We start from the raw sequence: 64,070 nt of genomic DNA on the forward strand, positions 1-64,070 counted from the left end.
CACCCCGGAGCATATTCACGCGAGAGCGAGACTGAGAGGTAAACAGACCTTCAATAGTTGTCCAGGCTTGATGAGCAGATTCAAGACCAACAACATGAGAGAGGAGATCGACATCGAGCCCTTTCACCAGATAGCTCAGGACAGTTTGAACTCGGGCAAGCCAGACAGCGTAGGCTTCGTTGGGAACAGTGGACTTCTGCTTCTCGCTGTCTTCAACTTCGAGGGTTTTGGAGGGAGCAGCATCAGATCCATCAAGCAGACCAAGAACTTGGGCGCCACGAAGGGCTGGGAGGACCTGCGTTTTCCAAAACAGATGATTCTGGCGGGTGAGTTTCTCTGTAGGCGGCGAGCCAAGGGCGGCCGCAAGGTTTGCGGCGGCAGTGGCGGACGAAGACGAGGCCATTGGTTGTGTTTGGGATGTGGTGCTTCACGGCGGCGAACAGCGGCGGCCGGGCGGATCTAGGTTTATCTTGGTTTTGGGTTTTGGTTTTCTGGATCACGATCGAAGGCGATCAGAGAGGTTGTCTGGGTTTTCTGGTTTGTTGTCGTGGTGTTTGAGGCTCCTGGCGGCGTGAGGCGGCCGGAGAGAGAGAGTTTTGTGGTTGTTTTTGGTGCTTCACCGGCCAATGGCGGCGGCGGCGGATTTCTGGCGACGAGATCGCCTGGAGAGACAGCTAGAGGGGAGAAGGCCGCTCTGATACCATGATAAGATTAGGGTTGAACCGTACGTGGAGCTAGTACGGGTTACGTGTTAATATAAGGGTATAGGAGTACATCGTAACCGTATCCAATACACAGAGGTTGTATGGTATATGAAGGCTAATACAACTCTAACAGTGTCTAGTTTTGTTTTTTTTAATGAAGGGACCGTCATATTTGTGACATTCGAAAAACCTCGTGCATTTTGTTTCCAGTTGTCATTTGCAATTTGCTAAGTTACTAACAACGGGTCAGAAACAATTTGCAGACATCGGTGCTATGTTTCTAATCACAGTCTGGTCCTGAAAATTGCTTGTCAGTTGAAGTATATTAATGACACATGCATTTGTTTGTCACTGCTTAACCAACGACATCATAGAGCCCATCAGTTGTCACCCATCAGCACCTTGTAGACTCTGGATTTCTTTGAGGGTCTTCCCAAATCATGGGCCAAATGTAAACAATAGTTTAATGATCGCCACTAGAATGTCGCCACTGTGACGGGATCACTTGATGAGAAAATACGAGAGATGGTGGAAACTCAATTTCGTCTTCAGCATTGCATCCTACCCGTGGTGTATCTGGTGCCATCTTTGGTGTACATTAGTAGAGGTTGTGTACTTGTGATGTCGGCATACACTGTCAACACAGTGCGAAAAACTCATCCGTCACCGGTAAGTCTTTTCCAGTACTAAGTTGACAACCTCCTCAGCATCTTGTTCTTCGATCTTGAGAGGGTTTGCAGATGATGATCCCCTGTGCATCATTTCTGTCTTTCCTTGTAAAATTTCAGCTTATCTCATATCTATTCTCCTTTTTTTTTTGTAAACCTTTACGTCATGCAGCTTTGTTTTTCTCCATCTGGAAAATTGCATTTTTGATTTCATATTCCTCAAAAGGTCTGCAGAGATTTGCATTATCATTATCATTTAACTTTTCATTATGCAACCACAATTTTTCATCCAAACTAAAATTACTCACTTCAGATTGTCCAACCGGGGTTTTGTATTAGCTAGTAGCTAGCACAATTTAAAATTTTATCCTCTCCTTCTATTTTTTTTCATCATCTTTCTGTAAACTGAAAAAGGTTTTTTTCCTTTTCTTGCCATTTGCTACTCTATCAAAAAAAAAATCAGTATTACTGTCTCCTCAGGAAGGATTTATATATAAGCCTGCACTTCTTATATATACAAGGGGGATATATTTTGGAGCTGGCCTCATGATGGATGGATCTGACCCTGACGTACCCTAGAATCAGCACCAAGTACCTGACGACCAAAGAAAAAGGAGCTTGCCTGCTTGACACTTGTCCGTGAACATCTACCTTTCCGTTGAACTCTCAAGGCGTAGTACGTCGTGCGTGTACTCTTACGTCTTATCCCTTTTCTTCCGGTATGTACTTGCCATGTTCCTCTTATCTGAATAGAACAAAATTCCAACTCAAACTGAAACTTTCAAGGATCAAGAGAACAGTATACCTGCGTACTACATTCTCGAGCCTTGCTACTACTCTCGATCGACAAGACGATAACCAGAGAGAGAAATTAATTAAGCATGCCATCCACACAAGTAATTAGAGAGAAACAAATTAGAGATGCAATTAAACATGCCATGCATGCATGAAAACGTAGTAGAAGAGTAGTGATAGTACTAAGGAGCCTAAGTACATAGTATGAAGCTAGCTAAGCTAGGGCACACACACCGTGCCACTGAGACTGAGTCTTCTTCCATGATCTACAGCTACGCACTGCTGTGTTACTCGCCGATCGAACTAAGTTCTCGAAACAAACGGCTATGCTAAGCTACGATTGATCATGATCAGATCGATCACTGAGCAATGCAGGCGCATAGATGCATTTCAGTGGGAGAGGAAGCTGAAGGGGGAGTAGCCGGTGTCCGAGCCCTGCGATGAGGCGACCATGTCGTGGCTGCCACCGTTCGTGGGGACGAACCCGCCGTACGCCGCTTCGGAACCGCCCCAAAACCCGGCCACCATCTGTGCCAGGTCATCCACGTCCTCCCGGAGGCCCATCCCGTAGGCGTCGGCGTCGGACACGGAGTACCGCCGCGCGTCCTGCTGCATGTCGCCGCCCCGAGGACGGAGGCAGCTCTCCGGCACCACGCTGCTCAGGTACCCGGAGTTGTCGTCCGCGCTGGGGAAGAGGAAGTCGTGTCCGCTGTGACTGTGACGTATGTCCATCGGGCTGGCATGATCGGCGCTAGCCACCGGCATGGAGCACTCGCCAGCGCCGGCGGCAAGACCCGCCTGGTAGCCGCCGCCGTGGCTGTGGTACGAGCCAATGTGCGGCGCCCCCGCGCTTACGTGCTGCTGGCCGCCGTACTGCATGTTCGTCGAGGACGCATATGTGGGCTGCTGCGCGTGGTGGAACGGCGCGAGGAAGGGCGGGTAGTTGTTGTAGGCGGTGTGCGCGTAGACGAAGTTGGTGCGCGCCTGGGCGCCCTTCATGGAGAGCGCGGCACGGTCGTAGGCTAGGGCGGCCTCCTGCGCCGTGTCGAAGGTGCCAAGCCAGTGACGCTCCTTCGTCGTCGGGTCGCGTATCTCCGCCGCGTACCGGCCCCACGGACGCCGCCGCACGCCCAGGAACCGCCCCGGCTCCTGCGTGCGCCGCCGGCCACGCGCAGCCGGCCTCTCGCTCGGCGATGATGGTGGCGACGGCTGAGGTAGCGGCTGGCCCAAGATCGGCTTCGGCAGCGAATGCTCCGAGAACGCCATCATCTGGGAGGTCTGGCCGCCGCCACTACCGCTGCTGCTGCTGCGAGTGCTCATGGCAGAAGAGCTGAAGGGTATCTACAGCCTTAGCCTACTAAGCTTTGTAAGTAGCTTGTGTTGCGAGCTTAGCTAGCTAGCTTGAGTCTTGAGGTGGTCGTTATGTTGTGAGCTACTAGTGTGTGTAGTGCTCACTATGGAGGGAGGCAGGGCGGTATTTAAATGGGGAGCAAGCTTGGAGGAGGGAGAAGCTAGAAGGAGGGCACTGTGGATGAGATGGCAAGGTAGGGGAGTGGCATGCATGCACTGCACTCCAAGTGCACTTGTTTAATTCTAGGAGGAAAATGAGGGAGGGGAGAGATCACTGCATGTTGTATGTATGCATCTTGTGTTTGGATTTGTGTGCCCTAATCTCAGGACCAAAGAGATGAGGAGAATGTTGTGTCAGTCAGATAGCTACTATACATATGCATGTGTATATGTGTTGCTAGAAAAAAAAATACTTGGAATGTTCTGCCCTCAGTTCTCATACACATATGTACACTTCATTTATGACTATGCATGCTACAAGTCCATAAAATTAAGTTAATTAGTTTGTCATCCTAGATATGACTATGACTTGATTCTTCTCCAAACCAAATTAATAAATCAGCATACACACGCTAGTTAGGAAGCCGGTGACCAAGAAGACCCTGCTGAGACAAACTCCTTTTTAATTAATGATCCTATAAGTATAGCTAATTATTGTGGCATACATTTTAGTTGCGCATACTGTCTTGCATGCTGTGATGATTCAATACTTAGTACCAAGTATCACAAACTAATCAGATAGTGTAAACATGCCTGCCACTGATGAGAAAAGGGGGAAAGAAGAGAACATACCTACCTATGCATAGACCCTTTTGAACAATTGTAATTTATTTGTTTTGAAAAAGACAATTGCAATCTTATGCTACATGATACTACTACAATAGCTATTATGATAGTACATGCCAAAATGCTACACGATTATGTGCTTTTTTGCAGTCTACATGTATGGCTTTGCTTTCTTATGTGTCCATGTGCTTGTTTGCGCAATACATGCAAACTCCAAAAGATTAACATTTGAGAAAGATAATCCATATGTTTTACAATATATAAATACACAATCTTCAATACAGGTAACTTCTTCGACCATCGCTTCCATAAATAACACAACGAATCAAAAGTACACACTTGTTCTATTTCGAAATCAAACGTTATTAATTTAATATAATTGATCTAAATAGTCCTATGCATACTATCAACAGTCAAAGTTAACGAGTTTTGACCAAGCCTTCTATAAGATCATATTGCGCCCTCTTGTGTGGAAGAAACATTCAAATGGAGTGGTTAGCTTGCCCTCAAAACAAGATAAAACAACAGTGTGAAATGTGTAGAAGGCACTCTTTCTTATGCCACCACTTCCTGTTAATTATGCTTCTTTGTTTCCATGCATGCAACCTTGAGTGACTCTCACATGAGGTGAGGGCCCTCTTTGACTCCTTTTTCCTAGTGAAGCTTTGCTTTGCCTGCATGAGCTAGACAAATGCTTGGACAAGGATCATTATCCCTCTCAAAGCCATTGGATTTATGTTGATTGTTTATTCCTAATGGACATTCTACGGATTAGTGCGCATGTGCATGCCGGTGGTGAGCTTCAAATCAGAACAAATCGAAAGGTGTGACGATATTAAATCAGGAAACAAGAGAACTATCCCTTTCATGTCTCTCTAGAGCCATTTTCTAGAGCCTAATCCATGGCTTTCTGGGGGTCAAAAAGTTCAGAGGGAGAGAGAGAGAGACAGAGCAAATTGGCATGAAATGAACTTCCTGCATCCAATGCCCAATTAACGTCAACCGCGACCGACTGTTAAGTGTGTGCCATGTGAGGATGATGCAAAAGAGTATGTGACGTGGATTACTTTTTACCCACCCTTTTTTTTTCTCGAGGAATTAAACTTTAATATCTTTGGTAAGACTTCTGAATCCAATAACTACGTAAAATTTATGTTTTACTGAAAAAAGGTTACATTACCTAAGTACAATGCAAGGAAATGAATTGATCTTAGTTGGGAGCATCTTGTGAAAAGGATGTTCTTGGAGTGTGCAAACCTTGACTTCCCCTCCACCGTGAGAACAATATGGAACTTGGATTCTTATGAAAAGCTGCATCTGGTAGTGCAATTCTTGCATCTATGGTCATAGCTTCTACAAATGCAACTATACATGTGTATAGAGGTAGAGTGCGTGCCATGAGAAATCTTATCTGTTGATCTTGACTTACCCTACCCCATCTCTTCTTCTCTCGTGTACATGTGAATTTGGCTTATGTTGGTTTGTGAAATGCAACATGGGGTCAGGTCAGGCTGGTCAAGCGCCCTAGCTACACAACATCTGAAAAGGTGTGAGGAGGAGAAGCTGGTGCATGTTCAACCGGAGAAAGAAAAAGGAGTTTGGGGCACAATCTAAGGGCAAGGAGGCTCCACACATGCAAATATGCATTGGCCATGCATGACAGGATTGTACTAGAAATGTGTAAGTTAGTTAATCTGCAGAGAGACCAAAACTGTAGTGTACTTAATTATGATGGAGCGAGCACATCACACAAGACACATGTTCTTGTCCATTTCAGAGGGTCGCCCGGGTTTTGGGGTGGCCTTTTCACTACTTTGACTTTGGACCTCCTTATAGAACAACAAGTGCTGTGCAAAAGACACACGTACCCAAGAAAAAAATATTTCAGAGAAAGAGAGAGCTGGAGGAGCGTATAGGAACTGTAGAAATATGCAAGACTAGTTCACTAAACATAATTAAGGAAAAAGGTAGAGAAAGACCACTTGTGGCATGCACATATTTGTCTCACCAAATAAGTTGTGGCTTGAATAAAGGGGGGCACTTGAATAAAGTGATGAGAGACGTGAATTTAATTGTGGAGAGTGTGTACTCACAAATACTAAATCAAAGCTCCCAAGACTTGCTTTAATCATTCGAGTTTTTGAGCTCCCATTTCAGTTTGTATGTTTTTTCACTAATTGCATATATATAGTACAACCTAGTTCCAAAATTATTATCTACAGAAAAAGCTATATCCAAATTAGTTTCTGCGTCCTAGGTACTAGTTTGGTGAACACATCATTGCACTTGTACCATATATGTCGACACATCATCGCGGCATTCACCAATTAAGTGCTTAATTACACTTTCCAGTACCATTTGGAAATTGTAGCTGATTATCAGAAATAGTCTAATTAACAAACATGTGAGGGACCAAATGAGGAAACTTTGTGTTCAAACCCAGAGCCCGCAATTAGGACAGGGCTTATGTCGTGCTGGTCAAACAGTTGTGGTAGTGGTGCTGTGTTTGTGCGATTTAATTAAGCAACGCGACCCAAGTACCAAGAGGGCAGTTCAGTGTAGTACACTTAGACTTGTTACTAATTAACATCAGCATGAATGGTAGGAGCATATGCGATTACACGAGGATGATTGGCAGTGAACTGATCAGATTTCCTTCAGCAAGTTCCCATACATGGCCGTCTGTACTTGACTGAGCAAATGATTAACTAACATAAGCACCATGTATGGACAGTAATTACTTGGGATTTGTGGCTTGGGGATTGGTAACCGATCATTTACCAGAGTTAGAGCAACTGACAGATGCCATAAAACATGTGAAACTGCAAAACAATCGACGTTTTGCGTTTATAGGTCAACAATGTGTACCAATAGAAACAGTGAATAAGGGTCTACAACGATTTTTTGCGGGAAACCTCAAAACGGCCTCCAAAACCCGCATATACGTAGTACGAGGGGGTAGGTTTCCCGTTTACCACAAACACCCATATCACTTGGCGGGAGGGACATCAGCCCCCATTTTACCGCCCATGCATTGCCGCTGTTGATCGTAGCCATGGATCTCTTACTCCTACCGTTGGTAGACGCCTAGTTCACGTGGCCCCAATCGGTGCCTCCCGTCACGTCCGTAACTCCCGCCGCAGGATCGAAGTGGAGTCGCCCGCGACTGCCGCCGCCATGGAGGAGTGCAAGCGGCAGGGAAAACGTGTCATCATGGGAGCGTTCTCTTTCGTGGCTGCATCGTCCATGCGCGCATCCATGTCAGGTTTCGTCCTTCCACCGTCGGTGCCATCTCCTCGGCGGCAAAAATCTTCTGGCTCGGCGCCACTAAAGACGAAGTGGAAGACGTATCACGACCCCGCCCTGCTGGCACTAATGCATGGATTCCACCCGTCTGGCGTCCGCGACCCACTTCCCGACCCGTACCAATGCAACGTTTGGCGATGTGCTGGATAGGTAAAAGTTTCCCAAAATTTCCAAAATTTTGTGTCAAATTAGGTTCGAATTCTTGTTTTTTTTTTTCAATTCCCCACTGTGTTCCTACTTTGCGTGTGAATATGTTGGAGGAAAATTGTCATTCGTAATGAGCCACTAAGTGCATTTGGATTATCTATGGTTAGAATTTGAAAACTATTGTTGCTTCGGCCTAAAACCCGAAACCATCCAAAATCTGTTTTGGGGTGTAGCTTTTGCCAGGACAGACCAAACCCTGCATGTTTGTACCATATTCGATTTTTCGATACAAGTATGCAGGATCTATTCTGCCCCGGCAAGGGCTATACTGCAATTTTAACCTGTTTTGCGTAATACTAGGATTGCTCTTAAATCTTGGATGCGCAACGACCCAGCGGCGGTTGTACCGGCTAATATGTGTATATACGGTTGAAATACTGAAATGATACACGCATATTGCAGGCAGTAGAGAGCATGGGGAGGGGCGTGGCCGACTAGTAGGACAGTGTCAGATGTGAGTGTATGTTGGAGCAAAAACTGACAAGTACGAGAGAGTACATGCCCCTCGCAAAATGGAGCCAGGGACCTGAGCATACATGACGTACGGACGGGTACGGTAGCCTCCTGTCTCGCTCGCTGTACAGTACCCTACACCAGGAGAAGAGAATATAATTAACTTGGTCGATCGACACCCACATGCATGCATGCATGTATGCACGAAAACGAGCTCTTTGTACTCCATGGGCATAAGCAAACTCTCAGCCACTTCTACCCCGATATAAAGCTGAACCACTTCTAACTGCCAGGTAGTTAGGCTTATTAGAGCATGTACAATGGTAATATCTTTATAGTAGTACCACCTGGTGGAGGAAAGAAAATGTTGAAAGTGGTTGATTTTTTTCTCGAATAACAGGATCGAGGAAGTTAGATCATCTTCGCCGGCCCTCCCAATAGCTCTACTCTCTACTGGGATGCTAGTGACAGAAAGCGTCCACGCCGACGCTCCTTAAAAAGCGCCGACATGTTTTGGAACCCCATAAAAGCGCCAGCGTCCGAAAAGATCCATATGCAAAGAGCTTCGATCGGGGTCATCGGCGCCTCTTCAACAACAACTGCACGTCGAATTCCTAAAGTTTGGGGCTTTTTATGGAACTCGGTAGGGGTACATGTGTAGGAACAACATCCCTAAATAGAGAATGGTGTGCTAGCATTATTACCGGGGTCTATTTAAGGGACGCCCGTGGAGATGCTCCAGCTCGAGGGCGATCTACGGCAAAGTGCTCCAAGAAAACTCACACGAGACCAACCACTCCCTGCAGCAATGCTAGTAGCTGCACACGCATAGCCATGAGACAGAACCAACAGCTAGGCATAGGGTGTGAGAAGGATTTGATGGGGTGGTGAATGAGTGAATGAAACGATAAGGTAGAGAGAAGGAAACAGCGCCGCAGTGGTAGAGTCGAGTAGAGTAGAATAGAGGCAGATTGCGTACGTGCGTATAAGGGAACAGTAGGGTCGTGCGAGTGGCAGTGGCGATGGGCGACGTGTCGCGGGGCAGGGCGCGGGACGGGCATCACGGGTACGCCCCGCTTGCGCCAGCCACAGCGACATACGGCGCACACGCACCCGTCGACGTTGGGACCCTACACGGCCTACAGACAGAGAGGGACGACCAGCCGCTCGCCGGCAGGCGCCTACGTCGTCATCGACTTCCTCGTATCCACCACCGCGTGCACCACCGCCGCGCCGGGGCGCCGCTCCGCGGGACGTGCCTGCCGCGCGCGCGCTGACCACACACCTTACCTCGTACCCGCCGGCCAGCTAGCCGGCCGTCGATCGGCCGGCGCCATGATGCTTCACACTCGCATGGCATGCATCATCCCATAAGCTCTCTCATCTGATCACACCCTACCTCGTACATAGCCGGCCGGCGCCCGGCCGTCCATCGGCCGGCGCCATACTTACTCCTGACTCGTGCATCAAAATATGTGTTAAGCACGCCTGAGAGATGGTGCATACGTGTATATTTCAGGGCCATTTTTCTGATCGACCTACACGCATAAATTAGGCTAAAGTGGCTTTGGCACATGAGCACCTGTGCTCCTGGTTTTTAAGTAAAATATTTCGGAGACTCCAAAAAATTTGAGCTTAAATCTGCACATACACAGAAATCTTCTGAATGTACTATAAAAATTTCGGAAGAAAATATGTTGTATTATAAACTATATAAAAAAGACAAATTTTGGACAAAAAGTGTCCCTATACACAGCCATAAATTTGTTTCTTTTTTCTGTAGCTAAAATAACAATATAATTTTTTCCGAAACTTCGCACGAGTACTCATGACATATGTATGTATTCATGAAATAATTTTTATGATTTTTTAAAACATAAAGATATAGTTTTCAAATATTTTAAAAACCGAGAGCACTGGTGCTCATGTGCACCAAATCTTCGTCAACGAATTAGGCTAAATTAAACTGGCCTTGGCTTTAGCGGGTTTACCGCTTACGTAGGATGCCGCTTGCAATCCTACATGCATGCACGAATAACAACTCAATTGAAAACAAAATTCGAAGTATAAGTTAATGTTGTATTCTTTTCCTTTACTAATGTAACACATTTTTATAAATACATGTATCCAGATTCATTTTAGTATGCAAGTTCGCTCATTATGGCGCATATCTAAATATTTCTTTTCATACAAAGCCAAAAATCTCCAGGTTCTACTATAAAACGATAATAAAGCAACATAGATTCAGATTTTCCAACACCCCAGATAAACAAAAGAAAAACAACAAACCATCTTCCATTCTTCCCATGGAACAGAAGAAACCATCAAACAGAAACTAACTTTTTGGGACAACCTCCTGCGGTAACCTGGCTAGCTTAGGTCCAAAACCATCCAAAAGAACTAGAGAACCAAAAACAGCTTAAGAAACAATCCAATTTTTGAGGTTTTCTACGGTACAATTTACTGGTCCTGTGAAGTAGTACTATTCTGGGCCATTCACAAGGCAAGAAAATCGTGACACGGATTTTGTTCGATCTGTTACTACGTGCAATCGTGCTGATCACAATTTGATACTCCGATGTTGACTTACCAATTCTGGTGAGCCCAAGGCCATTTTCTTGTAGGCGTGGTTTTATCCGACAGACACCTAGCGCCTGCCCAAAAAATGTGTGAGCCTAGACCATAAAAAAAAAGATCGGTAATTGCAAGTTGATCTTCTAAGATCAACTCCAACATCCTCGTCATAACTCGGCGCGCTATATTGCATTTGCAGCGTGGGCACGAGGTTTACTGATAGTGGATACGCTAAAATAGAGCGCGCGCAAGGCAACAAAAAAGCCCTCCACTCGGCGCGCTAAACTGCAACGCGAAAAACAAATTTTTAGACATATGCATATGAAAATTAAATCTAGAAAATAGGCTAGAAACATATTACATAGAACTGAAAATAAACATAGGTTCTAGTGCAAAAACTAAGAATAAACAGAAATAAACATAAAATCTACTCATCATCGGAGGTAGCCCGGATCATTCATCACAAAAGCATTAGCCACCAATAGGTATCTTCGTCATCAAAAGCTTCCGAATCCTCCTTGATGCGCGGACGCCGCTTCCTCGACGATGCAGCTTGGAGGGGTAAAGCCACCTTCTGCAATGTATCTACAACTGCTAAAATGTTATTTTTATCATTACTAAACTAAAGTCCCGCCCAATACCTTTAGAAGACACATGGATAGCAAATAATATCCACGGGTGAACTGAACCATTTGTATTCAAAGCAGACTCCATTTCTCAGTTTCCACATTTCCCAACATAAGGCTGCCAGACCCACCTCATGTAAATTTGTCCTACAGAAATACCATGAATCCACCGAAAATATTGGGCAAAAATTTCTAGGCCTATCCACAGATACTATAGCTAAACTAATAACACTCTACATATATTTGGCGGCAGCACAAGAGAAAAAAAAAAGATTGTGTATACTTTCCAAGTCATCACAAAATCTACATTTAAAATCTCCTTGCCAGCCTTTTTCCTGCATATTATCTTTGCTGGCAATAAAATTATGTGAGATCATCCACATCCACACTTTAATTTTCAGGGGTGCTTTTGCTTTCCATAAATGTTTAAAGTATATGTTCATCAGATTTTCATTCAACTTTTATACAAAAATTTAACAGAAAAGACACCATAATTCTCTATAACAGCACAAAGTATATGTTACAGTTATGTATGTCTCATGCCCTAAAGGATGTCCCCAGGTTGTTTTACACATATTTCATATAACTTTTTTTTCGCGAGTACGCCGAAGGCTTTTTACCATATCTTTGTAGAAGGCAGAAATTTGAATACAAGAAGTTTACAACTCGCTGCAAACAACGAGCGTAGCATGAACTCACTCCACTCCACACCGGCTAGTCCGAATACAGCCACCACAGACACAACAACAACAAAACCTAGAAGAGCCTAACCAAAGCTAAACTACAAAGCCGCGTCACGACCAACATCGAACGCTTCCGAAGAACAAACCCTCCAAAAAGGACACTCCTTGTCGACGCACCATCTGAAGAGATAGACGGCGGGACTCGGACAACCCCAGGAGGTCTGATCAAGGACTCGCCGACGATGGTGTCCATAGCGCCCCTGAAGAACAGCCTTGGGCAGCGGCGAGCACCGGAGGAGCGCAACCTAGGACCTCCAAACCGTGTCTCCAAACGCGATACTCCCAACAGAGAAACAACGCCGAGGATGCCGCTATCACGCCAATCCAACTCCGAATCTAGGCTTTCGTCCGGAAACAACACCAACACCACGAGAGAGGGCAAAAGATGTCGAAGCCCCTCGGCGACGCCTCCAACGAGGAAAAGACGACACCCGTGGGTGCCGTCGCCGCCGGCCCGACCAAGATCGGGCGAGATTTTCATCTGTGCCATCGCGCATCCCGCACCTCCGAGGGTTGGACTACGCCATCCAAGAAGCCTCGCACCACCATCACCGCAGCTCCTCCCCATTATTGTCGCAGATCTGTGGACTCCGACACACCACACGGCCGAGGACATGGTCCATCTTCCACCTCCAACTCCGACTCAGCAAGGAAAAGACGGCCTCCCTCTCCACCAGCACGGGGCAGAACCGCCCGCCGAGGCTGTCGCCAACTCCAGGAAGACAGCCCACAACAGCACCAACTCCTACCACCAGCCAGATCCGGGCCTGCTGGCCCAGATTGGACCCGCGGAAGCCCAGATCGGGCCGGCGCCCACTCCTCCAGCCTCCCGTCCGGTGGCCACCGGGGGCAGCCGACGCACGCCCGCACCGTTAGGCAGCCGACCTCTGCTCGCCTGGACTCTTCCTAGCCGAGCCTCCTCGCCACCACCACGACCACCTTGGGCTCGCGCCGCCGCCACCAGCTCGCGTCGTCGCTCCATGCCGCAGCCTGCTGCCCACCTCGCTGAGATCCTCCTCCTCCGCACCTCCACGCCCCTTGTCGTGTGCTGGCAAGCGCCGCCAGGACGCGCCGCCGGACACACCCACCACCCGCGCCGCCCGGGTGACGTCCCGGCTCCGCGCGTAGGGGACCCATCGGGGCGTGCTGCTCTCGCCCTCCGCCTTCGACTGTCGGGCACGGCCACCACCGCCAGCTCCGGCGGCGGCAGCTGCCAGGGAAGGAGGGATTTGGGTGGTTTCCTGCCTAGGGTTTGGTCGCCCCTGGAGCCCCCGCGCGAGGCGACCCGAGGGGAAAGCGCCCGAAGATGAATTTCCATATGAAGCGACCCGAGGGTGGTTTCATATAACTCTTGAAACATATGTTTCATGAGATTTGTAGTCTGCCAAGTATCATCATGAAAGCTTGTTTGTTCATCTGATCCTATTCTCATGCATCTATTATACATATACAATTCTTTCATTTTCAGAAGATCATACTAGGATGAAGAATTAATTTTTCTATGTTCAACAAAATCAATGGGCCTATAGTGAACATATTTTTCTGGCTTAGATTTTACCATAAACCATCACCATTTTCTAGCTTCCACCACCCTTTACAGGGCAAACTTATATTCATCTTTTCTAGATTTTTTAATACTGATACGTCTCAAACGTATCCATAATTTCTTATGTTCCATGCTACTTTTATGACAATACTTGAATGTTTTATACATACTTTACATCATTATTATACATTTTCCGGCACTAACCTATTAACAAGATGCCGAAGCGCCGATTGTTGTTTTTCTGCTGTTTTTGGTTTCAGAAATCCTAGTAAGGAAATATTCTCGGAATTGGACGAAATCAACGCCCAGGGTCCTATTTTTACACGAAGCTTCCAGAAGACCGAGGGGGAAAGGAAGTGGGGCCACGGGGCGCCGCCACACTAGGGCGGCGCGGCCTGAGGGGGGCCCGCGCGGCCCTAGTGTGTGGGCCCCCCGTGACACCTCCGACCTACCCTTCCGCCTACTTAAAGCCTTCGTCGCGAATACCCCTATACCGAGAGCCACGATACGGAAAACCTTCCGAGAGGCCGCCGCCGCCAATCCCATCTCGGGGGATTTGGGAGATCGCCTCCGGCACCCGCCGGAGAGGGGAATCATCACCGGAGGGGCTCTACATCATCATGCCCGCCTCCGGATTGATGCGTGAGTAGTTCATCCTTGGACTATGGGTCCATAGCAGTAGCTAGATGGTTGTCTTCTCCGCTTGTGCTATCATTGTTTAGATCTTGTGAGCTTCCTAACATGATCAAGATCATCTATTTGTAATGCTACATGTTGTGTTTGGTTGGATCCGATGAATCTAGAATACTATGTTAAGTTGATTATCAATCTATCATATATGTGTTGTTTATGTTCTTGCATGCTCTCCGTTGCTAGTAGAGGCTCTGGCCAAGTTGATACTTGTAACTCCAAGAGGGAGTAATTATGCTCGATAGTGGGTTCATGCCTCCATTGAATGCGGGATCGTGACGGAAGGTTCTAAGGTTGTGGATGTGCTTGTTGCTACTAGGGATAAAACATCAATGCTTTGTCTAAGGATATTTGTGTTGATTACATTACGCACCATACTTAATGCAATTATCTATTGTTTACAACTTAATACTTGGAGGGGTGCGGATGCTAACCCGAAGGTGGATTATTTAGGCATAGATGCATGCTTGGATAGCGGTCTATGTACTTTGTCGTAATGCCCTGATTAAATCACATAGTAATCATCATTGATATGTATTGAATCTTGATTTGTCAATTGCCCACCTGTAATTTGTTCACCCAACATGTTAGTTATCTTATTGGAGAGACACCACTAGTGAACTGTGGACCCCGGTCCATTCTTTTACATCTGAATACATTCTACTGCAATTATTGTTCTTATTGTTCTTTGCAAACAAACACCATCTTCCACTCGATACGTTTAATTCTTTGTTTTCAGCAAGCCGGTGAGATTGACAACCTCACTGTTACGTTGGGGCAAAGTATCTTGATTGTGTTGTGCGGGTTCCACGTTGGCGCCGGTTTCACCGGTGTTGCGCCGCACTACACTCCTCCACCAACAACCTGCACGTGCTTCTTGGATCCTACTTGGTTCGATAACCTTGGTTTCTATTCGAGGAAAACTTGCTTCTATGCGCATCATACCTTCCACTTGGGGTTCCCAACGGACGTGTAGCCTTTCGGCGCGTATCGAGAGTCTCACAATTTCTATTCACGTCAGCGCCGATTTTGCGCGTTGGGGAGATCAAAACACGCTGCAAGGGGAGTCTCCACATCCAATCTCTTTACTTTGTTTTTGTCTTGCTTTACTTTATTTTTATTTACTGTGTTGTTTGCTTCATATTAAAAACACAAAAAATTAGTTACTTTACTTTCTGTCTTATTTACTAGCTCTATATCAAAAACACAAAAAAATTAGTTACTCTCATTTATTTTCTTGTTTACTAGCTCTATATTAAAACACCAAAAAAAATAGTTACTTGCATTTATTTTATTATCATGACTAGTCCTGTAGCTGTTGCTCTATCACCTGAGGAATCGATCTTTACTTTTAAACAAGGGGGTGAGGAGAGTTTTGAAGAAGCTTGGTCTAGAATTTTTGATTCTTATAGTAGAAACTGAACCTAAAATGCCTCTAAGTTTGCTTCTTAGTAACTTTTATTTTGGGCTTATTCTTCGCTATAGATATGCCTTAGATGCTGTAGTGGGAGGAGATTTCCTTCATTGTGATGGAGATCAAGTTTTTAATGCCGTAAAAAAATTGGTTACATCGTCTAGCTCAGCTAGTAACTTTGATTCATCTCTTGCTAGCATTCTTAATAGATTAAACACTCTCGAAACGAATATATCTTGTTTAAAATAAGGGTACAACCATATTCGTGAATATTATGATTATGTTCCATTAAGCTTTGAACCTTCAATGTGGGTGCCTACTATTAAAGTTACTATTTGTGGTGAAATTTTTTATGCCCGCTGTGATATTATGTCTGAGTTCTGCCTTATGCCTAAAAGTATTTATGAATCTTTGACACTTTGGGAACTTACTAAAGGAGGAGAAGGAATAACTCTTACTTATAACTCTGTTATAATTCCTAAGGGAATAGATGAAGGCGTGTTCACAACCTTTCTTGGAAGAACGGTATCCACTGATTATCTTGTTGTTGAATGTGTAGGGACAGGACAAATCACACTTGGGAGATCCCTGCTGAAACTCATGGGAGCAATCATAGATATGGGGAAAGGCACTCTAAATTTTACCTCTACACCCGGATGCGGTCATGTATTCCCTAAACCAAAGAGTAAGAAGAGTAGGATCAAAGCCTCTGGTAAGAATGTTAATGCATCATCTCTTGAAAATACTTGATTTGCACTTTCTGCGCCTAGCTGAAAGGCGTTAAAGAAAAGCACTTCTTGGGAGATAACCCAAGTTTCATTTTATTTACTGTATTGTTGAGTCTTGGAAGTTGTTTACTACTGTAGCAACCTCTCCTTATCATGTTTTTGTGCCAAGTAAAGTCTCTATGGTAAAGTTGATGCTAGATTTGGATTGCTGTGCAGAAACAGCATTGCTGTCTGTCACGAATTCGCACAGATCTCTTTGTAGGAGAGTCAAAAAATCTGAAAATTTACGTGAGTGATCCTCAGATATGTACGCAACTTTCATTAGTTTTGAGTTTTTCCGTTTGAGCAAGTTAAGTGCCCCTGCAAAATTCGTCTTTACGGACTGTTCTGTTTTTGACAGATTCTGCCTTTTATTTCGCATTGCCGATTTTGCTATGTTGAATGAGTTTCTTTGTTCCATTAACTTTCAGAAGCTTTGTGCAATGTCCAGAAGTGTTAAGAATGATTGTGTCACCTCTGAAGGTGTGAATTTTTAATTATGCACTAACCCTCTAATGAGTTTGCTTGAAGTTTGGTGTGGAGGAAGTTTTCAAGGGTCAAGAGAAGAGGATGATATACTATGATCAAGAAGAGTGAAAGGTCTAAGCTTGGAGATGCCCCGGTGGTTCATCCCTGCATATTTTAAGAAGACTCAAGCATCTAAGCTTGGGGATGCCCAAGTCATCCCCTTCTTCATCGACAACTTATCAGGTCACTTCTAGTGAAACAATATTTTTATTCCATCACATCTTATGTTCTTTACTTGGAGCGTCGATTTGCTTTTATTTTAGTTTGAATAAAGTTGGATCCCATCATCCTTATATTGGAGATATTACGCTCCGCTTTTTCATATGGAACACTTGTGTTCTTAATTGTGCTTTAATGTTCATGACGAAGGTTGAAATTGCTTCGTTAAATTGCTATTTGGTTGGAATCAGAAAATGCTGCATATGGTTTGGAAACTTGGCAATTGTTTGAGCTCTCATAGATCATGTTTAAGCTCTTGCATCATGTAGTTTAATCTATTAATGGAGAACTACCGTAGAGCTTGTTTAATTTGGTTTGCATGATTGGTCTCTCTAAGTCTAGATAATTTCTGGTAAAGTGTTTGAACAACAAGGAAGACAGTGTAGAGTCTTATAATGCTTGCAATATGTTATTGTGTAAGTTTTGTTGTACCTGTTCATACTTGTGTTTGCTTCAAACAACCTTGCTAGCCCAAACCTTGTACTGAGAGGAAATGCTTCTCGTGCATCCAAACACCTTGAGCCAAAACCCATGCCATTTGTGTCCACCATATCTACCCATTACATGGTATTTTTCTGCCATTCCAAAGTAAATTACTTGAGTGCTACCTTTAAAATTTCATTCCTTTATCTTTGCAATATATAGCTCATGGGACAAATAGCTTAAAAACTATTGTGGTGATGAATATGTAGTTATGTGTCTTAATTCTTATAAGTTGCTTGTTGAGCGGTAACCATGTTTACGGGGACGCCATCAACTTTTTACCTTTGTTGGATATCATGTGAGATGCTATGCATGTTCGTCTTGTCTGAAGTAAGTGCGATTTCATGATCAAATGGTTTGAGTATGCATATGTTAGAGAAGAACATTGTGCCGCTAACTAAAGCCATGTATCATGGTGGAAGTTTCAGTTTGGACATACAACCTCAATCTCTTATGAGAATATTATTTGTTGTTGAATGCTTAAGCATTAAAAGAGGAGTCCATTATCTCGTTGTCTATGTTGTCCCGGTATGGATGTCTAAGTTGAGAATAATCAAAAGCGAGAAATCCAATGCGTGCTTTCTCCTTAGACCTTTGTACAGGCGGCATAGAGGTACCCCTTTGTGACACTTGGTTGAAACATATGTCATGTGATGATAATCCGTGTTATCCGAGCTGATTAGGACAAGGTGCGAGCACTATTAGTACTCTATGCATGAGACTTGTAACTTGTAGGAAGTATTATGCATAGCACATATGAATTATTACTACCGTTGACAAAATTGTTTCTATGTTTTCAAAACAAAAGCTCTAGCACAAAAATAGTAATCCATGCTTCCCTCTACGAAAGGCCATTCTTTTACTTTATGTTGAGTCAGTTTACCTACTTCTTTCTATCTTAGAAGCAAACACTTGTGTTAGCTGTGTGCATTGATTCTTACATGTTTACTTATTGCACTTGTTATATTACTCTATGTTGACAAATATACATGAGATACATGTTACAAGTTGAAAGCAATTGTTGAAACCTAATCATCCTTTGTGTTGCTTCAATGCATTCTACTTTGAATTTATTGCTTATGAGTTAGCTCTTATGCAAGTCTTATTGATACTTGTATTGAAAATATTATTCATGAAAAGTTTTGCTATACGATTCATTTGTTTAGTCATCATCTTTGTTAGCAATCTTTTGCTTCAGATCACTCCATTCATCTCATATGCTTTACAATAATGTTGATCAAGGTTATGTTGGTAGCATGTCACTTCAGAAATTATTTGTGTTATCGTTTACCTACTCGAGGGCGAGTAGGAACTAAGCTTGGGGATGCTGATACGTCTCAAACGTATCCATAATTTCTTATGTTCCATGCTACTTTTATGACAATACTTGAATGTTTTATACATACTTTACATCATTATTATATATTTTCCGGCACTAACCTATTAACAAGATGCCGAAGCGCCGCTGTCGTTTTTCGCTGTTTTTGATTTCAGAAATCCTAGTAAGGAAATATTCTCGGAATTGGACGAAATCAACTCCCAGGGTCCTATTTTTACACGAAGCTTCCAGAAGACCGAGGGGGAAAGGAAGTGGGGCCACGGGGCGCCGCCACACTAGGGCGGCGCGGCCTGAGGGGGGCCCGCGTGGCCCTAGTGTGTGGGCCCCCCGTGACCCCTCCGACCCCGCCCTTCCGCCTACTTAAAGCCTTCGTCGCGAATACCCCTGTACCGAGAGCCACGATACAGAAAACCTTCCAGAGACGCCGCCGCCGCCAATCCCATCTCGGGGGATTCAGGAGATCGCCTCCGGCACCCTGCCGGAGAGGGGAATCATCACCGGAGGGGCTCTACATCATCATGTCCGCCTCCGAATTGATGCGTGAGTAGTTCATCCTTGGACTATGGGTCCATAGCAGTAGCTAGATGGTTGTCTTCTCTGCTTGTGCTATCATTGTTTAGATCTTGTGAGCTGCCTAACATGATCAAGATCATCTATTAGTAATGCTACATGTTGTGTTTGGTTGGATCCGATGAATCTAGAATACTATGTTAAGTTGACTATCAATCTATCATATATGTGTTGTTTATGTTCTTGCATGCTCTCTGTTGCTAGTAGAGGCTCTGGCCAAGTTGATACTTGTAACTCCAAGAGGGAGTAATTATGCTCGATAGTGGGTTCATGCCTCCATTGAATCTCGGGATCGTGACGGAAGGTTCTAAGGTTGTGGATGTGCTGTTGCTACTAGGGATAAAACATCAATGCTTTGTCTAAGGATATTTGTGTTGATTACATTACGCACCATACTTAATGCAATTATCTGTTGTTTACAACTTAATAACGGAGGGGGTGCGGATGCTAACCCGAAGGTGGATTATTTAGGCATAGATGCATGCTGGATAGCGGTCTATGTACTTTGTCGTTATGCCCTGATTAAATCACATAGTAATCATCACCGATATGTATTGAATCTTGATTTTTCAATTGCCCACCTGTAATTTGTTCACCCAAGCATGTTAGTTATCTTATTGGAGAGACACCACTAGTGAACTGTGGACCCCGGTCCATTCTTTTACATCTGAATACATTCTACTGCAATCAGTGTTCTTACTATTCTTTGCAAACAAACACCATCTTCCACTCGATACGTTTAATCCTTTGTTTTCAGCAAGCCGGTGAGATTGACAACCTCACTGTTGCGTTGGGGCAAAGTATCTTAATTGTGTTGTGCAGGTTCCACGTTGGCGCCGGTTTCACTGGTGTTGCGCCGCACTACACTCCTCCACCAACAACCTTCACGTGCTTCTTGGCTCCTACTGGTTCGATAATCTTGGTTTCATACTGAGGGAAACTTGCTTCTATACGCATCATACCTTCCACTTGGGGTTCCCAACGGACGTGTGCTTCGCGCGTATCAAATACCCAGAGCTCCTTTATCCTTAGGTCTACAAACAAAAGTCCATTTAACCATGTGATATTTTCTAGTAAAATGCCTCCTTGCAAAAAAAACCCTCCTTTGAATCTTAAGTAATTTTTCATTACAAGTATTATGGAATGTAAACAAAGACATATAGTAAATACAAATAATATTTAAAGAAGCATTAATCTGAACTTTTCTCCTTACTAAGGACATAGACTGCCCTTGCCACCCATACAACTTTTGAACACTTATCTCTTGAGTGAAATTTAAATCTTTGATTCTTAATCTAGAACCACATATAGATCCTCCTAATATCTCATAGATGAGCACCCCAATTGACAGTTAAAATATCATACTAACTTTCCAATTTTTCATTGTCCTCTAAGGTTAGCATAATCTCACTCATAACAAAGTTTATTTTTTAAGCATCCATACTTTCAAATACATAAAGGAGAATTTTTAGCATCAATAGCCATATCGAAACTATCATTGAATAACACTATTGTATCATTAGCATATGGTAAAATACAAGTTCCTTTGTCTACCGGATGTGGAACCAATCCACATATCAAACCACCATCATGTTCTTTTCTAAACATTCCAACTAAAACATCTCATGCATAATTAAAGAGGACTGGAGAGAGGGGTCCGCTTGCATCACGCCTTTGTGGATCCCAAAATACTTTACCGCTGAATTTTTAACTCTCACACTCAAAGTTCCACCAGTAACCACCTCCTTCATCCAACCACATCAAGTGGAATTGAAGCCATTTAAATGTAAGATTCTAAAAAGAAAGCTCTAGTTAATTTTATCATAAGCCTTTTCAAAGTCATTTTTAACAACATTCATGTTTCCGAACTTTGATTCATGTAAAATTGCATGAAGAGACATAACTCCATCCATGATGTTTCTTCCTTTAATAAAAGTATTTTGACAAGCCAACATAGTTTTATTAATAGTAGGATCAGATTAATATACCAATGTTTATCCTTGTCAAATCCAATTGGCTGAGATGGAAAATTTTAAACAAGTTCATCAAATCGTCTTTGATAATGTTCAAAAAGTATGATAAAATTCTGCTAGTAACCCATCCGAGCCAGCACCTTTATTTTTTCATAGGAAACACTACAAAATTAACTTCCTCTTCCTCAAAGGGTCTAATCAATAAAATATTTATTTGCCAAAGATAATCCTTCACCCTCATGCCAAAGATTTGGATATAAAATGAAAATTAGCATTTTGCACCACTCCAAACAAGGATTTATAATATTTTGTGGCTTTGTTATTTTATTTGTTTATTTCCTTCCACTACAACATCATATTTTAATAGCTTGAAAATATTATTGTTTCTGCTCTTCCCATTAACTTCTCTATGAAATACTTTGTATTATTGTCACCTTTCAAAATCCAATTTTCACTTGATCTACTTAACCAAAATAACTCATCTGCTTCATAAATATCCATCAGTTTCTTCTGAAGTTTTGCTTTCAAAATTAAATCCGCATTAGATAAATTTCTTATCTCTTCAAGGATTTCTAAATCATGAAGTTCAGATAAACTTTCTTTTTCCCTCTTTAATTGATCACCTCTAAGATTCACTACCCAACCTTCAAAGAATTTCAGTCTCAAAATGAAAACCACGAGGGCATCTTTCCCCCTAATTGGAATCTGCCAAGCACTTTCAAATCTATCCAGAAAACTTTCTTGTCTTTACTAGAAAATTTCATATCTAAAATATTTACTAGGATTCACATGCTCATTATTAAAGGTTAAGATCAAAGGATTATGATCAGACCGAATTTTAACTATTTTGTAAACCATGGCGAAACCAACCCTCTATCTTAGAAATCGAAACTCTCTCTAAATTTTCCAAGGTAGGCTTCTTTTAATTATTGGAGCAGGTAAAAAACACGGTCATAACAAGTTCTCTTAACTCATAGAGATTTATGACCGAATTGAATAGCTCATTGCGTCTTTTTTACTTAAGGAGCTTTTTTCAAAAGTGAACCTCTACAAATTGATGTCACCTCCCAACATTAGGGGAAACCTCTGATCATAACAAATGATAGCTAAGTTTGAAAAAAATTATCTTTATCTTCTTCCTGAGCTGCCCCATAAACCACCACCAACATCCATGCTTTAGCCTTCTTAATTTTTTTCAAAATTACTTCTCTTAGATGAAAAACTCCCATAGAAAAATTCAGCACATCAAACCTATCCTCATTAATGCCACTTAAAATTCCACCTGATTTACCTCTAGATTGCAACCAATGCCACTTAAAATTACCACAACAACTCAACCATTTGAGAAAACTCTTAGAAAAAACTTTCAACATAGTTTTTTGAATACCAACAAAATCTACACCAAAATCTCTAATATTATCTTTTAAGAAAGAAAGAAAACCTCTTCTCTTCACACCTCTACTATTCTAGATTAAACCAACCATAAAAATCACTTTTTTTTATTTTTTGAGTAACTTCTAGTTTTGGTGTACACTGTCAAATCAATTGCGACCCTTAGAACTAGAAGAACCAATAACACCAAGTTGCGGCAACTTATTGTGTAAAGTATCTTTTTCGTTTTTTTACATACTGTAACTATAGCTTTCTTCCATGGTTTCCTTTTTTCCAATAAATGAAATCTTTATCTTCCACAGTCCCTAATTTTTTTTTTTTTTATCAATAGCCCTCCTAGGTTTCTCAAGATCTCTCATAACAAAAAAAAATCTAGATTATAATCATCTATTGTAACTCCCATCTCTAAGGATCTACTAGAAAAATTATCATGACTAAGAGCGAAATGAAATTAGAAGGATCGAGAAAATTACACTCAATATTCTTCAAACTGGCTCTTGATTCAACAGCCTCCTCAATCTCCTCATTTCTTCCCTTCAACCTTTCACAACTTCTGATTTCCTTATCACATTTTTCCTGAGAACCATCATCTTGTAACTTTGGCAACTGAAACATTGTTCATAACTGGGGGAGAGATGCAACCCATGGTTGGAACCACTATCCACATCCTCCATATCTTCAAAAGAAATAGATACATCACTAGAAGAACTTTCAAAAAAAATCTCAAGTACTGATTGTATTCCAACATGGCATAAAAAACTATTAGACAACCAACTGAAGTTGCTTTAGAAGAACCCCAGGGACGAGGAAGTTGTTTTTCTGTCACAATAGAAAGAGTTATTTAATCATTCTTCAACTGCCAGAGAATTTATCTTTTTTGAAAGTGGTATTGTATTAATTAATCAACAAGGTTTTGATTACAATCATTCCAAGCCGATCTCGACACGCGGGTCGGGAGCGCACTTAGTAACACACCACTACTAAACTCTCTACGACTCATCTGACATATAGAATGAGCCACCATATTGTAGTTCCTATCAACCTTCACTAGAGAGACTTGGCGATCAGGAGGTTTTTTCAATCTAAATTCCTTTGCAACAATTCCTAGATAGTCATGTTAAGGTTTTCATTGCTAAAGGCTTCCAACACAGCAGAACAATCAGTTTCGATGATCAGGTTCTCCGAAGAATATTGTAGAGAAATCTCCAGTCCTTGTAGACAAGCAATTCCTTCTCCCATGGCTGCAGACCTACAGTGTGGAATGACACCCCATGCCGAGCAGATGACTGCACCATTAAGTTCTCGTAAGACTGCACCCCAGTGACCTTTCTTCTCGGTTTCTAGGAAGCTTGCATCAACATTACATTTCATCCACCCCTCCTGGGGTTTTTCCCAACTGGGTTTCTTCCATTCACTATCTTTGGTGCTTAAATCCTTTTGAGTTTGGCATACAGGAGCTTTGCCTTTCCTGTCTACCATGGGTCTTCTAGCAGAAATACCCTGCACAATGTCTAAATAATTCTGTAAGAATCTTATAGAATTATCTACAGAAGCATCACCCTTATCAAAAATGATGTTGTTACGATGGTGCCAAGACCTCCACCAAATAAACAGCATTCTACTTCTCATATCTTAGTTTAGGCTGTCCAAAAGAACAAGCACCCAATCTTGGCCAGTTTCGCCAAGTTCTTCTTCAGGGGGTAACTTCCACACAAGCTCCAAGCCCTGCCTTAGAGCCCTTGCCTTTGTGCACCGCATAGTTGCATGATAACTTGTTTCATCTTCAACTCCACATATGGAACACGTAGGTAGCACCCTTGGTAGCCTGCGACTCCTGTTAACCTGGACAGCAAGGCTGTTAGTAGCTAGCTTCCATGAAAAAAAAATTACCTTTGGGGGAACATTTGAATTCCATATGGTTTTCCAAAGGCCTCTGTCTCCATTTAAATTTGTACTGGAGCTTGGAGGATTTGGATTTCTAAAATCCAATGCCAGGTTATAGGCACTACGCACTGAGAACACTCCATGTTTTTCAAGTGTCCAGGATACAAGATCCTCAGTGTCAAAACTTGGAAGACGGATTTTAAGGATCTCTTCAGCATCAAATGGGTGGAAGACAGATCTGACTAAATCTTCCTTCCAGGTGTGGCTATTATGGTTTATAAGCTCTGCCACTCTTCGGATTCTTGAATTGTTTACATTATTTGTAACTTTCATGTCTCCTCTCGGAACCCAGTTATCCCTCCATATCCTAATTTTCTTGCCATCACCGATTCGCCAGATAAAGCCTTTCTTCAATAACTCAAGGCCGTGCATAATTCCTTGCCACCCTGGAGAGGTATTCTGGACGAATGCAGTGTCAGTTAACTCCCCAGATGGGTAGTATTTTGGTTTTAGCAATCTAGCACAAAGACTATCAGGGAATGCAATTAATCTCCAGGCTTGTTTTGCTAATAGAGCCTGGTTGAAAAGGCGCAGGTCCCGAAATCCCATACCACCCTGGCCTTTTCTCTTTGTGACTTTTTCCCAGCACATCCAATGCACTCTTCTTTTCTCCTTTTCATCACCCCACCAGAAATCTCTTGTGAGCTTCATTAGGTCATCACAGAGCCCTTCGGAGAACTTAAAAATAATCATAGGATAAGTCGGGATGGCTTGAATTACAGACTTTATCAAAGTCTCCTTTGCACCACTCGACACCTATTTTTCAGCATAGTCAGAGAATTTCTTTTTTAACTTCTCTTTAACTGGAGGAAATTTGCCATCTTTCATACGTCCGTCAGGTACCGGAAGTCTGAGGTACTTCTCTTCAAAACCAACCGATTGTATAGCAAGAATAGTAGCTACCACTTGTCTGTCATCTTCATTGCATTTATTTCCTAGTAGCACAGAGCATTTCTCTGGGTTGAGCAGTTGTCCAGTTGCCTTTTCATAATTATTTAGTACTGTTTTGATTTTACCTGCTTGATCAGCATTGGCTTCAAAGAAGAGAACACTATCCTCAGCAAAAAGAAGATGAGAAATGCCGGGACTTCACCGACAGACTTTTAATTCTCTTATTTGACCTGCATTAATCTCTTTTTGAAGTAAATGAGATAGACCATCAGCCACAAATAAAAATAGATAAGGAGAAAGCGGATCTCCCTGTCTAAGGCCTCTAGAGGGAGTAAACTTTTCCAAAAGCTCCCCATTAAAGCGGACTGAATAGGTCACAGTTTTAACACATGCCATAATCCATTTGATCCACTGGCTTGCAAAACCAAGTTTGTTCAGCACTCCTTCTAGAAAAGTCCAATCCACTCTGTTGTATGCTTTGGCTAAGTCAAGTTTGTAAGCACAATATTTTCCTTTTCTATCATTGTTGTTCTGTAAGGAATGGATACATTCAAACGCAATTAGAGCGTTATCGGTGATCATTCAAAAGCCAGAGAATTTTATTAAGGCCAACAATTGGAACTTTCTTTCCAGAGCCATACTACAAGTATCTAATAGGTTGTCTTGTCGATTCATCATCCCATTGCATATCCACTGAAACACTACCCACCTGCATCTGTTGATATTTCCCAAAATATTTAACCCTGCTCAATATCTACACTTCCTCTTCAAAATTATCTTCATAATATTCATCACCAATCTCCATATCTACATCAACTTGCTCTCAATCCCTTCCTTCAAGAACAACACCCCTAACAAAATTTTCTTCAACTTAACCAAACTAAAATTTCTCTACACTATCCTACACTCTGGCTTTTTTGAATGTGTACATCACCCATTAATCTTTTGTGAGCAGTGTTAACATCCCTATCCTTAATTTTTAAATTGTCATGTAAACTGATCAAAAAATTTGTCCATTTCCTTTCCGTTGCTTCCTGATCATCTTGAAATATTTTGACTAACGGAGTTCTTCTCTTTACCCATATCACTTGCTTCCAATTTGAAATGGAAAACATACATGCATTTTGCCTAGCACCCCAGGATAATTTGCATGCCCATTCTCCACATCTAGAATAATAGTAAAAGCCCTCACATAGTCATAATTATCAATAGTCTCCTCGGCAACCATGTTTGTGACTCCCACCAAGGAATCCACTTATGGCACTTCTTCTTCGTTTCTGAAATTACTAAGTACCCCGCGAATATGGAACCAAGCAGCAAGGAAAACCATTTTGGCACTTGCACTGGGCTTCCAACCCTCCACTTTGATGATCACATTTTCAATAGTACTTAAAGGAAGACCCTTCTTAAAATGAGCAATATCATCAAAAAAAATTGAGATTATGAAAACGAAAGGTGAATATATTGTCTCCCTACGCTCTAGCATTCCAAGCCCATTTAGACTCGGTGTATATCCATTCCACGAACTCATCTCTATTTTATTTTCTCAAACTGACCCATTAATCACGGTGACCACAACTAAATTGTGTTTCTTCCTCATCTATTACTAAACTTCTTTAGCATCCATAAAGAAAAAACCCCAACCTTCACTTGATGAAACCGCAAACCAAGCTATAAACTCGCACGACCTCCTCTCAATACATCTTTTTGTGAGTATACATGATCCACATCGCTCAAAACTAGCAGGAACCTCACAATCAACCAATTTATGCCGAGGTTGACCATATGTATATGATTTCCGACTAGAAGCCAACTCACCCACAACCTTTAGATCCTTCTTTGGAGGTGGTTGTGGATGTGTGTTTCTTCTTTTCCAGGTAACAACTCTAGGTGGCTGGCAACCCCCTCCACTGAAGTAAGAGTTATTGGAGGGAAGCCCTCATGAAATATTTTGTCCTGGCCTCTGCGTCCTCCACCATGACCGTCACCACCCCCAAATCCAGGATTGAAGCCCCTCCCAAAGCTACCGCCACATCTATTGTTCATCTTAGGAGGATTATGAGTGCGCGACATGGAGGTAAAAGGGAGAGTATTGCTTTATTCGAGAGGAATAGAAATAGGCAGAACCCTAGATCACGACATTTTGTTTAAAAGTGTCTTCCTGGAATATTCCCACACATGCCCAAAATGGGCTCGCCTAGAAAGGCCTTGCTCATTAACCATAATAGAATGTATTTTCCTTGTTTGTACCACATTTTCTTTATTGCGGCCTAGAATGTCAATGGTATCACTGTTTATCTTTTCATTGTACATGAATGATATGTGTTATAATTAAATTCATCCCTTCTTATAGAAATATCAAAATTTCAAAAGCAACTGGAGATCAAAATAATTTTTTGGCAAAATATTATTATTATTATCAATCCTATTTCCATACTTTTTTCTCCTTTATTCACGTAAAAAATAATGGTAGACTTCTTGTTTTTATTACCTTTTTGTTGACCAGACATACTATATGAAGCTTTTTTAATTTGTAACTTAACTTGTTCATTGAGATTTGATGGTGGTCTACACTGCTGGGAACTCCAAGAGGAAGGTGTGATAAGCACAGCAACAAGTTTTCCTTCAGTAAGAAACCAAGGTTTAATCAACTAGTAGGAGAAAGGCGTGACTTCAAAAGGTGTTGCTAGATGACTAGTGGTAGGGCACACTACCGGCGTCAGCAACAACGTGGAACCTGCACACAACACAACCAAAATACTTTGCCCCAACTTACAGTGAGGTTGTCAATGTCACCGGTTTTGCTGAACACAAAGGATTAAATGTATCGAGTGGGAGGAGATATTTGCTATAATTAAATAGAATAGAGCTTAGGCCTGTAGTTGGGCACGGGCTGTCCACGGGGCCGCCAGCCCAACCCAAGTAAATACGTCAAGTGGACCTCCACGGCACAAAATAAACTGTCGACGGTCAATAGCGACACACCTGCTACCGCCGCCCCATCGCCACCAGGCAGCATCGCCAGCTATCTCTACGCAATGCTCCGGCTCACCTCCCCAAATTCCCAATCCCACCAAGAGTTCACCGGCGAAGCTGCAGGTGACGCCTCAGTCCTAACCCCCATCCCCGCCTCTCACGCGCGTCGCCGCCTCCATCGTTTTCCCCTTCCACCTCGCCTCGCGGGACACCCCGCGTGTTGCTGCCACTGTCTCTCCCCTGACTTTGAGTCTTTGGGACGCTCTGATGGTGTCGAGGGTGCCGGTCGCCTAGGATAGGGCTGCGGCTGAGACCTCCCACGGCCGGTGCCGGAGACGATGGCGGAGCCTCCGCAGGCGGCGGACCTTCCTGAGTCCATCTGCGGTCGGCGGTAGGCGGATGTCGCCGACGAGGTCGCGGCAGAGGAGGCGAGACGTGTCGATTTTGCCGCGGGATGCTCGCCGCCGGGCCTCTGCGATTTCCTTGCCACGACCCGCCATGTTCGCCAGCTCTGGTCGCCGGCGTCGCGCACTAGGTCGGATCGGGCGCATGCGGGGCGAGGCCAGAAGCAGCGTTCGTAGGATCAAAAATCGTGATTCCAGGTGGTTTCCTTTTTTTCGTTTGACTAATTAAATGTTGACGAGGTGGGATCGGTGGACGCCATGTTATTCGTACTAATTAAACAGGCACAGGTGGACGGCCCACTCAGGTCAGGCGGACAGAAGTGGACATGTAGCGAGCACCCACGGACATGCCCAGTTACAGGTTGAATAGAGCTTGCAGTAAGTAAACAGAGCAGGATTGCAGTGGTTGAATTTATCAGTGTAAAGGAAAGGATCGGGATCCAAAGTTTACTAGAGGTGTCTCTCCATAAAGATAAATAACATGCTGAGTGAACAAATTACAGCTAGGTCATTGATAGAATACCGACCATACATGACAAGATGATTACTATGAGATTAGTTTGGGCATTACAACATAATACATAGACCATAATCCAACTACGTCTATGACTAATAATCCACCTTCCGGTTATCGTCTGAACCCCTTCCAGTATTAAGTTGCAAGCAACAGATTATCACATTAAGCAATCTATGTAAAGTAAAAAATAGAATTACCCTTGGATAAAATATTGTTGTTTTCTCCCTAGTAGCAACAACACATCTACAATCTTAGAAGTTATTGTCACTCTTCAGAAAACTAGAGGTATGAACCTACTATCAAGCATAAATACCCCCTCTTGGAGCCACAAACATCTACTTTGCCAGAGTATCTACTAGCAACGGAGAGCATGCAAGATCACAAATAACATATGACAAGAATATATAATCAATCTTAACATAGTATTCAATATTCATCGGATCCCAGCAAACACAACATGTAGCATTACATAAAGATGATCTTGATCATGTAGGGCAGCTCACAAGATCTAAACATGAGGCAAAAATTGGAGAAGACAACCATCTAGCTACTACTATGGACCCATAGTCCAGGGATGAACTACTCACGCACTTCGAAGGCGGTCATGGCGATGTAGATGCCTCCGGCGATAATTCCCCCCTCCGGCAAGGTGCCGGGAAGAGCTTCAGAACCCTCCCGAGCTAGGGTCTGCAATGTCGGCCGCGGCGGAACTTTCTTTGGATGGAGGCTCCGGTGTTCAGGTTTTTCCCGAGATCGTGATTAAATAGGCGGAGGGGCGATGTCGGTGGAGGCCAGGGGGGCCACAGCACCCCTAAGCGCGGGCCAGGGCCATGCCGCGCCTAGGGCTGGTCTGGCCATCTTGCTACCTTTCTTCGAGCCCCCCTCTGTACTCTATCTTCGTTACGGAAAAATATTGACTTCGGCTTTTGTTTCGTCCAATTCCAAGAATATTTCCTATACAACTTTTTTGGAATACAAAACAGCATAAAACAAGGAACTGACAATGTGGCATCTTGTTAATAGGTTAGTACTAAAAAATGTATAAAAGTGCAACGAAGCATGAGCAAAACATATATAAATTGGTGTAAACAAGCATGGAGCATCAAAAATTATAGATACGTTTGAGACGTATCAAGATTTTTCTCTACCACCAAGATATAAGGATTAACAACATTGACTCTTTTAAACCTCCATCATGTAAATCACACATGGAAACAAAGCACCTAGCTGCACCCAATTGTGAAATAAGATTTCTTCCCACCACCATTGTTAACCAAATCAATAACCATACCAGTCACAATATTTCATCTATTTTAGCAAACTTTACATCTATAATACTTCCGTGTTCATCTTGCAATGGAAGTTTTCCTCTAGGACGGAGTAACAAATATCCTGCACATCTGAAGATTTTCTTGTGAAATTTTGCGGCATAGGTAGCAACACATCTCCCAGAATCATCTCTAAGTATTTGTATTTTCTCACAAAAATTAACCATGTATTTTGGAAATTTCATCCTCTGTCCTACCACACCATTTTCATCAACTTTTATTCTCAGAAAATCAATAAGAATTTCATATTAGCTAAAAAATGTTAAATGATTGATATCAGAATGATCATACTGAATGCCATGTCGATCATTAACCAATTGTTGATCGATGAAAAAAAAGGACCCTCAAATTCCATGCATAATATCATGGTTATCATCAACTCCTTCACAATCTCACTCTAGAATTCTCACCAAGAGAATTCCCTTATTTATTTACCCCTAAACCACATGAATCTCCATTTGAGGGTAGAAAACATGATCAACCTCAACTACTTTGACCCCAAACTTGTTCTCTGATACCCTTAGTTCAGGCTCAATGTTCTCCCAATATCTCACAGACACAACAGGAACTGGATCAAAAGGAGGTGGAACAAATTGATGAAAAAGTTTCTTACCGATAGCCCATTTTGCACCACATCTAATTCCTTAGATCTCCTCCAATTTGCCGGAAAACAAAAATGGAAGCACCCACAAGGATCTGGAGCCACCACCTGCAAAAACTCATGTCGGATCACCTATGGAAGTGGCGGAAGATCCAGAATCTCTCCCCTCCCCCCCCCCCCCCAAACACCAGCCGAGCGTGTAGCCTCATCTCCTCCTTTTGAAGGCGTTCGAGCTCCTCCAAAAATTAAGTGCCGGTCCCAAAATGCAGCCCTATAGGATCCAAATCGAAGAGCATCGACGTTGACAGCCGTGTCCGCTCCTCCTCCTCCACCAACTGCACCCGCAAGATCAAAACCTTGTGATGCCACTTCTCGAGAACGAAAACCTCCTCAGCGCCCGATGAGATCTCCGACGAAATTAGGTCAAGTTCGGCGGGGAAGAGGTTGCGTGTCGGTCATGAGCGTGTCTATCACTGATCTAGTTTTTTTCCTAACGCATATCTAGCTTATTTTAAACAATGTGACTAGGTCTCAATCAATTAAGAACTAACTTCGTTTTCAGTGGAATGACTTCATCGATTCTCACTTGCAACTCACCATCAGCACGGATCACGAAGCAAATTTAATGATTTTTAGGCATTTTACGTATTTCCAACCTCGCTTGCAACTGAAATTTTTTAGTTGCAACCCATTTGCAACTGAAAAAATCCCAGCTACAATCTCACGATGCAAATTCAATATTGCAAGAGTCTACTAAACACGATCGTTCTCACTCTACTGAGAACTAGCAATTCTGTAATTTACAATGTCTACTCCTGAATCCCGATCCATAACTAGTATTGTGGTTTTACTTTAAATAAATGTAAACTAAAGTTGCGATACCTTTTTTTTTTGCGGAAAAAGGTAATGCTATAACATCAACGGACTTAAGTCACATGTTTGTGTGGAGGGGTAGTGACAGAGAGAAGGGATGGTGTACTTCACGTGACAGAGCAAGAATGTTAAGATAGGTCTTCCATCGATCAATGGCTCAGTCCGGTCGTCACTGTCTACGTTATCACGTGAGGCGTAGACTTGTCGCGGGCGCAGGTGTCGCGCACGCGGTGGATGACCATGAACCGGGGGGCCTGGGCCGAGAGAGAGAGAGAGAGAGAGAGAGAGAGATGCGTACGTAGACGTAGCGACGAGACGACAAGTTGACGGCCAGATGGTACAGCGCGCTCGCCAGGGGAGTGGAGTCGCGCTCGCGCACTGTTGAAATGCAGCACACGATCGACCGATGAAGGCGATGATGAGCGACTGAAGGGATGGGCCGGAGACGTGTCAGCCAGCGCGCGGGTCCATTCGCCCGGGCCCGAAATGGAAATAAGGACTAGCGTTTGGTTTGCTTTCAAACGGCCTCAAGACCACAAGGATTGGTGATTTGGTATCAAACGAACGAAAATATTTACGTTACGATTTGGTAAGTAGTTGTTTCCTCTTTTCTCCTTGTATGTAGATAGCATCTCCAGCGGCATGATCCAAAACAGCAATCCATTTGGTTCAATTCGGTCGGTTTGGGTCGCACCGTTGCTAGAAAATGGGTCGTGGTGTGTCTCAATTGATCCGCGGTCCGCGATAGCCATTTTGGCATGTTGGCCGAAGAAAACAAACTATTTAAATTTAAATAAAAAGTGTGCAAAATTTTGGAAAAAAAAAATCATTCATTCAAACATAATTTACATAGGGAATAAAAAATTACTAAGCCTAGCTACGGCTTCTGCCCTACAAGGGCGTCGACGGCACCGTCACCTACTCGTCTTCGTCGTCTTCGATGAGGTCGACGAACGGGGGTGGTGTACATGGCTCGTGTTGCAGCCACACAAGGTGGGCCATCTTCACGACAACATCTTCATGGGAGTAGGTGGCGGAGGTGGCTTGCTGGCAATGGCGATGGCTGTCGGAATGAGAGACTCGCACATGGCCAGTTAAAGTAGCCCAGGCCATCAATGTCCACGCAACTTCCATCGTCATCTGCATCAATGCCGGCGCAGGAGTTGAGGCGGCGGTAGCAATGGTCACTGTTGAGTTTGATGGCCATGGTTGTTGTCTCCGGTCATCCTTCTATCGTCGGGTCGCTGCTATGCGGTCTCGCGGGACGCGCTGGTTGTCCGCAGCGCGTCCGCGGAAACGTATCGGCTTCCCAAATTTGGTAGACCAATGGGTCGCACCGGACGGGTCGGTCCATTTGGGGTGTGTTTGGTAGCCCGGGGCTACTCAGAAAATCTCATCCCAACCGAGATATGGAGCAAAGAAGGCGTTTGTTAGCCCGGGTCGGGTCTTATCAGCACTGCCCAACTCATACGAAAAAGGGCTCAGAGCCAGGCTGTCGTTGCCTAATCGACGATACCTCGGAGGAGGGATCCTCACGAGGGGGAGAAGAAGTAGGGGCCATTGGGCGGAGTGCACACGGGACGGTGGTACGCGAGTTACCCAGCTTCGGAACACCCGCACGATGACGGGGCCTACTGCTGCTTATGCCGGAATTATACGGGCGCTTGCGCGTTGTTACAATGGTTGTGGTTGTGCCTCTAGGGCTCCCAGGATCTGGCTTATAAAGGCGCACAGATCTAGGGTTTACACGGAGAGTCCTAGCCGGATTACAGATTGCCTAGTCTACGTTACATTATCTTGCCGTGTACGTCAAGGATCCGCCTTCCCTATACGTCGTACTGGATCCGGGTTCCTCATGGGCCTCCACGGATCCGGGTTCCTCCAAAGGTCGGTGCGGATCCGGCTATCTGATCTTGGGCCGGACTTCATCCTTCATGATCAACAGCAACTGGGCCGCCCGATGGGCCACATGCCACCATCACCGTCTATGGGCCACCCGGGCTTGCCGGATCTAGGCACTGTCGATGGTACACCCATGAAGTATACCCACAACAGTAGCCCCCAGAGTTCTCCGAGTTTCTCCTGCAGCTTCCGCCATGCTTGCACCTTTTGATCTCCGGCATTGATGGTAACGCGGAGAAAGTTGAAGAACTCCAACTTCATATCTTCTTTTTTCCAACCATAAGTCGGAAGATTTCCCATTCTGCGGGACTTCATCCATCGACAGCCTTAAAACATGTCTCCGGGTTACTCCCCTGCTTGCGAATGTGAATTGCTTGTCTTCACGCTTTTACCCGGAGTCTTAACAGACTCAAACGGTTCCGCCAATTCTGGCGCCATTTTCGCGCGGTTTGTGCGGTAACTTATCTCTAGCCATTTTTACCGTTAGGGTTTGGGACACGTGTCACGCATCCAACGGCGCGACGCTTGCGTTCCGACCACAGGATGCGAAGCGCGAATCTCATCCCCCCGGCCTATAAATATCCGCCGTCAACGTCTCAACCCTCATTCACCCCCCTCTTCACCTCTCTGCCGAGCGCCGCCTCGAGCCCCTCCTCCGCCGCGCCGGAACTTCGCCGGAGCGTCGCCGGAACTGCCGCGCCGCCGCATTGAGTTCATCCTGTTCTTAACATCAGCGAGCCTCCGCGAGGAATCTTCGTCGCCGGCGACTTCGACCGCCGCAGAAGCCATTACGGTGAGTTCTCGAACTGTGCTCTTGCGCCGTTATCGGTAGGGATGAATTTGGAGAAGACAATGCCGGTTCCGACTAAAGAACGTTTTTTCCGCGATCTTTTTATATCTTCAGATGTCTTCCACGACTCCGCCTCCTACCAGTGAGCCGATCATGGCGACGCCCATTTCTTCCTCTCCGCCTCTCTTCGTCCCAGTCCAACTGGATCCCATTAAGGATTCCGGCAAGGACACCGAGGGCACCTCAGCTGTCCCGGAAAAAACCTCCGAGGCGGAGAAGAAAACGGAAGAAATTGCTGCCAAGAAATCCAAAGCCCGCCAGCGAGATTCGGAATCCAGAGGGAAATGGTGGCCTTGCACCACCACAGATATTGAACTGCAGAACTTGGAGGGAGAAGGGTTCTTGCAACCCGGAAGTTGGAGGACGACTCCGAATGCCTTAGCTCCGGCCCCTCAAGACAACGAGATGGTGCTGACGAAAGCGTTGGTGGAGCGAGGCTTCTCATTTCCGCCTTCGGACTTCTTCCTAGAGATCCTGAAGGCTTATGGGCTCCAGCCCCACAACATCTCTCCGAACAGCGTGCTTGCGATCAGCAATCACGTCACTCTCTGCGAAGGCCATCTCCGGGTAATTCCCGAGCTCTCCCTGTTTCAATACTATTTCACTGTCAAGAAGGAGAGGATCCGGCAGTCCTCCGAGCTGGCGACATGCGGAACCATCACCTTCATGATTCGCCCGGGCCGCGTCTATCCCCACACCGACCGCCACGAATCCGCGCGGTACTGGTCCGGAGGTTTCTTCTACTTGAAGGACGTTTCCGACCCCGCGAACGTAAGAAAGTTGCCACCGTTCAAGAACTGCCCCGCCACCGAGCTTCCGACATGGTCGCATTGCCCCCACCTCTCCGAGTCACTCCAACTCACGCGCGCCGTTAGGAGGATCTGTAAACTGACGGAGGAGGGGTTGACGGGGAAGGACTTGACCCTTTCCTGGTTCACCAAGCGGATCCAGCCGCTTCAACACAGGGACCGCTTGATGTTCCAGTACACAGGGCGCGATGACCCGATGCGTGTCACAAAAGACAATCTCTCCGCCGACGCCCTCGACAAGAGAATCCGGGTCCTCATCAAAATTCCGCGTGAACTTCATGTTCACGTGTGCAACAAGGATATCCACATGAATGGTTCCGGAACCGCGGTACGTCGGCTTTGATTGTAATCTCTTGTTTTTCTTCGCATTCAAATTTTTGTCTAAGTGTTAAACTCTGTATCAGCTCGAAGCGCTCGAAGAAAACGAACTCGGAACTCTTCTCCGGGTTCCTTCCACCGGCAACACGGATCCGGAAGCCGCGTCGGAGGCGGAAGCTCCCGAGGCTTCCCGCCCCGCTAAGAGGAAGAAGCCCGCTCCTTCCAGCCCCCATGCGAAACGCGCCCGCGAAGTGCCTAGCACTGCTGCTACCCGGAGAGCGGAGGCGGAAAAGAAGCGCCTTGCACTGATTAATACCAGCAACAAGGGGCAACCTGACATCCAGCATTTCTTCAAGCCTTCCGGGTAAGCGCCTATTTCCGAGATCCAAGTTCTGGTTTCACGCTCAAACTCTTACTTATACATTTATGTTTTTTCCGAAGCTCCGGAAGCCAGCCCCCCAAGGCCCCAAGGGCCCCGAAGAAGAAAGCCAAGCCATCTCCGGCTTCTATTCCTGTTACTCCCGAGGTTGAAGTTCCGCCCAAGGCTTCATCCGCCTCCAAGCCGGATCCGAAAGATGTCATCAATGTTGATGATCTTCCTGAAGATCCAGCTCACCATGGCGACTCCGCCAAGGGGACCTCCTCACCCGTTCCTCCGTCAGATCAGCCAAGCTCCGCTTTCGCTGGGCCCACAGAAGAAGAACAGGAGCAAAAGGCAAAGCTCCTTCAAGTTACCAACGCGACTCGAGTCCACCTCCAACCAACTCCGTCCCTTCAAAAGCTTACCCTTTCACAGCGTCACGCGGAAGTTTCCGACATGCTGAACAAAGTGTGGGGAAAGCCGGACGAGGAGGTGCGTGAACTCGCCGACCTGGAGGACAGCCTGAAGGAGTTTTTCGCCAAGCACAGGGAAGTGCGGCAGGTAATACTAGCCCCCAAGCATTGGGTGATATATTTCCGTGTAACATGTATTAGCCGATGCTTTCCCAAAATGTACCTTAGGCGGAAATTTAAAATTTTTGTACCAAGACTTTGAATTCCTCGCTAGCCCCCAAGATTTTAAATATCCGACTAACTCCTTGCTGCTTCGCAGACCACGCGGAAATTGCACGAAGATCTGCGCGTGCACGTGCTGGAGCAAATCACGGAGATCGAGGGGCTGCGCCAGAACGCGGAAAATAGCCAACAAGCTATCCGGCTGCTTGAGTCCCGCCTTCAGCGTACGAGATCCGGGGGTTTTTTTTGTGTGCTGATATATTTGTTCAGGATGCATAATATGTGCAATTTTTCTACCTTCAGAAGAGACTGCCAAGCACTCCAAGTTTGACGAGCTATCCGCCAAGGTCCAGGTGCTTGAGGCGGAGAACGAATCCCTCAAAACCTTTGTGAAGGAATCCGCTTCCCAGGAGAATCAAGCGAGGAAAGAGCTGTCCGAAAAACATGCCCGTGACCTGGCGGAGCTGAATGAAAAGCTGGAGAAAAGCCGAGGCCGCGTGATTTCCGTGATATCCAAGAACAAAGTTCTGGAAGCGGAGGCGGAGGCCATTGACAAACTTATCTTCCGTAAGCGTTTTCCGTGTCGTTGCTCCGACTACCTTGTAAGCTTTCTTTCTAACGGAACTGAACCTCCTTTTTGCACAGCAAGCCTCGGCTTTGAATGGTCAAAAGAATCAAACCTGAAGAGGACGGAGGCATACGATGAAGCGCGGATTTCAATCGACGCGTTATTCGAAGCCTGTCGCGGAATTGCCAAGACCCTGTCTCTGAAGAAGGCCAAAACCTCTGTGATCGACACAATGACCCAACTGATGGAACTGGTGCCGGACTTCATTAAGGACTGGCAGAAATCTTCGCGCGCGGAGTTGCCTCCCTGGTCTTAGCCACCTGCAAGGCTCACTTTCCTGCACTGAACTTTGCGGATGTCGCACGCGGAGCTCCAAAGGGTTCCGACATGAGTGCCATCCTTGCGGAAACTCAAGGGTACGAGCAGTTGTTTGTCCGGCGAGTGAATCACTCGTTCTGGTACAACAAGCATGCTTTGCCCAAAGGGTTTTCCGATGCAGAGGAGGAGGAAGGCGAGCCGGAGTATTACGCGGAAGGTTCCGGGTCAAGCCTCGAACATTCCGGAGGAAGTTCTGGTGACGGCTCCGAGGCCAGCTCCGACAACAGCGACGGCGATGGCTCCGCCTACCAGGAATCTGAAGAGGAGAGCTCCGAGTAGAGTTCCTGTTTGAACAATGAAACACAGTTGCATCATTTTGGCCCCGAAGTGGGTTTGTAATAACTTAAATTCTTAAGTTAGATAGGGACGAAAACATGTTATGTGCGGGCGGAAAACACTTATCCTGCTATCCGTTTTAATATTATTTGCATGTTTCGTTTTGTTGGAAAGCAAGTGCTGGTTTGATAATTTCCGGCTTGCCCACTTGACCTTCCACGAGCCGGAAAACCTGTGCCGGAAACGCTCGCCGGCGGCGACGAAGCCCAATGGCAATCCGTCAATAACCGCGGAAACAAGCCCCCAGCCCAAGTGCCAGAAGTCGCTACCAGGAATCCATGGGTTTGCAACAGAAAAAATTTCCACCAGAAAACTTAAGCTTACGTCCTCAAGGACGATTTTGAAAATCACAACTTTCATACACGCCTAGGCGGAAAGATCCAGCTCTGCGGTTTTAGTCGGAAAAGACATACACGATCCAGAAATGAAAAATTAAAGGAGGTAAATGACTCTAAGAGTGAACCAAAAGCTTTATTTCATTGATCATGTATCATAGATATTACAAGGTATGTAATGCGTAAAGCGCTAAGTGTGGAAAGGACGTAGCTGTGCTATGTTCCAGGGACGATCTGTTTCATCATATATGTCACCCGGATCTTCTCGTTTTCGTTTCCGATGCCAGTTAGCGGGTCTATCCTTTAGTTCCCGGAAATCAACGAGATAGTAGGATCCGTTGTGTAGTACTTTGCTGATGACAAAAGGTCCTTCCCATGGAGATTGCAACTTGTGATCTTTCACCTGGCGAAGGCGGAGGACTAAGTCTCCGACCATGAACGAGCGGTTCCGAACTCGACGGCTATGATAGCGTCGGAGCTTCGCCGATAAATGGTGGAGCGTTGGTCAGCTAAATTCCGAGCTTCTTCGATCGAGGTCCACGGATAGCTGTCGAGCCTCGTCGGCGGTTTCTTCATTGTAGGCGGAAACTCGCGGTGAATCATGGATGATGTCGGTGGGGAGCACGGCTTCGGATCCGTATACCAGGAAGAAAGGAGTAAATCCTGTTGACTCGTTAGGGGTGGTTCGTAAACTCCACAGAACAGAGTCCAGCTCATCAGCCCAAGCTCCGGCTGCGCGGCGCAGCGGTTCTTCAAGGCGAGGTTTGATTCCGGCTAGTATAAGGCCATTGGCTCGTTCGACCTGACCATTAGATTGTGGATGAGCCACAGACGCAAGGTCAAGCCGGATCCCAACTTCATCGCGAGTAATCCTTGAGTTCTCCCTGCGCAAAGTTTGTGCCATTGTCCGTGATTATGCTTGTGTGGGATGCCGAATCTCGTCACGAGGCTGCAAACAAATTTTAGTGCCGTAGCACCGTCGGCTTTTCTCACCGGCTTTGCCTCGATCCACTTACTCGAACTTGTCAATAGCGACCAGGAGGTATTCATGACCACCAGGAGATGATTTCTTTAACTTACCAACCATATCGAGCCCCCGGACCGCGAACGGCCGGGTGATAGGGATGGTCCTCAGCTCTTGGGCTGGAGCGTTTGGTTGAGTAGCGTAGTACCGACAACCGCGGCAAGTTTTCACCGGCTTGTCGGCGTCTTCTTTAGGCTGTTAGCCGAGTAAAATCCTAACCGAAAAGCTTTTGCAACGAGGGACCCGGGGGCGGCATGATGCCCGCAATCCCCTGCGTGGATCTCTCGGAGGATTTCAATGCCATCTTGACTAGAGACGCATTTGAGAAATACCCCGTTTGCACTTCGTTTGTAGAGCTGTCCATCAACAATTGTGTAGGATCTTGCTCGTCTAATGATCCGTCGTGCGTGGACCTCGTCCTCCGGCAACTTTTGATCAATGAGGTAATCCAAGAACGGCTGAGTCCAGGCCGGAATGACAGCCATCACTTCCTTAGCCGGAGAAACTGCCAGATCAGGATTTTCCGGGTTTGCACCCTTCACTGAGGGTACTCGCAGATGCTCAAGGAAGATTCCAGGCGGAATTGGTTTCCTGCCGGATCCGAGTTTGGACAGCATGTCTGCTGCTGTGTTATCGTCTCTCCTGACGTACTTGACTTCGTATCCGAGGAAGCATTTGGCGATCTCGTCAACTTCGTCTCTGTAAGCCGCCATGACGGAGTTTACGGCGTTCCGGGTTCCGGCTACTTGTTGTGCCACCAGGTCGGAATCTCCGCAACATATGATGTGCTTGATCCCAATTTCCTTAGCGATGCGCGGACCGTGTAGTAGAGCCTCGTATTCCGCCATATTGTTGGTTGCTTCGAAGTGAATCTGCGAACGTACTTGCAGTTCTTCTCCGGTAGGTGACTTCGGGGTAACTCCAGCCCCGAGCCTTGATGTTGCTTGGATCCGTCAAAGTGCATGACCCAAGCTTCGGGTTCCGGCACGGTGTGCCCTCCGGTGCTTCGGTCCAATCCGCGATGAAATCCGCTAGAACTTGAGACTTGATTGCGGTTCGGGCTTCGTAGTTGATGTCAAAGGCAGATAATTCGATGCCCCATTTTGCTACGCGTCTGTTGCGTCGGAGTTGTTGATGATTGTTGCCGGGGAGCCTTGCTCACCACTTGTCATTGGGTGCTCCTGGAAGTAGTGTCTCAGCTTCCGGCTGCCTAGGAAAACTCCGTATGCTAGCTTCGAAAGTGAGGGTATCTCTGCTTGGATTCCGTCAGGACTTCGCTAATGTAATAGACAGGCCTTTGGACTCCGTGCTCAAATCCTTCTTCCTTTCGCACCACCACGATTACGAGGCTGATAACTTTGTTGGTAGCCGCCATGTAGAGGAGCATAGGCTCTGACTCAGCTGGAGCTGCCAATATAGGTGGGGAGGAGAGTATGTTCTTCAACTCCTGAAGTGCTTTGTCTGCTGCCTCATCCCAGACAAATTTGTCTGTTTTCTTCAGCAGCTTGTATAGAGGTAAGGCTTTCTCGCCAAGACGGCTAACAAATCTACTGATTGCCGCAACGCAACCAGTTAATCGTTGCACATCTTTGAGACAAGTTGGCCTTTTGATGTTCAGGATAGCCTTGATTTTTTCCGGGTTAACTTCGATGCCCCTGTGAGAAACAATGAAGCCAAGGAGTTTTCCTGCTGGTACGCCAAAGACGCACTTCAGCGGATTTAACATCATCTTGTACCGTCGGAGATTATCAAAGGTTTCCTTAAGGTCGCTCAGCAGGTCGGATCCCTTTCGGGTCATGACCGCGATGTCGTCGACGTAGGCGTGCACGTTCCGGCCAATTTGGTCCTTCAGGCACCGCTGCATCGTACGTTGGTATGTGGCACCTGCGTTTTTCAAGCCAAAGGGCATGGTAACATAGCAGTATGTGCCAAAGGGTGTGATGAAAGAGGTCGCCTTTTGGTCAGACTCCTTCATCAAGATCTGATGATACCCGGAATATGCGTCAAGAAAACACAGAAGTTCCGCCCCTGCCGTCGAATCAATGACTTGGTCAATGCGCGGCAAAGGGAACGGATCTTTCGGACAATGCTTATTCACGCCGGAGTAATCGATGCACATTCTTAGTATTTCAGAATTCTTTTTGGGTACAAGGACGGGGTTTGCGACCCAATCGGTATGGATAACTTCTACTACAAAACCTGCCTCTAGTAACTTTGCTAATTCCATTCCTATGGCGCGGCGCTTCTTATCTCCAAAGCGTCGCATAGCTTGCTTCACCGGTTTTGCACCCGGATTTATGTTGAGGTAGTGCTCGGCGAGTTCCCTTGGTACTCCGGACATGTCAGAAGGTTGCCATGCGAAGATATCCATGTTAGCTCTGAGGAACTCGACGAGCGCGCTTTCCTATTTGGGGTCCATGTTGGCTCCGACAGAAACCTGCTTGGAGTTGTCACCTTCAACGAGGTCATGCTTCTTGGTTTCTATCGCGGCCTTGAACGAGGTCTTCGTTCGGAGATCTGCTTCTTGGTGGTCTGCATCTCAGTCGGATCCACCGCGGCTCTGTAGCCTTGCAGCTCCTCTTCAGATATGACGGATTCTGCAAAGGCGGCCTCGCCTTCCTCGCAGTCCCTAGCTTTCTTGTAGTCTCCGGACACGGTGATCCAACCGTTAGGACCCGGAATCTTGAGCTTGTTGTAGATGTAGCATGCCCTGGCGTGGAACTTGTGGTAGGTGGGCCTGCCGAAGATCACGTGGTAGGAGCTTTTGAAGGGCACCACTTCAAACGTGATCATCTCTTCGCGGTAGTTGTTCACATTGCCGAAGGCCACGGGAAGTTTGATGCTGCCCAGAGAGTTTGCCTTCTTACCCGGAACCACACCATGAAATTCGGTGGTGCTTGTGTTTGAGCTGTTCCTTGGTGAGGTTCATCTTCTCCGGGGTCTCCGGGTACATGATGTTCGAGGCTAGCTCCTCCGTCCATAAGACACTTGGAGAAGTCATACCCGTCTATGCGGGGACTCACAACCGGAGCGTAGCACTCTTTGGGGATGACGGCCGGGTGATCCGACCTGTCAAAGGTACGAGCTTTCTCCGACCACTTGACATACTGCGGCACGGCCGGAAGCTGTGGCGTTCAAGATCCGGAGCGCCGATTTTTCGCGCGGACAGTTGGGGTTCCGAGGAAGGTGTGGTAAGTTCCGACACTCTTCTTGCCAAAGGGGTTGGACTTGTTGGCTGCGGTACCCTCCTTGGGTTCCGGCGAAGCGTCATCCTCGTCCATGGCCTCGGAACTGTCCTCCTCTTTGTCCTTGTTCTTGCCCTTGCCTCCTTTGCCGCGTGGGCGGTGCTTCCGGGCTCGCTTGTATCCTGCCTCCGGGTCGTTCTTCAGATCGTTGACCCACTTGCAGTTGCGATTGGTATGGGTGGATTTGCCCGTAGCCGGATCCAGATGGGCCAGGCACGGCATATCCCTGTATTCCTCGTACGTTTGGGGGCGCGGGATCCGGCTGCGGTGACCTCGTCAGCGCGCTGCTGGCCCCTGCCTGCTCCGCCTCCACGTCCGCGGCCTCTTCCGCCTCCTGAACCTCCGCGTTGGAACGTCATGGCTACCATGTCGGATCCTCCGCCCTTCTGGTCTTCAGGGGGGTTCTTCCGCTTGTTGCTGTTGCTGACGCCATTATCACGGTTTTTCTTCTGTTGGTGCAGGGGTATGGCTGTAGCTGCGAGATCTCCGCCTGCGTCGTCATCGGCGGCAGTGTGATCGCTGGCGATGTTTATCATCTCATCAAGAGTGAGCTTGTTCGCGTTCACCAGGCAGGTAAGCTTGTGGCGCAGCAGCCCCCCACGCTGCAAACCACCAATGAAGGCGTGCATTGCTGTGCGGTTATCTACGTTCTCGCACTCGTTTCTGGTTGCCAACCATCGGGTGAGGAAGCTCCTAGATGTCTCACCCTTCTTCTGGATGCAAGCTTGAAGATCGCTGGTGGTGGCCGGTCTCTTGTAGGTACCCCTGAAGTGGTTCTCGAAAGCCTTCTTCAGGTCCAACCAGCAAAAGATAGTGTTTTCCTCAAGGTCACTGAGCCAAACACGAGCTGGACCAATAAGGTACAACTGGAGCATGCGGCGAGGCTATATTCGGGGTTCCTCCGGCGAAGGTTACTTGCATTGTAGTAATCCTCAATCCAGGTATCCGGCCTCTCGCTGCCATCATAATGCTTCGGGTTTCCTGGTAGCTTAAGGTTCAAGCTTCTTGGCTTTGGTTCCTCTCGGATCATCTGGCCAAAGCACCTTGGACCGATGTAGTCGGATCTGTACTCGTTGAGGCGATCCCGGGCATCACGGGGGGCACCGCCGGGTGACTTCGAGCGGGAACGGGATCTCCGGCCTCTGCCTCCGCCTCCACCTCCGCCTCCACTGGGTGGTGGCGAGGGAGATCTGCGAGGGGGCCTGTAAGATGTTCTTCCGCCTTCGGACTCACGGCGTGGCTCCCTCGGCTGGCTCCGGCTGCGGTGGCTCCTTTCCTCTTGGTGGTGGTCGCCTCCGTCGTTCCGGCTCCTGCGTGGCTCAGGTGCGCGCTCTTCGTTCCGGCTCCTCCTTGGTTCCGGCTCGCGTCCTTGGCTTCTGCGAGGCTCAGGCTCGCGTTCTTGATTCCGACGAGGCTCAGGCTCGCGGTCTTGGTTCCGGCTTCTGCGTGGTTCCGGCGTACGCTCCCCGCTCCTGTCTCTAGGAGGCGGCATATTGTCGCGGATGTTGATTCCACCTGGCCCATGGGGCCTGGGGTTTCCGGCGGGACTGCGACGTCGAGGGGGTAGCGGAGGACGCGAAGCTCGGGGTGGCGGTGATGGAACACGGTACTTGTCCCTGCCAGTATACATCGCATCCTTTCCCTTTGCCGGATTTTTCGGAGTTGAATCCGATGGTACTGGGATTGGATTTGGATGATCTCTGACTTTCCTCCTGCGCTCCGTGGATCCGGTGCGCGATTCGCCATCACGGTGTTGACTTGCTATGGCGTCCTTCTGCGCGGTGGATATGCACTGTTCCGGATTGGATGCTAACCGCGCGAAGTGTACTGCCTTGCTCTGTTGCTGCATTGCTGAGGCAACGAGCTTCGGACGTAGTTGATGTCAATCTCCTCGTCCTTCTTCTTTAGGAGCTCCGCAGCCTTCTTCATGTTATCCTTTGGAGTTGCGAGCGGCTGTTGTTCTGTGGGTGTTGCGAAGGTAATCTTGCGGGGAGGGATGGCTTCTCGCGCGATTCTAGCTTCTTCCTCCTGCACAAATGTCTAACCTTGGCCTCCCACTGCTTCTCGAGTCCCTTGACCTGTTCGCCATGATTTCATCGACTTCGCGATCCTTCTTTAGGAAGTGGTCCACAAAGTTTGCAGCTATGGTTCTTTCTTCCCGCATTGCGGCTGCGGTCTTGGCGAACTTCTGAGCTGTTGCCAGCATCTCCTGTCTTTTGGCTTCTAAGGCCTCCGGATCTGCAGCTTCCTCGGGAGTTATTGGCTTGTTGAGGATATCAGACTTTGCGACTAAATCCATGCGTGCTTGCTCGACCATCTCTTCTGGTGACAGGACATCCTTTCGCGGTCGTGCCGATCTAACGGAGGCCTCACGTTGGATGGTCCTGGGTCGGAGTTGGAGGCTTCGTCTTCCGTTTCCGGCTGATCCAGCGGTGCCACGGTTGCTAGAACCTGCATCGGCTGGGCGGATTCCACTTCAGCTTGCTCACCGCCTCCGAGTTCCTCGAGCTTGCGGTTGAATTCCTCTGTATTCATGGATGAAGCACCGTCATCTTCTTCCCCGATCGCGAGCTCCTTCGTCAAGCGATTGTATTCTTCTGTGCCTATTGAGGAGGCATCATCGGAATTTGGGCTCAAGTTACCGAGGATTGATTCCTCAGGGTTTCCGGCTTCCTCTTGTCCCGGAGCGTCGCTGTCTCCGACTGCTTCTGGCAGATCCGGAGCTACGTTGTTTCCGGGTGCCTCAACCTGCAAAGGATCGGCCTCGTCCTGGTGGAGGGCGTCTCCTGCGGTATGGGCCAAGAAGTGCACGAAGTGACACCTTTGCTTCTCTAACACCTGGAGACCCGGGCGGATCCGCATTGGTCTTCCACCGTTTTCTCCTGCTCAGGGGCGGATTGGGTGGGTTTTGATTTTTCCTGATCTAAGGCGGAACCTTCCTTAAGAAGCTCCTGCGACTCAGATCGGATCTTCGCGACGGCGTCCAGCTCAGCGGCGGACGCGTCAGCGTTACTTACCAGTGCGTTTCCGTCGGAATCGACGGTCTCGCCGATGAAGATGTGGATGCCGCCGATTGGGACGATGGAGAGCTTGACGGGGTTTGTCCTAGCCGGAATCCAGAATTCGTTCGGACGGACGATCGAAAAATTCCCGGCGTAGAGTACGCGCCCCACAGCGATCGAGTCGTCGTAGCTTCCCATGGTGGAGCCCTCCCGGTTCCGGCCTCCAGACGCCTCAGGCCCCACGGTGGGCGCCAACTGTCGTTTCCTAATCGACGATACCTCGGAGGAGGGATCCTCACGAGGGGGAGAAGAAGTAGGGGCTATTGGGCGGAGTGCACACGGGACGGTGGTACGCGAGTTACCCAGCTTCGGAACACCCGCACGATGACGGGGCCTACTGCTGCTTATGCCGGAATTATCCGGGCGCTTGCGCGTTGTTACAATGGTTGCGGTTGTGCCTCTAGGGCTCCCGGGATCCGGCTTATAAAGGCGCACGGATCTAGGGTTTACACGGAGAGTCCTAGCCGGATTACAGATTGCCTAGTCTACGTTACATTATCTTGCCGTGTACGTCAAGGATCCGCCTTCCCTATACGTCGTACTGGATCCGGGTTCCTCATGGGCCTTCACGGATCCGGGTTCCTCCAAAGGTCGGTGCGGATCCGGCTATCTGATCCTGGGCCGGACTTCATCCTTCATGATCAACAGCAACTGGGCCGCCCGATGGGCCACATGCCACCATCACCGTCTATGGGCCACCCGGGCTTGCCGGATCTAGGCACTGTCGATGGTACACCCATGAAGTATACCCACAACACAGGCTGAGGAGGGAAGCTCAAATCGGGCTTCGCTCCTCGCCCAGGCTCTCCTCATCCCCGCAAAAGACTGTAGCAGCCCGTTGCGCCCCCCCCCCCCCCCAGACCCCGACCCCCACCTCTCTTCTCCCTCATTTTCCCCCGTCCGCAGCTCACGATAGCAGCCACCAACCGCCACCCCCGGCCCCTCCCCACGCCGCTCCTGGCTCCTCCAGGCATGGCCTCCCCCGCCCGGCCGCCGGCGGCAAGCTCCGCCGCCACGGCTTCCCTCGCGCATCGTCCTCGCGTCGCCGCGAGCACCTCAACGCCGCCTCGAGCCAACGCCGCCCAACGCCTCCTCGCGTCACCTGTCCACGCCGCCTTCGTGCGCACCCATGGCGGACGACGGCCAAGCGCCGGCAGGGCCGTCAACGATGCCGCCGACCAGCCTGATTCCCTGCACGCGAAGCCTCTAGGACCTGATTGCTTTCTATTTATCGATTCAAGGTCCTTTGTGTAAAAAATTCGAACCAGCCTGGTTGACCTCAGATTTTCTTCCCAAACAACATCTTGGTTGAGCATGTATGAGCATACCCGACCTACCAAACGTGTGGTAAAATCCCAGCTCAGCTTGTATGAGGTCAACTTGTCTCACTTGAGAATGGCTTTCTCTGGTGACCCGGGCTAACAAACACACCCTTGGGTCACGCCGCTGGGGCGCAGTCCTCCTGTCCGCGTGGACCGGGTTCAAACGCGGCATAACCGTTTGGGTCCTACCGCTAGAGATGCCGTTAGGGCATGTTCAGTGAGGTGACATCAGCCTTTTTTTAGGGCTGCCACGTAGGATATTTGTTGAGTTGGTGGAGAGAAAATAGAGAAAGAAACGTTTTTAGAATATAAGAGAATACGATTTGCCCTATTATATCACGTGCCTTCCTTTAACAACATAATTTCCTACTAAAATTTAATTATTTCTCAATAATTGCAAAGGATAGTAATAATTGATAAAACATTGCACGCTATAGTCGTTGCTTTTCCAGATAGATGATGTGGAGGGCTATGCGAAGGCGTGTCTTAATTCCTCACCATTGTACATGCCATTAGACCTTTGATTCGACAACGAGATTTCCTTCCGATGTTAATGGTGTTGGAAGACTAAATTCCACAATTATGATTTTTCAGATTTGTCGGAGTGGTTTTGAACTCTTCCTCATGGTAGTCGCGGGAAGATTTTCTTCGCAGTACTTTTGTCTCTGCTACTACGTCCTGTACAACTGTCATTCGTGCTCTTAGCTTCTGACGACGTCAATCACGATTTTTGGTTGCTATTCCCTAAAATGCTAGTGTTAGTTCTTTTCACGATGTTGGTTGATTACGTCAGTCTCCATGTGCGCCGAGCTTTGCATTGGGTCTAAAAAATTATGGGAAAACTCTCGTAGATCTATGATTTGCTATCTATGTCATTTTTATACGGTTGCTTTTAAAAAATAAGTTTGTGTCTCGGAAGAATAAAGAGTTTGAAGACCTCGAATGTTGCCTTTTTATGACTTCAATTCATAATCGATGGAACAACTCATTGTCAACAAAATCTCGAATGGACACTTACAAATGGACACTTAGACAAGATCTCAACTGTGTTTTCGTGTCTAAATTAAGGAAAAACAGCAACTAGTTTGGGGCATTGCTGCCCGCATGTATTTGCGAACTGTGTACGGAAAATGCCATGCAGTAATATACATAGCACAGTGAGAGCGTGACAATCCAAGGAATGGCTGCAGGAAGATACTACGACTCTACTAGTACGATGGGAAGGGGACAGTACGGTGTAACACTGTACGCGTATACATGGCGGCAGGCTATACCTATATATACACGTGCAGTAAATGTTGACTCCTCGAGAGGTAACAAGCCTGCTGAAAGATTCATCGACCGATCGGGACACAGGCCAATCACTGGATCTCATAATCTCCCAGGAAAAGACAGATCGAGCAGGACTTCTGCCGAGGGGGAAGGGTCCACACAAACTTTTCATGTGACTGAAGGAATATCAAGCAGATCAGTGACAAGTTGAATATCTCTGCATCATTGCGCTTCAGTGTATATAGCATTTGGCAACAGCAATAAAGTGCAGAATACATGGAACTTTCGCGAGTAAATCTAATGGCAAAAGCAGACCGCTAGACCAGACCGACTGCATTCTGTTTTGCCCCTGGGGATCTCCCAAGTGTTCTTGTTCACTGTGAGGGGCCCCCTTCAGGAAACCATATATGGATCACAGCTAGGTTTACAGTACTGCGGAGGCTCCACGGAATCAAGAGATCTAAGAAACGCAAAAGGTATCAACAACTGCCTGCTTTTAGCTCCCTAATTGCAGCAAGATTCGAGAATCATAGTGATAACTTTTTCTTCTTTGATGTTTTGTTGAGCTTGGACTCTTTCGCAGCCTGCATGAGGAAATCATTCATCAGATATAGGAAGGCCTATCTGTAGTACAGGTATGGTCCGTGTGACGACTAGAAAAAAAACATGGATATTCCATATGGGTGGTAGACGAAGATGTTGAAACACAATTTGGGTAACATAAATATATCATGTAAAAACACTGCAAGGAGATTATGGACCATTAATATCAGGTTTATGCTGTGAACAAAGGTGACTGTGCCTAGATTGCATAACGGCTTTAGTTTTTTAAAAAACTTTTAGGGATGAGGATTGTTGAACGCATTTATGTCATATTATCTAGTATCTTACCCAATAATTCCTTTGGAAAAGGATAAATGGAACCAAGGCATCCACTACACTATAGTATTACCTATGTTTCAGTAATAAGATAGTATTACCTTTGTTTTTCTCTTGTTCTTCTTCTTTTTCTTCTTTGCCTTCCTCTGCTCCTCTTGATCAGAAACCTCAGAGGAATCCTCAAATGATGGAACATGCCGTACTACTCTACCAGAAGTTGAGGACTCACCTACATTGGCAGGACAGTGTAGGTCAATTTTGGTCTGGTCTGGAAGAGATGTACGTAAATATAGGTTTCTAGGGGATGGGGATGTAGGTCGAATTTGCTAGTTCAAAGATATATAAAGAGTAAAATTGTCAACGTCAACAATAACAACAACAACAACAGCGAATCTCAACCACAAAACTATATCTCGCTAGTTCAGTAATCAGGCAAAGCCCAGCCATTAACTGAATGAATAGAATCAACCAGCATACAAAAGATCCACTACTAAAGTTATCATTAGGTCTCAATCGATCTATAACTAGAGACTGCATAGTCCTAAAACAGATGGCACCATCCTTCGAACTGTTGTGTCATGTTATATGGCAAAAACCTTGGGCGTTCAGTAGTAACAAGCGCTGTAAGCAGGCAAGACTTTGGAAATGAAATGGTGTAAAATAAGGTTTATTCATACTCCTACTTCAATACTGCGCGTAGAAGTACCAAATGGCACCTATAAGAAAATCTATATCACTACCCCTATGACCCTATGCCTTAAACTGATGCATAACTTTATAGATTATATAACTCACGGTCTCTCGCAGTAGATGCATTTCAAGGACTACACATGAATAAATTATGGGTGAAGTAACAACTCGTACCCTTGCTAGCCTTAATGGTTTCCTTCGCATTTTTCACAGCCAAATTTACAAGATCAGGATTTAGAGACTCCAACCCATCAGGTTGCTGAAGTTTTCTCTCCAGGAACTTCGCTAACGCAGCAGCCTTGTTTGTAGTTAGTGGTCCTCCAGGATGGGCCATCCTGTTCGAAAGGAGATGAAAGCATTTCAGGATAATGTCGTGTGTGTAATCCAAAAACAGTACTCATGTAAACAGTATTTTCTTTAGCAAGCACGTGCAAACATTCAGAAGGAATTAACTCTACTGGTAATTTGTGAAATACTGTGCTCTATCACGACTATATCATACTAAAGTAAAGCATTGCCTTGCGATCTATGAAATACCCATCAGGCATGAACGTTCTGTTTTCTATAGCATAGAACTAAGATTACAATGACACAGCAAGCATAGAAGCAATAACCCTACTTAATCGAAAATCAGAAACTCACAAGGCAGTGACTCACTCATGACCTCTTCAGCATGGATACTGTATCTGATGCCTATTCCTCCCTGATAACCCTTCGATATGTATTAGCGACGTATTGGAAAATAAACAATTGGCGATACCTTTTCGATACGTATTGGCCCCAATTCGATACAAGCCAGCCCAGGTAGGCATGAATTACCTACTTCGTTCCCCTCCTCTCCCGTTCTCACTTCCCCCACCCTGTCCCTGACCTAGCCGCCAGCTCCCTCTTGAGCGGCCAGCCAGATCGAGCAGCCGGCATTGACGACCCAACCATCACATCACAAGGCAGCCAGCTGCAGGCTAGCAAGAAACAGTCCGTCCTCACTTCCTCCTATCCGCTACACTCCTTCCTTCTCTCTATCTTCCTCTGATCGATTGCCATCTAATTGCAGCTCCCCCTTCCTCTCTTTGGGTTTTTGGTAGATTGCTACTTAATGGCATGCAGATCAGCGATCCATGTGCCGGAATCTTAGTTTATTCTCTTTTTCCTTTTTGTTCTTGTTTTGGCTTCTCTTTACTTCTGCTGGGTTTCATATCTAGCCTACCCTAACTTGCTTGGGAAAAAGGCTTTGATGTTGTTGTTGTTGCTACCTAATGGCACAGCAACCTACAAACCTTAAGGCTCCACTATGGAATCACATCACTATTTTAGAGAAATCAGCAGGTGGGGGCAATACCAAAAAGGAAATGCAAATTCTATGATCATGTTGGCCCCTCTAGCTACTCAAGAGTGCAAACCCATTTGTTGAGGACACCAGAGTATTAGAATGTATCCCCGTACTGGCGCTTCTTCAAAATGCCGTATTTCCGTATCTGTATCTGTATCTGTATCGGGCCGATACCGCTACCAAATACCGATACCCGTCTCCGTATCGGTGCCGCATAGCTCATGACAGCCACCAAAACTAAAGCACCCCAGTGATATGAAGTTAGAATCACATAATAGACTCGGTCTTTTTTGGCTATGCTGAAGCAGAAGACGCATCGTGAACAAAACAAGTGTTGAATACATAATCCTAGTCTGGGTCAATTTTCTCATCCAGTACAGACATACAGTACTGCAAACCTCACCATTTAATCAGCAGCACTGCGGTAGAGAAGTACAACGGGCAGAAATTAATCAAAAATAGCTTATCGTAAGATTTCAGTCACACAATATGACTTCAACTAGAACTAATCTCCCTCCGCTTCCATCAGGCGATCAAAGAGCAAAATGACGAAGCCCTAATCCACAGCCCCAGAGCGGCTTCAGCTCGACCAATTCGTCTCTAAAGCCAATTAAGCAAACACTCGCACGCATAATCGAAACGCGGACCGTCCCACTACAGCGGCGAGGCTACACGGTGCGCTTGAACCACCAAATCGCAAGCTACATTAGTGCATCTGGAGGCAGGCACTAGAGAAGAGGCGTGTGTGATGCTACCTTGGATTGGGGCGGGAGGAAGGCGGCGGAGCCGGGAGGGGCGCGAACTTGCTCCCCCGGAGCGCGCGGCGCTCCTCGTCGGTCAGGTCGCCGCCCGCCGCCATGTCTCCGCCGGCCGATGAGGAAGAGGAAGATGACTTGTCTGTTGGGGTTGGTTGGTCTCTTGGGTTGGGCCCGGTTGAGTCGGACCAGGTTGGCAGCCCGACCGGACTGCGCAATCGAGTGAAAAGTCTCTCCGTATGACATATGGGCCCGTGTGTACAGATGTCCAAGAACAACTCAAAAGCGATAAAAATAAATAAATTGTATCTCCATGAAAAATGTCAAAATAGTCAGTAATTCGGAGAATATACTGCGAGGCTATGAACATGTACGGTATGCTGTATTTCACAGCTAATGTTCCCGCGTCTATTTGCACCCATTTCGCAAACGGTGGCAGGGGTTAGGACGGAAGGGGGTGGCGCATCAGGTTGAGGCGAACCTTTGGCACGGCGGAGGTGGTAGAGTGGGAGAATCAATGCAGGATTTTCGATCTACACCCCCACTCCATGGGGGAGGACCAGGTCTCTTGGGCCCTGGAGCCGTCCGGGGTATTGTCTACACACTCTTTGTACCTACGCGTGTCGCAAGGGGCGGCAGTCACATTCTTTAAGGAGGTGTGGGCTACTAGAGCTCCCCGGAAGATTAGTGTGTTTCTTTGGCAGCTGATTAGGGGGAGGCTCCCGTCAGCTGAACATGTGGCTAAGAGACACGGCCCCTCAGACGGGAGCTGCGCGTTGTGTGGCATGCTGGAGGATTATGACCATATTTTCTTCAACTTCCACCTCGCGAGATTTTTGTGGGCGAAAGTTAGGGAACTCCTCTCATGTAACTGGAATCCGGCAGGGTCGGTGATTTCATTTCCTTAGTTCAAGGCCTGTCCGGCCCCATGCTAGTCTGGTTTGCCTTTGCGGTGTTAGGTTGAACGCTTTGAAATACGCGCAACAAGCTAGCTTTAGAGGGGAAGGTGATCCCACATCCGACTGACGCATTGCTCAAAATGTCTATACACATGCAGAGTTGGAGGTAGGGACCGAAGCGGCACAGGAGGCGTTGACTTAGATTCTTTTCCTTTTTATATTCCTGCTGAAGGTTGCTTGTGGGGCTTATGTATGGATTTCTATCTTAGTTGGTGTGGGTGTGGTCGGTCTCAGACGTGTGTTGTACGTGACTAGTTTGTCAATTGTTCGTTGCCATGAGGGCTTTATTACAGTTTCAGCTGCATTCCACAGCTCGTAAGAAAGATCACAGGGTGTACGCTGTATACACTATAATATGTTCATCTCAAGCTGATATTTGCTCATAGAAAATTTGCTACAGGGCAAACAAAAACATTGCCACACAATCGGACTCTGTGTTCTATAGCAAATTTTCCCCTGCTCAATGTTCATAAGGTGGCAATGAAGTTATTGACCCAAGCAAAGAATGTTCAAACTCTGATTGTAGATTGCAGTCATGCCTATCATGAACTGAAGGTAATGTATTTACATGTTCACCCAAGCCCCGGAATTCAGAACGGTGGCAGCTAGCTTGTTCGGCCGGCCACCATCTTTACATCGCCTGATAACTCGGCGACACTAGCAGACATCCAAAAAGAACAGACAAAAATAAATTACACTAATGTGTTTCAGCGCATGGACCAGAACCACGCGCTTACTCGCATCTGCTGCAAAACTCTGCAGTTCCTCCCTAGACGTAGTAGATCATGCCGACCTCGATAAGGCTGATGTGGGGTATGTGCAGCGTCACCGACGGCCCCCTGCAGTTCTTCCTGAGGAAAGAGTAGGCGTAGTTGATGGCGAACGACTTAAAGAGGTTGGAGTTCTTCCTCGCCTTGACGTAGGAGTGGCCGATGATGTAGGCCACGCCGGCCTCCTTGGCCTCCAGGAGGTCTGACAGCTCGTCCCTAACCTGTGGGTTGATCTGCTCCTCCTGTTCGATCTGGAAGCGAACCCTGCGGCGGCTGATGCCACCTGACTCCTGCTCGTAGATAGACTGCAGGCTCTGGAGGGTCTCTGACTTGCTGCTCCTGGTCAAGGAGGTGCCTGCTGCACTGTCGTTGGAGTCTCTCATGATCAGCCCTGTTCCAGTTGCGTCAGTGGTGTGTATGACCGCCATTCTTCCTTCGGTCGATGACTCGTAGCTTGTTGAAGAGGCGGCTTCCTCCGCCTCCATTTGGATGAACTTGGCGATGCTCATCACCAGGTGGTTCTCAAAGTTCTCATCATCTTTCTGCACATCTTTGTAACCGTACCTCACGATGCACCGGTACATCCGGTACTGCCTGGGGCCAATGCGCCCGATGAGGTATCGCTCTTCAGCTGGAACATAGGGCACCGGCACTGACTTCACGCAGACAAAGACTAAAACCTGGTGAAACGCAGGCAGGTTGGTGACGAAATGTGAGAAGATGGCAGGCACTCCAGTCACCAGCTCTGTGTATATGAGGCCAATCCCGGGCACACGCATGATTCCGAGGCTTGGGCCAAGTGTAAGGATCCATTTCATCGAAACCTTGTTTTGGAGATCAAACAGGTACTTCCGCCTCGTGCCGTAGTGCCACACGTACATGATGAACATGAACACAAAAGCAAATGCAATCGAAGTCCATCCTCCCTGTGGAACCTTTATGAATGATGATGACAGATATGCGCCCTCGATTGCCCCAAAGAATAGGAGGAACAACAAGGCAAGCAGGATATTCTTTTGCCACACAAAAATGATGATCAATGCCATCAGCCATGTCGTAACAAACATTACCGTGATGCACGCAAGACCTAAGATCATGCAGAGGAAGGGAGCAAAAGTTAGTCCTGGCATATGATGCATAAATAACTCATGAAAAAGAAGTTAGTCCAGATAATCAACAGTATCACGGCCAAATAAGGAAAGAAGTGGTCAGACTTACCATAAGCATTTCCTATAACAGTTACGTCACGGAATCCAACGGTCACAGCTAAACAGAGGACCATCAGAATCCAATTTATCTCAGGTATGTAAATCTGGCCATAGATCCACCTTGATGTATGCACAACCTTCACTCGGGGAAAGCATCCCAAAGAAAGGCACTGCTTAACAATAGAGAAGGTTGCAGATATAATTGCTTGGCTTCCCACAATTGCAGCAAGTGATGCCAGGACAAACATGGGCCAAAACACAGTACCTGGAAATATGATGTGATATGATTTAATACTATTTTCAGCAATAAGCTAAGCAAGAATTCTCAAGCATACTTTGGTCTTCTTAAACTTACGTGGAATTGATAGGTAAAAACTGTCATGTACAGCTGACATGTTTTTGGAAAGAAATGCAGCTTGCCCCATGTATTGGAGAACAAGACACGGATATATGACACCAACAAAAGCCAACTAAAAAACAAGGTGAAGAACTGGAGTCAATAAGCATGAATTTCTTTTATCAGTGTAGCCTTAGTAACATAGGTCAGAACTCATATATGAAGTTCTGCATACCCTGATAGATGCAGCAGTGAAGTGGCCAAGATCAGCAAACATAGCTTCAGTGCCTGCATGTGCTCACAAATTCTTAAGACAAACTCTTTATTTAAAATAGAACAAATAATCTTAGTAGATAACATATCTACTTGAACTCACCTGTCACAGCAAGAAGTACGCCTCCTAGAGCAATCCAACCATCTTTTCCTGTTGTCTTGAAAAACCTTACAATATAATGTGGGGAAAGAGCGAGACATATTCTGGGATTCCAGTGGATGATATTATAGAGACCAATGATACCAATGCTCAAGAGCCAAAGTACAACAATCGGGGCAAACATGAATGCCACCCTATGAGTACCTCGGTGTTGTAGTGCAAAGAGGCCAACAAGCACTACACATGCAATAAATACCACCCAACCTGTAAACCAGCAAGTTAGTCAATATAATGAAAGCCATTACTAAAGGAAACTACAAAAATGCAAGATATGTTTTTCAAGGAAGAAATCAATGGCAATAGTCATATTTCCAATGAAAGGGGGAAAAAACTATGTACTCTTCAAAAGATACATGGTTGTAAAGTCATAAAGGGAGCTGATGGAGATTTAAGACCAGATCAAATGCAAACAGAAGGCCTTGAAATTTATCTACCTTTCAGTCACATCGTTGTACAAACGTTGAATGAACATATGGTCTAGCCAAGCTACACTCCATCAAGTCGGAATACAATACTAGCAAACAGCACAACGTATGTGTGACTGCAAACTGAGTTGACCTCAAGTTATAAGGCCTTAGGGTAGTTGTAACACCCCGACCACCCCCCGGCCAGGCCTGTTACCCCTGGCCGCTCTCTAGGATCTCTAGACTAGCCCCAAAGACCAACACATGTCTCCCCTGCGCACTTTGTCCTCACTCGTGCGCACCCGGGAACTACTTCATGGTCGGTCACCCATCCTCAAATTACTCCGGGCCAAGCACGCTTAACCTCGGAGTTTTTGCTGATGAGCTTCCGGAAAAGAAGTTGCAACTTGTTGGTATGAGTATCCTATCAATCCTATTAAGCCATGGGCCAGGATGTCACATTCATCCCCCCTTAGAAGATCGACGCCCTCGTGGATCAGCCCCAGGTCAGGAACATCCCCTCTTGGCACACGTCTATGCGTCCAGTGCCGGCACATGTGCCATGCCGTGTGCCACGACGGGCCACACCAGCTATGCGCCACATGCCCGAACCACTGACCCGCACACACCCGTGTAACCGCGAAGGTCGGCTCTGATACCAAATGTAACACCCCGACCACCCCCCGGCCAGGCCTGTTACCCCTGGACGCTCTCTAGGATCTCTAGACTAGCCCCACAGACCAACACATGTCTTCCATGCGCACTTTGTCCTCACTCGTGCGCACCCGGGAACTACTTCCCGGTCGGTTACCCATCCTCAAATTACTCTGGGCCAAGCACGCTTAACCTCGGAGTTTTTGCTGATGAGCTTCCGGAAAAGAAGTTGCAACTTGTTGGTATGAGTATCCTATCAATCCTATTAAGCCTTGGGCCAGGATGTCACAGTAGTGCTGCCACAGACTTGGGATGTACTAGTTCTCTATCATGTAACCATGGCCTCCTAGGAGGATGGTAACAAACTTCTACCTTTTCAATGACCTTTGCGTTTTCTCGAAAAATAGATGTTCCCTGCTATGTGTTCAGACACCAAAATTCTAAGAAATTCACATAAACTAATCAGGTTTTTGATTCATTCAAATTTCGATTCGCTTGCAGGTAATAGCTACAACTTAGATAGGTTTTTCCTCTCATTCTAAAAATCACACATGACAGATAGATATTAAACATTGAAGTGGATAAGATTTCAGCATATTAGCAGATTAAGAACAACCAAAAGTAATATTATAACAGAAGATAGCTTAACTAGCACTTGGAAAACAGGAAAGCTGCTAAATAGAATTTGGCTATACTCAACACAATACCCAAATATAAGAGATTAATCAAGAGATTTATGAAGAAGCTTCTTGTTTAATTCGATTCCAACAAATGAAACTTCGGCTACCCAAGTAAAGCTACGAAGTAAGACTAGATAAAACACCTTATTAGGAGGGTTTTGTATAATAAGTACGTAATGGTTAGAGCATATATGTGGTACATAAATAACCAGTATGAGGTAGAGGGAAAATAAGAAAGAAGCTTCACATACCATTTCCTAATCCACCTGTTCCCGGGTCTTGTAATCCAGACAAGGCTGACAAAACTGCAACAAGCATAGCATGAGATGTGACAACTGACAGCAGCACACGCACGTGTTCCACAATTAAAGAAAGAAAGAAAAGAAAGAAAAAGCAAAACAAGGACATGTCCACATACCAGAGATGGTGGGTGTAAGGACGCCATCACCTATCACCATACATGCCCCAAAAAGAACAAAGAGAAGCAAACATGTCCGCAGCTTCTTGTGCTTCTCCAGAAACCTTTTGAATGGAGAGGAAACAGCAGCCCGATCAATCCCAGGCTGATAGTATGTTGACAGCTCTTCATCTGCCGCTTGCTGGTTTGGAAGCAGACTCAACTTTGCATGCCTGCAGAGTAGTGAATACAAGGCAAATGTCCCACCTGGAAAACACATTTACTTTATTCAGTAACTATGCGCCGTGAAAAAAGTCTAGCTAAACAGTGCAACAAGATCACACAAATCACCATTCTGCTGTAGAAGAGAAGGAACATAAGTTCATCTATTGGGGAAAGAACAAATATCTATGGCAATAATATCTGTAGCTTGGCATGCTTACAATCTTATTGGTAAAAAATCTAGCTAAAAAAACAGCAATTAGATAGCTCAAATCACCACTCTGCTGTAAAACATCAGTTGCTTGGTATGCTTACAATCTTATTACAGAACATCGCCATTTCAAAAATCATCTTCGCCTACCAGAATAAATGCATGATCTAAGCTAGGCTAACACTTGCTCAAAATTCATCAAACCAAAATTAGAAAACGGGAGCATATTTGCAGTCCAATCAGGAAAGGGGTACCACGATCTAGTAGTAGAACCAAATTACTCACCCTCGCCATTATCGTCAGCAGCCAAGACGATTATGACGTACTTGAGCAACGGGACAAGCGTCAAGGTCCAAAATATGAGCGAGAGCAACCCAAAGATGGTGGTCTCATCTTCGTAATTGTGCAGGTTGCCAGACATGGCGCTTTTGAAGACATAGAGAGGCGACGTGCTGAGGTCCCCGTACACCACACCGAAGCTCTGGAACGCGAGCAGGGAGAGAGCCTTGTACTGGTGTTTCCATTGGCCCTGCGAAACAACGACCATCAGCAAACAGCAAGACTGAACAGCAAGTACTGGGAACTGGTCGCTGAGTCAATGAGCATCTCTCTGCCTAAACCAGTACCCAAAACAAACGGCCCCCATTAGAGTGGTAAGTCAGTTTCCGGTGACGTTAGCTACAAACAAATGGATAAAGCAAGAGCAGAAACATCTTCTGTTGTGTATTCAGGAGCGCACGACGCCCTGAACAAATGAGCAATCTCCAAGGAAACAGTTGACCGACTGAATCACATGATACGGATGAGCTCTGGAAGTAAGCAAAATTGGACCTAACGAATCGAAGTATCCAGCCAATTTGACCAGAACGATCGCGCCGCCGCACCATCTCGCGTCAGAGGACTGTGATTTTTCCGCCTCCGCAGGGAATCGCGAGATCGAAATCGAACTGAAGGCGATTCCACCGAGTATATGAAGTAAATCCCCAACACAGCCGCCATCTAGATCACCGAAGGTAGTACGGAGCAGGAGGTGCTGGAGCAGTTACCTGGCGCGCGGCGGCGCTTGCGATCTCCTCGTCCATTGGGGCCAGTTCCCGCCCACCACCACCGGAATCTCGCGGCGGCTACCAGAAGCGGCGGCACCAGGTGGAAGCTAAAAGCGGAGTGGAACCGCCAGCACCGCTAGTAGTGGCGCAACGGGCCCTCGCCGGGGCAGGAGGAGGCCCTGGGAAAACGACGGGGCGGGGTTTGGGTGGGAGGAAGAGAGACGCTTCCCTTCGTCTCGTCTGGAGTAGTAGTTTTGTAGGCGCGGAGGACGACGAGAGGGAGAGGAGAGCTCGCGACCGGGGGAGGGAGAGCTTGGCGCTTGCTCACGTCGCCGTCGCCGTCGCCGTCTGGGCTGGATGAGGACGCGTAAGAGCAGCGTGGGCGCGGCGGCGGGAGGTCGCTGGTGGGGTGGGCCGGGATGCCAGCGGAGGCGGGGTTCGCACGTGGGATCCGGGGCGTGCGCGGCGTGGTGGAAAATGTAGGGCCCTGCCCCTGCCCAGCCGCGATATATTGGATTTCGATGCGGTACGCGCAGAGTTTGTTGCGGAGAAGCGCGTGTGCGGCCTGCGGGGAAATTCTGTCTTTGCGAGGTCACGCTTCGTGCCCGAGTTTGTAAACTCTCATAGGTTCTCCGTACGCGGGACGAACCGTTTTTCCCCTCGTCCGCTCCAGCGAGGCGGCGGCGCGATCCAATCTCCCAATCTCCGGCCAGGGCGCTGGGCCTGGTTCCCTCTCCCTCCGCTTGCCGCTCCGGCGGCAGCATGAGGGAGGGGGAACCTCGTTCCTCCGTTCTGGCCTAGTAGTTAGGGTTATTTTTTGTCTCCTATGGTGCGTCGTTGGGGTGGTGGGAGCGGCATCCGGGAAAATAAATCTGCCACAACTCCACTCCCACACCGGCGGTGACCTTCACGGCGGCGTCTCGGAGTTGTTGGCAACGTGTGCTTGTCGATCTTTCAGGTCGACAGCTTGGTCTTCTCGCCGTTCTTCAGATCTGGCGAAATCTGTTTCTCGACGTGTCACTGGCGTTTGTCGTTGTCCACGACGGCGGCGGGGACCGGGCGAGGTGGTTCTTCTGGTGCGAAGATGTTGGTCCGGAGGTGGTGGTTATGCCGTTCTTCTCCGACTTCGTCGATGGGAGGCGGCGTATCTTGGTCCAAGACAGCACGGGGACGTCTCCCGGTCGACGTGCCACAGCGACATGTGTCTCGCTGCTTACAGCAGGTCTGTTCATCGACTCACAAAGCCTCGTTGGCGATGGTGCTTTTTTGGATCTTGCAACGATGGAGGCTCGGCGTCTCTTCTTGCGTTCGTACGGCGTTGGAATTGGACGGTGGCTGCTGGCTACGGTGGTTGCAGGAAATTCTAGGGATTGTTTTATATTTCTCGATCTTTTCAGATTTTATCTGCAAATTCAGGATAATCATTTTATCCCGGTTTGTCTTTTAGTTTTCACATGTGTTGCTTCGTGTAACTTGGTGTTCGATTAATGAAATATGTGGTTGCTCTCAAAAAAAAAGGTCACGCTTCGTTGCTGGAGAAACGGGTTTACCGTTTGCTCAACTGTGTTGGGATGACGTAATAATAATCTGCTGATAACTACTCCATCCGGTTCTTTTTAATTGACTCGAATTTAGTACAAAATTATACTAAATCCAAGTCAATTAAAAAAGACCTATCTTTTAGGAAAAATAGAACTATACGATAAGTTGAGGTACTTTCGGTGGTGTAAATAGTAACTATGTCTAGAGCAACTCTAACCGATCCGGCATATACGAAGCTATTTAAAAAAAAAAGGAGGTAAAAGATTTGCCTCTATTCATTTACATCAGGCCTTTAGAACATGAACATGAATAAAGGGCGTTGAAAAACGGTTTTACAGTCTCGTGTTGTTTTCAGAAAAACAGATCCCACAAGTGGCCCATTTGCTGGATATGTTGGTCCCAAAACAATGTGTGAGTGCAACACCGTTTTTCGGTATCTCACCTTTTCAGCATGCATGTATCACTCTAGGTGATCAAAGTAAATATGACATCAATATAAACTAAAAAATGAATGTTTTAAACATCACATGCCGGAACAATAGTTCAAATCCAACAACAATTGAACAAGTGGTGAATGGTTCGGAGTGCAAATAATGGTTCAAATCACACATAAACAAACATAAAATCAAATGAATAAACAAATGGGGACTACTACCCATGCAACCGCCAGTGGTGCTCAATGAAATCATCACGAAGCTCGGTGTGCATGGCACTATCTTCAGTATATCGGTAGGTCTCAAGAAATACTTGTATCTATAACATCCCAGGTTTTTGGACGAACGCGGGGTAGATTTAGAAAAAGGGTTGTGCATTTCATCGCAACACGGGGGTTTTCGCGCCTAAATGCATGAAACCTAAGGGGGGTCGATGTTTCACTCTCGTTGCAACTAGGGTTTAGTGTGGCGAGAGTGCGATAAACTTCGACATGATCTCTTTCGAACCTAGGGTTTTTGTGAGGGAAACTTGAAATGAAAGTCAAATTTGAAATTTGAATCCTTATCAAACATAATACTATAAAATAATATATGTCTTGGAATTCACATATATTCTATTAATTCAAAACAGAAAATTAAATAAGAATATGAGAAATGGAATTATTAGAATTTAAATAGGAGAAGAAGTAATTGAATCATATAATACAAATTCAAAGCTCAATAAAGAAAAATTGAGCTTTATTAATAAATAGACATATTACATTGTCTTTACAATATCCTTTATATAAAAAAATAAACAAAACAATAAAAATAAAAATACAAGAATGTGTGATACGTCTCCAACGTATCGATAATTTCTTATGTTCCATGCTACTTTATTGATGATACCTACATGTTTTATACACATTATATGTCGTATTTACGCATTTTCTGGAACTAACCTATTAACAAGATGCCGAAGTGCCGTTCCTCGTTTTCTCGTTGTTTTTGGTTTCGTAAATCCTAGTAACGAAATATTCTCGGAATTTGACGAAATCAACGCCCAGGTTCCTATTTTGCCCGGAAGCATCCAGAACACCCGAGAGCCACCAGAGGAGGGGCCTGTGGGCCCCAGATGATAGGGTGGCGCGGCCCAGCTGGCCGCGCCGCCCTATGGTGTCGTCGCCCCTTCGACCTTCTGACGCTGCCCTTCCGCCTATTTAAAGCCTCCGTCGCGAAAACCCTATTACGGAGGACGAAACCCACGGAAACCTTCCCGAGCCGCCGCCATCGCGAAGCCAAGATCCGGGGACGAGAGTCTCTGTTCCGGCACCCTGCCGGAGCGGGAAGTGCCCCGGAAGGCTTCTCCATCGACACCGCTGCCATCTCCACCGCCATCTTCATCACCGCTCGCTGCTCCCATGAGGAGGGAGTAGTTCTCCATCGAGGCTCGGGGCTGTACCGGTAGCTATGTGGTTCATCTCTCTCCTATGTACTTCAATACAATAATCTCATGAGCTGCCTTACATGATTGAGATTCATATGATGATGCTTGTAATCTAGATGTCATTGTGCTAGTCAAGTGAGTTTTACTTATGTGATCTCCGGGGACTCCTTGTCCCACGTGTGTAAAGGTGACAGTGTGTGCACCGTGTGGGTCTCTTAGGCTATATTTCAAGAATACTTATTCACTGTTATGAATGGCGTAGTGAAGTGCTTATTTATATCTCTTTATGATTGCAATGTGTTTTGTATCACTATTTATCTATGTGCTACTCATGTGATGTTATTAAAGTAGTCTATTCCTCCTGCATGGTGTAATGGTGACAGTGTGTGCATCGTGTAGTTCTTGTCGTAGATTATGATCATGATCTCTTGTAGATTGTGGAGTTAATTGTCATTATGATAGTATTGATGTGATCTATGCCTCCTTCGTAGTGTGATGGTGACAGTGTGCATGCTACGTTAGTACTTGGTTTATTTTGCAAAGATCTATTATGCTCTAAGGTTACTTAAACATGAATATCGAATGTTGTGGAGCTTGTTAACTCCGCCC

At 46.4% G+C, this 64,070-nt stretch overlaps 3 protein-coding genes across 3 annotated transcripts; all 3 read right to left on the reverse strand.

Annotated features, from left to right (window-relative positions):
• Nucleotides 1–2,557: 2,557 nt before the first annotated feature.
• On the reverse strand, nt 2,558–3,487 carry LOC124670721 (ethylene-responsive transcription factor FZP-like). The gene has a single exon (XM_047207198.1). It carries the CDS (start codon nt 3,485–3,487, stop codon nt 2,558–2,560), a length of 930 nt encoding a protein of 309 aa, XP_047063154.1.
• Nucleotides 3,488–49,236: 45,749 nt separating this feature from the next.
• Nucleotides 49,237–52,875, reverse strand: LOC124677882. Its single transcript, XM_047213832.1, has 4 exons — nt 52,739–52,875; nt 50,828–50,988; nt 50,065–50,192; nt 49,237–49,668 (listed from the first exon to the last, which is right to left on the reverse strand). The coding sequence occupies exons 1-4, from the start codon at nt 52,840–52,842 to the stop codon at nt 49,612–49,614; spliced, it is 450 nt and encodes a 149-aa protein (XP_047069788.1). The 5' UTR covers nt 52,843–52,875; the 3' UTR covers nt 49,237–49,611.
• Nucleotides 52,876–54,203: 1,328 nt separating this feature from the next.
• LOC124675723 (potassium transporter 7) lies at nt 54,204–59,536 on the reverse strand (the record flags this gene model as incomplete). The annotated part of the gene is given in 8 exon segments (XM_047211799.1): nt 54,204–55,554; nt 55,686–55,940; nt 56,031–56,145; nt 56,248–56,300; nt 56,389–56,649; nt 58,435–58,488; nt 58,602–58,847; nt 59,299–59,536. Coding segments are annotated over 8 exon segments (2,310 nt in total), but the record flags the coding sequence as incomplete, so codon positions are not given.
• Nucleotides 59,537–64,070: the final 4,534 nt, after the last annotated feature.

Source organism: Lolium rigidum, chromosome 7 (genome assembly GCF_022539505.1).
Source record: "Lolium rigidum isolate FL_2022 chromosome 7, APGP_CSIRO_Lrig_0.1, whole genome shotgun sequence".
Taxonomy (NCBI): domain Eukaryota; kingdom Viridiplantae; phylum Streptophyta; class Magnoliopsida; order Poales; family Poaceae; genus Lolium; species Lolium rigidum.

What these genes read in the sequence shown, in the direction of transcription:
- LOC124677882 (XM_047213832.1), bottom strand. Translation starts at nt 52,842, where the DNA reads ATGGCGGCGGGCGGCGACCTGACCGACGAGGAGCGCCGCGCGCTCCGG. An exon ending in TCCTCCCGCCCCAATCCAAG is followed by an intron (nt 50,989 to 52,738) that starts GTAGCATCACAC and finishes CCTTTCGAACAG; the next exon opens with GATGGCCCATCCTGGAGGAC. An exon ending in AACCATTAAGGCTAGCAAGG is followed by an intron (nt 50,193 to 50,827) that starts GTACGAGTTGTT and finishes CTGCCAATGTAG; the next exon opens with GTGAGTCCTCAACTTCTGGT.
- LOC124670721 (XM_047207198.1), bottom strand. Translation starts at nt 3,487, where the DNA reads ATGAGCACTCGCAGCAGCAGCAGCGGTAGTGGCGGCGGCCAGACCTCC.